The sequence below is a fragment of the Pan paniscus genome, chromosome 16 (assembly GCF_029289425.2).
Source record: "Pan paniscus chromosome 16, NHGRI_mPanPan1-v2.0_pri, whole genome shotgun sequence".
NCBI classification, from domain to species: Eukaryota; Metazoa; Chordata; class Mammalia; order Primates; family Hominidae; genus Pan; species Pan paniscus.
This window is the reverse complement of record NC_073265.2, coordinates 82,021,450-82,093,538: the sequence shown is the minus strand read 5'-3', so window position 1 is coordinate 82,093,538 and position 72,089 is coordinate 82,021,450. Positions and strand designations below refer to the sequence as shown.

Here is a 72,089-nt window from a genome sequence, read left to right as displayed (position 1 = left end):
GACATTCACAGTGTGGTGCAACCATCACCGCTATCCACACCCAAAACTTTTTCATCATCTGTGACAAAATCTCTGTGCCCATTAAACAATACCCATCCCCCATTCCTCCTTGCCCCTTTTCCTCACCCTTGGTAACTTCTAGTCTACATTCTGTTTTTACGGATTTGCCTATTCTAGGTACCTCATATAAGTGGAATAATACAATATTTGCCCTTCTGTGTCTGGCTTATTTCACCAAGCATAATGTTCCCAAGGTTCATTCGTATTGTATTGCAGCATATACCAAAATTTCTTTCCTTTTTTATGACTGAATAAAAAGCAACCTGTGTTTTAACAACCACTCCAGGTGATTCTGATGCATGCTCAAGTCTGAGAATCACTGACCTAGGAGTAATGCTTCTCACACTTTACTTGTATAAGGAGGCATGGTGGTGCATGCCTGTAATCCCAGCTACTTGGGAGGCTGAGGTGGGAGGATCGCTTGAGCCCAGGAAGTCAAGGCTATAGTGAGCTGTGATCACACCACTGCACTCCAGCCTCGCAAGACCTTGTTTCTAAACAAAAATTTACTGTACATAGGAATCTCTTGAGGATCTTGTTAAAATGCAGGCTCTGATTCATTAGCTGGCTTATTAGCTGATTCATTTGTGGAGCCCAAGATTCTGCATTCCTGACAACCTATGCATGGATAGAGTTGAGAGCCATCTCTTAAGGCATCACAGCTGTGCCCAGCTCACCCTGAAATGACACAAGTGAGGTTCAATCTCATCATAGGATGGAATGAAGTCTAGACTGGTGTCTGTTTCTGCCTTATGGACCAGAAGACAAGGACCTTGAGCCCTCATGTTCTCTGACTCAGCCTCCTGGGCTGGGAGACAGCCATGAGCCTTGCTGGGTTGGGGAAGGCTGGAATCTGGGAACTTTGTAGGAAGCTCAGGGTTAATTACTACACTGTAAATGACAGTCTGATGGATCTGCAGTCACTGCCTTGAGACTTCCTGCCAGCTTCTGAAATATGTGGCTGGCAAAGAGCCCAGCAGCGCTGAAAGGAAGAGAGGAGAGGTGAGGCTGGCTGAGTCCTGGGAAAGAGGTGTCAGGGTTGGAGTGGGTCCCAGGAGGCCCCGGGGACAGGCTGGGGCAAGCTTGTGGCATCACAACAGGGGTTCCTGAGTTGGGTGGCAGGGCCAGCTCTTCTGGCTTCTTTCCTGATTGATTGACTCTGATGTGGCACAGGGAGCAGGGAGTGAGGGAAGCCGGATGGGCTCCAGGAGCACTGGATTGAAATGATGCCAGATTTGTATTTTCAAAGCAACAGTAATTGCCTCTGCATGAATCCAACCCCAGAATATCCTCTACTCATGACTCTTCAACCTAGAGATATTCCCACAGAAGAAATCACTGCCGACCACCACCAGCTGTTCCAGTTGGACCTGTCCATCCCGGATGACACAAGCCATCAATTTTGTGTGGTCTTGGAGTTAGAAACAAAATAATTGGGCTTAATCCTTTAGAATTTTATCAGTTTTGTGAGTAGAGCTGCTGCTGCATAGGAGAGCAAAGGAGTGAGGTGCGCAATATGGAAATTATGGTTCATTCATGTGATGAAACCCATTGGAACCATTGGAAATGTAGTTTAAAAGAATTTTTAATGACATTGCAAATACCTTCATGATTACGAAGGAAAAGTCTCAAATAACATACAGTTGTCTTTCAATTTCCTCAGGGAATTGGTTCCAGGACCCCTGCAGATACCAAAATCCACAGGTGCTCAAGTCCCTGATATAAAATGGTGTAGTATTTGCCTATAGCTTATACAATCCTCCTGTATACTTTAAATCATCTCTAGATTACTTATAATACCTAACACAATGTAAATGTGGTGGAAATAGTTGTTAGGCTGTATTGTTTTGAAATTTTTGTTGTATTATTTTTTATTGTTTTCCCCAAATATTTTCTATTTGAGGTTAGTTGAATCCATGGAAGTGGAACCCATGGGTCTGGAGGGTTGACTGTGTATGCATATATATAGATATATGTATGGATGTGTACATATATATGTTCTTTGGATAAATTTTAGGCAATACACGTGATATGGTTTGGCTGTGTCCCCACCAAATCTCAACTTGAATTGTATCTCCCAGAATTCTCAAGTGTTGTGGGAGCGACCCAGTGGGAGGTAATTAAATCTTGGGGACCCATCTTTCCCATGGTATTCTCATGATAATGAGTAAGTCTCATGAGATCTGATGGGTTTATCAGGGGTTTCTGCTTTTGCTTATTCCTCATTTTTCTCTTGCTGCCACCATGTAAGAAGTGCCTTTCGCCTCCAATCATGATTCTGAGGCCTCCCCAGCCATATGGAACTGTAAGTCCAATTAAACCTCTTTTTGTTCCCAGTCTCAGGTATGTCTTTATCAGCAGTGTGAAAACGAACTAATACAACACATATGTAAAGATAGAAAATATGCTAAAAATAACAAAGGCTATCATTGACTGGTAAGAAAGCAATTGGTTTTTATTTTTCTATTGTGTTTGTATTTTCTGTATCTTTTATAATGATCATATTGTATTTACTAACCAAGAAAAAGTTTAAAAAACCACTATATTGTAGGGGAATGACCTACAATAGAAAGATACGCATTTTCACTTGTTTTTAATCGTAGAAAACATCTGTTTTCTACGATTTCACAGAAACAGAAAACATCTGTTTTCTGACTGTTTTAGCATGTGATATTATTTCCAATAGTCAATTGTCACCCAAACTCTCAGAAGGCTCTCCATCTCAGACAGAAAGCCACAGTCATGCACAGAGCCTTGAAGGCCCTTCTGACTTCTCCATGCCTCCCCTTTCCCTTGCCCTAGCCAGATCTTGATCTGCATAAAGCACACTGGGCACTCTCCTGCCTCAGGGCCTTGGCACTGTCTGTGCCCTTGGCTAGCAGTGCCACCCCAAGACGTCGGCTGGGCTGGAAACCTTCATTTCCTTCAAGCCTTTCCTCTGAATGACCATTTCAGTGTAGCCTTTTCTAGAGATGCTGCTTGAAATCCCCCAACCCCTATAACATTTTTTTTTTTTTGAGCCAGAGTCTCATTCTGTCACCCAGGCTGGAGTGCAGTGGCATGATCTTGGCTCACTGCAACCTCTGCCATATGGGTTCAAGCGATTTCTCCTGCCTCAACCTCCCGAGTAGCTGGAATTACAGGCATGTGCCACCATGCCCTGCTAATTTTTGTATTTTGAGTAGAGACAAAGTTTCACCATGTTGGCCAGGCTAGTCTCAAACTCCTGACCTCAGGTGATCCGCCCACCTCAGCCTCCCAAAGTGCTAGGATTACGGGTGTGAGCCACTGCGCCCAGCCCCCTATAACATTTTATATTTTCCTCCTGCTTTTGTTTTTCTCATTAGCATGTGTCACTATTTAATATTCAATATGTTTTATTTCTCTATTTCCTTATTGCCTTTCCTGTGCATTATCATGTGAACCCCACTGGATCAGATATTTTTGTCTCTGATTTCACCCCTAATGCTCCAGAACATTCTACAACAATGCCTGGCACTGACTCTTGAAAATTAGTTGCTGAATGAATGAATGACAAAACAGAGGATGCTATTTTTTTACCTACAAAATCATAAGGAATAGAAAGCTTGTAAATATATCCCAATTCTACTAACAAATCAAATTGAAACCACTCACAGCCAAGGCACTTACTGCCACTTAAGGATACTATCCCATAGTCGCTTCTGCTATTTCAGTGGTTTATAGATTTAATTTTCAGGAAAGCGGAATATACACAGCAGTGCCAGGAGTATCACATTATTTGGCAGGTATGCACAAAAGAAAAGGCAGCTTGGTTTTGGAATGACATTATGGCGTGATAGTTGGGAGTAGATAATGACTTCCTGGAAGCCAGTCTAAAGAAAGCTATAAATATCAGTGAAACATTGATTCGTTTAACATGTATTCATTAAGCATCTATTATGTGAAGGAACCTAGGTACACCTAGTGAACAAGACCTCACTCTTCCCTGCTGCAGTTGTCAGTCTAGCAGGGGATCCAGGTAAGTAAACCAAAATAATGAGAAGAGATTATGAAAGCAGAGGAGGGACAACTAACCCAGACTTGGGATGGGAGGGCCGAGAATGTTTCCTGGTGGAGGTAACATTTGAGAAGGAGGAAAATGAATATGTCAGGTACAAAAGGCTTGGGTGGTTGTGTGGGTAAAGAAAGGGCTGAACAAGACAGAAGTGCTCCAGGAAGGGCCTGGAGGGAGCAAGGTCCCTCTGAGGAGCTGAAAAGCCAATATAGTTTGAGTGAGAACTATAACCATCCATGTGTCCTGAATCCAATCACTTCTCATCACCTGCAGTCACCCTAATGCAGGCCACCATCGTCTCTAACGGGACTAGTGCAGCATCCTCCTAACAGCATCTATGCTTTATCTTATTATCACTGAGACAGACAAATGCAGCCCCTGACAGCTGGGAGCTGGTCTGGCACTGCCAGAGGGCTGTGGTGTCTTTACGACCTGGCCGGGTGCTCACAGCTGGGCCTTTGGCATTCTTTCATCCAACATAAAATGTCATAAAACCCCAACATCAAGCAAGGCCACTCTGTGACCCTGATGGATGAAGGCAAAAACAGGACCACTATGTAATCATGTCTGGACAGAGACAAAAATGTAAACATTGTCCAAATCACAAGATGACCAAACAGCCTTCCATTCTATCATGAGTTACTGTTTGACCAATCACAGTTTCAGCCTCATTCTGTTCCTCTCATCTTAAGATAAGATTTATTAAGAAATTGAATCATAGAGTTACTCCTGCTTTCTGACAGCATCTAATCCAGAGCAAGTCCCACTTCCTTGAATCTTCTAAGCACTATCATCTAACACAAGCCCAAATCCTGTAATTTCGAATACCCTCTTACTGGGATACCCTGCAGTTCCCCATGACTGCAGTGAATCGATAAACCCAACTTATTTAACCACAGGTGTGTTCCTGGTGGTCTTGGGCTGGAGAACACTGACAATTTATAAACCAGGTTAAGACACTCTTCTACCCAAAACCCTTCAATGGCTTCCCATGGCTCTCAGAGTCAAAATCAAACTCCTTTCCAATACTTAATTCATTTGGCTCTTCCAACCTCTCAAACCTCATTCATTTCCTCCACAGATTTTTATGAGGATGTACCATGTGCTGGAAATCTTTCTGGACACAGGCGCATCACAGACTGTTATGTGAAGAATGGATTGGAGAAAGAAGCTGGGGCAGGAAATAGAATCACCAGGTACGAGACTCTCTTTGTCCAGTGTTCCAATACTTAATTCATTTGGCTCTTCCAACCTCTCAAACCTCATTCATTTCCTCCACAGATTTTTATGAGGATGTACCATGTGCTGGAAATCTTTCTGGACACAGGTGCATCACAGACTATTATGTGAAGAATGGATTGGAGAGAGAAGCTGGGGCAGGAAATAGAATCACCAGGTACGAGACTCTCTTTGTCCAGTGACACAACTAGACTGGAATCAGGGAGAAATAAGAGTAAAAAATAATGTCATATTTATAGTTTGGGTAACAAGGGTCAAGACGGTGTCACTTGCTGGGAGAGGAATGCGTCAAGTATGCTAAGAAAGGTTTTAGAAAGGGCTGTACTAGAGAGCATCTCATTTGCTAAAAAGGGCTCTTCCTCAAATATCTTCAGAAGGGGGCCTCACCAGAGCCCAAAGGACTGCAGGATTTCTTTGCCTTTGGCCTGTGGGCTGGTGCCTCTTGCTGCAAGAAACTGTTTGAATAATGTACCTATTGCAGGTTTTAGTTTATATGTGTAAGGGAGACATATTTCAGTGGAGTCAGTAACTTGTTTCTTATGACCTTCTGGGCTTAAATAAAATGATGATTGGAGTAATTCAGGGTCCATGAAGTAGTGCAAAAACAGCTGCCATCTGCCGTCACTCTCATTGGTAACTCATTTCCTTTTTATAATGGGCTTCCACATATATGAATTAAATTAGAATGTGCTGCTCATGTTCAGAGGAACCCGTAAATGACTTGCTTTTGTGTTACAATTCTCAGAAGTAAATTATTCAGCATTCATTGCTTGTAGGGTTTAAAGAGAAACTAAATTTATTTTGGTTCCTCCACCCTTCATTTTAGGGCATGCTTTAAGGATCCCATCACAGAGACTTGTCAGAATTGACTAATTGCGTGTTTTGCATATTTATAACACTTTGTTATTTATTAATGGCCCATTTCAGAAATAAAATTAGCACTTTATTCACATCACCACCGTTTCTCAAAGGCGCTCCGACTTCTGTCTGCTGATTGAGATTGGAGTGTACATAATGACAGCACAGGTGATTGTCTTCCTAGTGCATCCCAGTGAGGGGCAAGAGCTGCCTGGACTCAATTTATCAGACTGGCTCTCTAGAGCTGCACTGTCCAAACAGTTTAGTAAAATTTAAGTTAATTAAAAAGTCAAATGAAAAATCTGATCCCTCATACTGGCCACATCTCAAGCACTCAGTTGCCAGATGTGGCCTGTGGCTACCATATTGGAGAGTGCAGAGCATTTCCGTCATTGCAGAAAATTCTGTGGGGCAGGGCTACTCTGGACTATGTGGATGCTGGGGTCCTTTTGTGGCTCTCTGGATTGATAGAACTGGGTCCTTGTAAATAGATTGGCCAGAAAGGGTGAGGGGTAAGGCGTGCCTGGCCCTATTGCAAACCCTGAATATATGCAGGATTCAATTACTTGCTACCATTTACCACCTGGTCCTATTACTATTGTGAACCCTGAAAATTTCAGGTGGGTCTCAGTTAATTTAGAAAGTTTATTTTGCCAAAGTTGAGAATGCACACCCATGATGCAGCCTCAGGAGGTCCTGATGACATGTGTCCAAGGTGGTCAGAGCACAGCTTGGTTTTATACATTTTAGGGAGATATGAGACATCAATCAACATATGTAAAGTGAACATTGGTTTGGTCTGGAAAGGTGGAACAACTGAAAGTAAAAGCAAGACAACTCGAAGTGGGGCAGGGGGGACTTCCAGGTCACAGGTAGGTGAGAGAAAATTTGGGCAAAGGAGAGTTTCTGATTAGCTTTTCCAAAGAAGGCAATCAGATATACATTTATCTCAGTGGGCAAAGGGATGACTTTGAATAGAATGGAGGCAGGTTTTCCCTAAGCAGTTCCCAGCTTGAATTTTCCCTTTAGCTTAGTGATTTTGGGGGCCCAAGATATTTTCCTTTCACACTATCCCCTCCTACCTGGATTTACTGCAAGGGCCTTCTAACTGGTCTTCCAGCTTCCATCCTTGGCTCTTACAATCTCTTGTCCACAAAGCCAGAGTGATCCTGCTCAGAACCTTCCAATGGCATTGAGTCTTGCTTGGAGTGAAAGCCAGAGTCCTTTCATGAGCTTCAGGCCCTGTGTGTCTGACTTTCCACTCCCGCTGACTTGTTGATACAGTTTGGCTCTATGTCCCTACCCAAATCTCATCTAGTAACTCCCATAATTCCCACGTACTGTGGGAGGGACCCAGTGGGAGATGATTGAATCATGGTGGCGGGTCTTTCCCATGCTGTTCTCATGATAATGAATAAGTCTCATGAGATCTGATGATTTTAAAAAGTGGGAGTCTCTCTGCACAAGCTCTCTCCTTGCCTGCTGTCATCCATGTAAGATGTGACTTGCTCCTCCTTGTCTTCTGCCATGATTTGTGAAGCCTCCCCAGCCATGTGGAACTGTAAGTCCGATAAACCTCTTTCTTTTGTAAATTGCCCCGTCTCAGGTATATCTTTATCAACAGTGTGAGAACAGATTAATACATTTGTCTCTTGCTGCACCCCATAGTTTTCTCTGCTCCAGCCACATTGGTCTCCAGGCATGTTCCCCTTTGCACTGGCTGTCTCCTTTGCCCAAAACATTCTGCTCCCAGCTGTCTGTATGTCTTGTTCCTTCACTTCCTTCAGGTCTTTGCTCAAAAGCCTTCCCTGGCTACCCTATCTAAAATCCCAGCCCTTCCTCAACAACATCCTACCTATTCCAAGCTTCCCTGACCCTTGGCAGTATCTGTGTACCACATGTTTTACTTATCAGTGTTGTTTATTTTCCAATTGCTTCACTAGAATGTAAACCTTACTGGGCAGGTTTTTGTCTGTTTTGCTTACTGTTTTATCTAGTGCTTAGAACAGTGCCTGATACATGGTGGGTGTATTAGTCTGTTCTCACACTGCTATGAAGAAACACCTGAGACTGGGTAATTTATGAAGGAAACAGGTTTAATTGACTCACAGTTCTGCATGGCTGGTGAAGTCTCAGGAAACTTATAATCATGGCGGAAGGGGAAGCAAACATGTCCTTCTTCACAAGGCAGCAGGAGAGAGAAGTGGAGAGTGAGGGGGGAGCCCTTATAAAACCATCAGATCTCATGAGAACTGACTCACTATCATGAGAACAGCATGGGGGTAACCACCCCCATGATTCAATTACCTTCCACGGGGTCCCTCCCATGACATGTGGGGATTATGGGAACTACAATTCAAGATGAGATTTGGGTGGGCACACAGCCAAACCATATCAGTGAGTGTGAATAAATATGGAATGAATGAATCGATTTTGCAATTTAACTTCCTCCATAGGAAAGAAGAGGAAATGAGGTGAATGGAGAGGCATAATACGGATTTGAGAATGTGAGAGCCTCTGCCTCCTTCTAGAGACTTTAGGCAAGTCACTTAATTTCTTTGAGCTTGTTTCCTCATCTGTAAAATGAAAATTATAACACCCGCCTTGAAGGATTGTCGTTAGGATTAATTAGGGTGTCCCTTGCACATAGTCTGCACACAATAATGTTAATTCAGGAGCTGTGAAATTTGGCCCAGGGATCTTCTCCACTTATGGCTGTCTGTGTGAAAACCATATCCATGTTTCTCTCACTGAGCATTTTTAAATGTCATGTTTTTATTTTAATAGTAAAAATATTATAGATACAAATTTTGGAACATCTGGATGATGACCTTGTAACTACGTTGGGCTATGAGTTTTGAGAGCTCATCTTTACAATGTTTTTTCGCATGTGAAAGCCAGCAATCAATGTTGATAGTCTATGAATAAAAGTTTTACAGAAATTCACTAGAGAAAAGTAGTGGAAGAAACAAGTCATGTTGTCTAACATTGGTGGCATAAGCCTGCTGAGCTCAGAAAGAACCTGCACTATAGTAGACAGACTCATGCACATTTCAAGAGGGAATTTGGTTTCAGCCAAATAATGCAGTCTGTATGGTCTATCATGTTGAGTTAATGTTATTTTGAATTTTATTGCACTTCTGTAAGAGTCCTATGCATACAGAGTTTATACCTGGTTTGATGTTTGTAATATTTAGGAGTGTAACAGAGTTCCACCAGAAAAACAGAAACCATTCTAAATATTTAGGAAAAAAAAGGCAATTCAACATTAGGAAGTGGTTACACAGGTGGTGAGATTGCTGATGGCAAGACACTCAGGAGACTGCCAATAGGAGGAAGCCACCTCACCCCTAGGCTGGAGGGACAAACACAAAGCCCGGAAGCTGGGGTCATAATGAAGGGCCTGTCTGGGAGAGCTAGAGCCTTGCAGGAGATGTAGCTGTCTCCAGAGGAACTGCCTGAGGCTGGCAGAGACGGGGAGAAATACTCCAGCTTCTCCCATCCCCCTGCTCTCCACTTCTTTAATAATGCCTCCATTGGCTTAATTCAGCAGAAGCCAGCCGATGTGAAGACTGGGAAATGCAGCCTGCAGGGATCAGACCCTCTCTGCTGCACACATGTGTGCATGCACACACATTCACACATACACAACACCCTGGTGATACAGAACAGAGCAGGGACAGGCTGAAGAATGCACCTGTGTGCAGACTCACCAAAGTCCAGTACATGGTGATTACATGGACAGGTGGTTGGTCCTCCAACATCCATATTTCTCCATCCAACTCTGTAGCAGCTGCTTGGTTGGGTGGGCATGGCACACCTCCAGCTGCAGGGGTAGGCTATGATTGGCTTAGTTGCCTAGACCAAGCAGGGGGACCCTGCTCCTCCTTGCGATAGTGATTGGTTATGTAAGTGTTGGCCTAAGATGATCACCTCCAGACATTGCTCAGCCCTCAGTGACTGGTTTAGGGGTAGGCAACAGTGTTCTGTCTCATGGATATGAGCAAAAACAAGCCCAGAGTCCCCTAGTGCTCCTAGCAGCCATTATGTGGCAGGGACAGGACAAGCTGGAAGGGGGAGCATGGTGCTGAGTCACAGAAAAGGGAGCTAAAAACTTATCTGCACCATCCTGATAGCTAATACACCCCAGGGATGCTCATTTGTTTGAACCCGAATATCCCCCCCTCTTTTTTTCAAGCCAGTGTTGAGTTTTTGATTGCAACTAACACAATAATAAAAATAGTTCAACACTAGGGGAGTCCAAAAGAAAAAAAATGCATTTCAAAGGGGGTACATATATTATTCAAGCTTGAGAAACACTAATAACTCCTCCACAGCTCCACATCTTGTTTCCCCACTAAGGATGACCTCAAATACTGCACAAAGCATGGGACGTATTTCCTGGAGTCCTTTGGAGGCCAAGCTGAGGAGCTTGTGAGGCTTCTGCAGCAGCTCCAAGAGGCACCCCTGCTTTCAAATCAGAAATAGACACGTTTGGTGAAGTGAGAGCCTTCTGGAAAGCTGTGGGTGGACACAGCAAAATGCATGCAGAGTCTGGGCTCTACTTTAGTAATATGGGCCAAAACTGGGGCCAAAACAAGTGAAAAATGAGTTTCCGCTACCATGTGGCCATTCTCTTTTTAGGTGAAGAAATCAATCGCTCAGAACAGGTTAAAGAAACTGACTTAATAGCGGGTGAAGCTGATGTTAAATCTACTGGCTAGAATGTCAGCCCTGAAATTCCTAAAAAGAAAAGTCCTGTTGAAACAACTCCCTCGTACCACGCAAAGCAATATGTCCTGTAATTCCTGGTGGAAACCACAAGGCTCAGCAAGAGGTTAGGGAAGGCGAGCGGGTCTAAGCATTTCTGAAGCTTCTTTCCTCTGTTGGTGTTTGGTGGTAAAGGATTCTAAACTCTGAAGATTCTGAATAGCGTTCTTTGGATTTCTGCAGACTGATCAGCCTGCGTCCTTTGTCTCCTCCTGAGTTAACTTGTGGCCAGAGGTCAACATGGTGCAGGAGAAGTTAGAATGCACCCTCCCCAGTCCCTCTGATCCTCTAAGGCTTGTCTGCCAGTGAGAATGGAGGATGTGTGTTAGAATCACTACTACAGACTGGACAGGCTGGACTACTGCTAAGAGTTGCTATTTCTGAATCCTTAAAGGGTTGGCATGACCCATCTGGGTTTCACTTCAGTCCCTTCAGAAGAGTAGGCACAAGTTTTCCACTCTTCCCTGATCGGGGTGCTGGGAGTTTTCTTGGGAGCAGAGACTGAAGTTTGGCAGGACAGGGGAGCAGAGAGGTGAGGCTGATGTTTCCCCGGTGCAGGCACTGTGGGGACAGTTTTTCATGGAGTACCTTCAGTCTTAGCCTCAGAGATTTGGGGTCTCCTGGACTTCATGGTAGTGAATTTGCCTTTGACCTGTCCAGAGCACTTTCCACTGGGAAGTTTTGCATTTGGAGCTATCTCTGAAACCTCCATCATCCCACAACATTTGATTTTTGTCGTTCAGGGAGCAATTTTAGGGCAACCTGGTTGATGCTTCCATTAGATGTGGTATCAGCTAGACTTAGTTTTCTTCTTTCTGGTGGTGGTGGGCACAGCAGGTAAACTGGGGATGTGACTGGGAAAAGGATACAGGACTTTTACAGGACTTCCAAGCAGCAAAGTTTTCAGTCTCTTCTTTGGCTCCGTGTCTGAGTTCCCAAAACATTGTCCTGGTGTTTCTGCTTAGATTCTCAAACAATTCCTTAGTCTCTCTTTGAGCATGGAGTCATCTCATTTCTGAGGCTTAGGAAAAATTTATTGACTATATGAAGGGCTTTTCAGAAGGTCTCAGATAACAGGGGGATATCTTAATCTGCTCACTTCACACAGACTGACCAATACTCTTCACATCTTTCCGAATGAGGTTTTGAACTGACCATGATAACCAGCAACTCAGTCATGATGTGGGGATGGTCAGTACTTGATTGTCACTGAAGGCACTGGAGGCAAGAGCCTTCAGGTTGTGCTGCTACCACATCAGGAGAGACAGACTTTCCGTTCTGTGGTATGGTTACTTCAGTAAAACTGTGCAGTGTGATAATATTTCTGAACTCCCAAGCTTTATGTTTTTTAACCTCCTTGTATCTCTTCTTAACTCTTTCCACCACTGAGGTGGCCAGACCTTTCTGGGTCTTTTGCCCCAGGGGTGTGGACAGGATTTAAAGCCAGATAAAGAGGAACTCCCTGGATTTTAGCCTCCCAAATCTGAAGCCCATAGTGAAAGCCTGCTAGTGAACAAAGTGTTTTGGAGGAACATAAGAAAGAGTAAGGCTTATCCTACCTAGTCTAGAGAATATGTGGTTGGGCTCAGGGAAGGAAGGAGAGATGAAGGGAAATCCAGATTGTCTAGGGATCCTGCTCCTGTGCCCTTCTTCCTGCTGGGGAAGCAGTATGTTAGCCCGTTCTCGCATTGCTATAAAGAAATACCTGAGACTGGGTGATGTATAAAGAAAAGAGGTTTAATTGGCTCATTGTTCCACGGGCTGTACAAGAAGCATGGAAGCACCTGCTTAGAAATTTCTTGGGCCAGACACCCTAAATCATTTTTCTCAAGTTCAAAGTTTCACAAATCTCTAGGGCAGGGGCAAAATGCCACCAGTCTCTTCGCTAAAACATAACAGGAGTCACCTTTGCTTTAGCTCCCAACAAGTTCCTTATTTCCATCTGAGACCACCACAGCCTGGACCTTATTGTCCATATCACTATCAGCATTTTTGTCAAAGCCATCCAACAAGTCTCTAGGAAGCTCCAAATTTTCCCACGTTTTCCTGTCTTCTTCTGAGCCTTCCAAAGTGTTCCAAACTTCTGCCTGTTACTCAGTTCCAAAGTCACTTACACATTTTTGGGTATCTTTTCTTCAATGCCACTCTTTACTGGTACCAACTTAATGTATTAGTTCATTTTCACTCTGCTGATAAAGACATACTGGGCAATTTACAAAAGAAAGAGAGGTTTAATGGACTTACAGTTCCATGTGGCTGGGGAGGTCTCACAATCATGACAGAAGGCAAGGAGGAGCAAGTCACTTCTTACATGGATGGCAGCAGGCAAAGAGAGAGAGAGCGTTTGTGTAGGGGAACTCCTCTTTTTAAAACCATCAGATCTCATGAGACTTATTCACTGTCACGAGAACAGCATGGGAAAGATCCACCCCCATGATTCAATTACCTCCCACTGGTCCCTCCCACAACACACGGAAATTCAAGATGAGATTTGGTTGGGGACACAGCCAAACCATATCACCCATTCATAAGAAACCATCCCTGTGATCTAATCACCTCCCATCACGTCCCACCTCCAACATTGGGGATTATAATTCAACATGAGATTTGGGTGAGGACACAGGTCCAAACTATAACAGCCAGAAAGGTTGGAGGGGGAATGGTTGCACAGAGCCCATGAAGATATGCAGATTTATGGAGATGTCCATGCTCCACTGGCACAGGGAGGACCAGAGGGATTCCAGTGCTCCCACACTTGGCTTGAAAGGAGTACAGAAAGTTGCAGGGCCAACAGCATTAGATACCAGCAAGAGGGGTGTATCCATGAGCACTTGGAAGGACAGATGTCTGAGAGACAGACAGAATGTAGCATGAATCAGGGATGTTTGTAGGAACAAATGACTTAGGTTGATAGCAAGGACTTCTCTTCTTTTCCCTCTGTTTTGCCACCCACCCATCAGGTACCTTGCCCAGGAGTCCCATAGAATGTTGAGTCTACACTGCCCAAAGCCAAAGCTAGGGATACCCTCAAATGGCATTAAACCTGGGCTACCTCAGCTGCTAGTATAGTTCCATGTGGTTGTGGAAACTTCATAAAAATGCCTCTTATGGGTGGTCAAGTGCCAAGATGACGCATTTCCCTGGGCTGATTCAGCCCTATGTTCAGTGTGTGGCTTACCATGAAGGGCACAGGCTGAATTTCAGCTCCTACAGGAGCTCTCAGCTGAACAGGGCTTAACCTGTGCAGCCAAATGTGGAGGCCCTGTTTAGACTGAGGTTCAAACCCTCCAGGTGACTTTAGATCACCTATAGCTGTGTAGAAACAAGATTTTCTCACCCAATAAGAGAGAGAAATTCAGTGATGTGTTAGCAGTACCTTGGGCTAGACATCAGAAGATTCACTTCTGGGAAATGCCATTTGTTCTCTGTGTGAATCAGCATTGAAACTTGGAACCTCAGTTTCCTCATATGTTAAATGGAGGAGAAGAGCTCCTGCTTTTCCTTGCACAGCTGTAGTTTGGGTCAAATTCAGAGACATCCAGGAGGCTGTTTTGGGAGTGATGACTAGGGCTGAGCCACTAAAGTTCAAGAAGTCATGGAAGGAGGTGAGATGATGGTGTGAGTCCTTTTTTTTTTTTTTTTAAAGGGGTCTCGCTCTGTTGCCCAGGCTGGAGTGCAGTGGCGCGATCTTGGCTCACTGCAACCTCCACCTCCCAGGTTCAAGTGATTCTCCTGCCGCAGCCTCATTTTTTTGTATTTTTAATAGAGATGGGGTTTTGCTATGTTGGTCAGGCTGGTCTCAAACTCCTGACCTCAAGCGGTCTGCCTGCCTTGGCCTCCTAAAGTCCTGGGATTATAGGTGTGAGCCACTGCGCCCAGCCAGTGTGAGCACTTTTGAGCAAGATGTAAAGGTCAGGGGCCAAGGAACCTGTTTTTGTGGTAGGCTGAGACTGCAGTTGGAGAGCAAGTGCAGGAGGAGGGGCCCTGGGCTGCACAGTGACCCAGGAGCTGGCCCAGGAGGGGCCTCCAGGGCGTCCTTCAGAGCACTGTGAGTGGGAGGTAAGATTTTGCTGGGGCAGATGAAGTCTGGGTCCACCACCATGTGGTATAAATGGGCCCAATTTGGGCCGTGTGGCTTGCCACACGCAACTCTAATGTTAGAGAGCTGAGTCAGGAGCCTGACTGTGGCAGTCCAGGTCCAATCAGGAGACAGAAACTACACGGCAGATCAAAGAGAGAAAGTCTAATATAAAGAATGATTATGACAAAGGAGTAACTTATAAGCAAACTTGTCACGGCTCCCTGTGACTAAGGGCACCTACCCGAGGAAGGAAAAACTTGCTAGGGGTTAGGACTTCAGAGGTGAAGGAGTGGGAAGCAATGGAGTCTTCTGGTTTGGTCTGGAGTTGCTGGATAAGAAACAGGCCTCCATCTGAAGTGCAGAGAAGGGAGCAGCAGTGGCTGGGTGTGCACACAGAGACCAGGCACTAGTGGGCTGGAACTTTTGGAGCATGTGACCCACGCATGGGCTTTGGTTTCCATGTTAAGGGGGCTGCAGAAAAGTGATTGTCCATCCAGCAAGGCTGCAGAGTCACAGAGGGACTTCAGGTGGGTGGAAGAGTGGGGAGAGGCAAGGACACAAGTTCACCAGATGCCCTCACACCACCTCTAGCTGGTACTGGAAACAGCAGGAGAGCCAGTTTCTCCTGCAGTGCTCCCTGCTGAGGAGGCTGACCTCATGTTTACTATAAAAAACACCATGTACCGGGCACTCACCCAGGCTAAGTTCCACTAGCTGCCTGCCTGGCTGTTTTATAAAACCCTAAATGAAACAATCTTTAAAAAATGATGAGCTATCTCTTTCAGGTTACAATTTATTTTATATAATTTTGTTATTTTAGAAAAACATCTCAAGGTAATGTAAATCAGTCCAACCATTGTGGAAGACAGTGTGGCAATTCCTCAAAGATCTAGAAGCAGAAGTACCATTTGACCCAGCAATCCCATTACTGGCTACATATCCAAAGGAATATAAATCATTCTATTACAAAGATAAATGCATGCATATCTTTGCAGTGGTATTCATAGTAGCAAAGATATAGAATCAAACCAAATGCCCATCAGCGATAGACTGGATAAAGAAAATGTGGCACATATATACCATGGAATACTATGCAGCCATAAAAAGGAACAAGATCATGTCCCTTTCAGGGACAAGGATGGAGCTGGAAGCTGTCATCCTCAGCAAACTAACACAGGAACAGAAAACCAAATACCACATGTTCTCACTTATAAGTGGAGCTGAACGATGAGAACACATGAATACATGGCGGGGGGAACAACACACACTGTGGCCTGTTGGGGGTGGGGTTGGCAGAAGTTAGAGCATCAGGAAGAATAGCTAATGCATGCTGGGCTTAATACCTAGATGATGGGTTGATCTGTGCAGCAAACCACCATAGCACATGTTTACCTATGTAACAAACTTGCATTTCCTACACATGTACCCAGGAATTTAAAATAAAAGTTGAAGAAAAAAATTAAATTAAAAATTCTTAAAAAAAATTCTCAAGGTTACATATGCACACACATATACGTAAATTGACCAGAAAAAAGCGTGACAGTATAGGTTAAGGGAGCAAACTAGACCACAGACTATTATGATCCAAACTTTGTTAAACATAAGTCATTGTCAGTATATACATATAGCCAAATACCTGGAAAGATGCATAAAGAAATGTTGACCTGTTTTTACTCTAGTAGTGTGGATAATTTGTTATTCTTTGAGCTCATCTGTGTTTTCCAATTTTCTACAATAAACTTGGTTTACTTGTGCATTAAAAATAGAAGAAAGAAGAAAGAGAGAAAGAGAAAGGAAGGAAGGAAGGGAGGAAGGAAGGGAGGAAGGAAAAGCAGGGGGAAGGAGAATGACCTTGAACTAACCCGGACAAAATGAAATGTGAAGATGTACACAAGTGCTCAGCATGGGTGAGCAACTAACACATCTTAGTTCCCCCGGGACCTTTGCTTTGCCAGGCGGAGTGAGAGCTGCCACATTCTCCTTCTTAGGCTCTGTCACCTGTGACCTCAGAGGCATGTTCTGGCCCTCAAGCTGCTTTTTGAGGATAGCTGTGGCCTTGGACAATCCTAAAGCTGCAAAACCATTCAGCAGCTGGGTGGACGGGAGGTCAGAACTCTGTTTGGCCTGGCTAAGTAGGTTATACTTTTATTAGACATAAACCTAGAAAAAAGCCTCAACCTGGGGAAAGATTTCTATTTAGAGCCAGGAAACTAGGCCACTTCTAAGATCAGTGACCTACATTTTCTGCTATAGAAATTTAAGATGAAATAGCGGTTGTTGCCGTGCATGTGGGCGCTGAAACTCCATCAAAGGGCAGGGAGACAAGAAGGGGAGGAAGAAAGTGAGGCAGGCAGGGAATTTTAAAGAGCCGCCGTATTTGAAATCTTTTAAAACCAAGCCAACGATATTTAATAATGGAAGAAAAATGAGTATCCCAACTGTGTATTTGTTTTCCTGGAAGAGCAATGTTTGCTAACTGGTAACTCCTTCAGCAGGTAAAAAATCCATTTTATTCTGAGGCCTGTTAAAAAATGACATCTCCCCCAGGCCCCTGCCAGCCGCCCACAAAGACAAATCTTGGTGTCTCACGCTGGCTGCCAGCCGTCTGCTTTTTGTTATAGACTTCTGAGAAACTGTTTGCTTGATCTCATTGATCTGGGCTCTTTAGACTGGACCCTGTGGAGCCTCTAAGGTTAATGGGCTCTTGGGGCCTGAATTCCCATGAATCTTGGTGGTTGGGGGGAGTGGTTGTCTAGAAAAAGAAAAACAAAATGACAATAATGTATAGTGCTTTCTTATAATCCATAGCAGCCACATTGTAGAGTTAGATGGGTCAGGACCAACATTTAGGTTGTAACAACCAGATAGAAGGCTCCCAGGCCTGTGATCATTTCATTCTTCTTCAATTCATACTGGATTCTCTGTGATGTTTGTAATGTGGACACAAAGAGACCATTGCACCCATATCTGTGGTAGAATTTCTGATATTCCCCAATATCTAGCTCTCCTCTAATTCTGGTTCATCGAGCCTTGGAATTTCCCATGTCAGTGGTTCCGGTCATTGTATGCAGCAGAAGTAACTTGACAGGCATAGCATTAAATGCTGATGCTGGATCCCTTAGCCCCCACTTTTCTGCATACCCAACAGCCTTATGGGAGAAGCCAAAATAATGGGAAGGTATAGCCCCTGTCCTTTGGGTCTCAGAGTGAGGATGACGTGGAGCCAACTCTCCTCATCCCCAACCCTGCTTGGGCAGGTAGCATTAGTGAGAAATAGTCCTTTGTTATTTTAAGTCACTGAAACACGGAGGTGGCTTTGAAGCCTGTCCTGACTCATGCAGTATCATATTAACTCGTTCTTGGAACCAGTTACTGGCTTTGCCAATCAACTAAAAAACCAAAACAAAGAAAAAAACAAAACAAAAGAAATAAATGAATGCCCAACGTGTGCTGTGCTTATTGCTGGAGACAGTAGGGATATAACGTTCACTGCCTCTGAGGTCACATGGCCTCCTCTTTTGTGTGTGTGTTTTTCCACAAGTAAACCAAGTTTATTGTAGAAAATTGGAAAACACAGATGAGCTCAAAGAATAACAAATTATCCACACTACTAGAGAAAAAACAGGTCAACATTTCTTTATGCATCTTTCCTTGCCTTTCTCTTAAAAGAACACTTGTCATTGAATTTAGGGTCCATCGGGACAACCCAGGATAATCTCATCTCAAGATCCTCAACTTAATTACATCTGCAAAGACCCTTTTTCCAAATAAGGTCATATTCACAGGTTCTCAGTGGACATATCTTTCAGGGGTCACTGTTGAATCCACTACATGAACACTTTCCCAGTGCCAGCTACTAGGGCAGGCAGTTTAACTTTTCACCTAACTTACTCTCCTGTTAAATCTCCAAAGTAGGTATTATCGTGTTCATTTTAAAGACCACGAAACTGAGTTTCAGGGGAGTGAAAAAAACATGTCCTAGGTTACACAAAGGTGGGAGCCAGGAGTTACACCTAGGTCTTATTCCTAAACTGGGGGATTTCATATATCAATACATCTCTCCAAATGGATGTCATCTTCTTCAAACCACTGTTGCTTAAAAGATTTCTGGAACTCCTCTGCTTCAGAACCACTTCACAAGCCATGCAAGAAAAGCCTGCCTGCTTGCATTACTACCATCACAATTTGAATGTATTTGGTTTTAGGCAGCTTTATTTTCACATGATGTAGCTCACAGATTAAATTCTGCTTACAGTGAACAAGCCACAGCATTTGACGAATCAAAGCCTACGGCTTCCTCAAAGCACTAATTACTCAAAAGCCTATTAACCTGTTTAAACCCAGCCAAAGGCTTTGATATCCAATGGAGAGGCCTAGGTAGAGATAAGACCATTTGAAATGCCCCAGTACAAGGTGGGTGGTCCCCTGGTGTGACCTTTCTACTATGTTCCATGATGTCTGGAATGCATCTAGATATGGCCTGTTAGCCCAACATACATGAGTGGAGTCTGTATGTGTGTCTGTGTGCACACAATATGTCTTTCTTTTCTCCATAAATCCAGTCTGAGTTATCATGCACTACTGACTCCATCCCCAACAGCCACCTCCTGTCTCCTTTGCTAGAAATGCCTCCTCCCCTTTCTTTGCTAGAGGCTACATGACATCTAGAGTTGTGAAGCCAGCTCTACTGGTGGGGAAACAATTGCTGACCTGGAGATTCAGAACAGAATGATGAAAAACAGCTGTGATTTAACCAGCCGTGCCTGAACATCCTACCTCTGGACTCAATGCAAGATCATCAATGCCTTTATCTGAATTTTGTGCTACCTACTCCAACAGCATCCTGTCTGATAACAGGAATTATAACAACAATAATGTAACATTCGGCCAGGCGCGGTAGCTCACACCTGTAATCCCAGCACTTTGGGAGGCCGAGGCGGGCAGATCACGAGGTCAGGAGATCGAGACCATCCTGGCTAACACGGCGAAACCCCATCTCTACTAAAAAATACAAAATAAATAAATAAATAAATAGCCGGGCATGGCGGCAGGCGCCTGTAGTCCCAGCTACTCAGGAGACTGAGGCAGGAGAATGGCATGAACTCGGGAGGCGGAGCTTGCAGTGAGCCGAAATCATGCCACTGAACTCTAGCCTGGGCGACAGAGGGAGACTCCATCTCAAAAAAAAAAAAAAAAAGTAACATTCGTTGAGTATGTAGTATACGCTAGAAACTCTTCATAGATGATCACATTTACTTTTCACAACAATACTATGACACAGGTATTATTGTTTCCATTTTACAGATGAGGAGACCAAGGGGAAGAGAGGGTACATAATGTACCCAAGGGCACATAGTGTAACAGAGGCAGGATTTGAACTCAGAGATATGTGCTTAACCCCTACACTAGGCTGGCTCTCATTGAATAACCATCTTGAAGCTATCCTCATGGGGTTAACAAGAATTCCGGACAGAAATATATTTATAATTAAGCTCGAATCAGGCTGCAATTTGACCCACTTGCTTGTAACTAGATACTGACCATTTGCTTCCCTGTTGTTCCTATAGACAGGATTTCTGAGATTAGAATCATAAGACTTTTGTTTTAGATAGATAGGATTTCTGATCTTACATTCATAAGGCTTTTGCTTAAGAATTGCTTAAGATGTGTTTTGAGATCCAGAATTCCAGTGAAATAGCTGACACCAACTAGTTTGAAGACCCCATAGAGGAGTGGAATCAGTATGAGAATAGAGCTTCTTCATCTCCCTGTCCCGTGACTTCATTCTGTACTCTTCAACCAATCACAGTTTGTGGACCTGTCTCCACACTTTCGGCCACTCCAAAACACTTAAAAATCCTAACCCCAAACTCCACGGGGAGATGGATTGGAGGTTTACTCACAGCTCCTCATTCGGAGGCCCTGCGGTTAAACCTCTTTCTCTGCTGCAACCTGGTGTCTGGCCATGGTATTGCCATGGTATTTACTTGCCATGCATATCAGGCAACAGACCTATTATGGTTACAGTCTGGGAATCCTTCTCCCCGACTTCCCCTTGTCATTTTGTATTACTCTGCTCTCCTCTACCCCTTCTTAGATCACTGCTTATATTAGTCCATGTTCACACTGTTATAAAGAACTACCTGAGCCTGGGTTATTTACAAAGAAAAGAGTTTTGACTCACAGTTCTGCGTGGCTGGGGAGGCCTCAGGAAACTTACAATCATCATGGTAAAAGGTGAAGGGGAAGCAAGACAGGTCTTACATGATGGCAGGAGAGAGAAAGAGGGGTGGAGGGGAAGTGCCACACTTTTAAACCATCAGATCTTGTGAGAACTTACTCACTATCAGGATAACAGCATGGGGGAAACTGCCCCCGTGATCCAATCACCTCCCACCAGGTCCCTCCCTTGACATATGGGGATTGCAATTTCAGATGAGATTTGGGTGGGGACACAGAGCTAAGCCATATCACTGCTCTAGCCTAGGGACATGCCAAGTGTCCAAGGAGACCTTCATTCAGTGTTCAGTCTGCCAAACCATTTTTCTGCTAATATTAACCACCTTCTTGGTAAATGAGTGAGGGAACAGGAAGCCTTATCTTACCACCTGTTTTGTCAGTTCTTCCTGAAATGGATAAGCTATTTCCACTGGGTAAGTAACCTCAGTTCTTAGGCCCTTGGGCACAGAATAGATGTTTTCTCCTTGGAAGGAGGACATCAAATTTATTATCTGAGAGGAAGGAATGCTTGGAATCTCTTCCTTCTTTTGAAGTACTGGATTAAGAAGGATCCTTACTCTGATCAGCTAGTCATGCCTGCAGAGGGCTTGGGTGAGATGGAGGGTCGGGTGTGTGCTATGTGTTTGCCATTCTTGCCATGGCAAATAAAGAGACATTAAACTCAACAGAGAAAGGGACTTTATTTCTAGATTGAGTGACAGTGGAGGGTTCTACCTTTAAGTTAACTTTGCTTTGAATATCACCCCACGGGTGAAAAAGAAAAAGTGTGATGTAAATGGCAAGGAAGAAGCACCTGTGTGAGGTGGTTTTCCAAATCTCTTGGCATCCTAATTACAGGGTTAAATTGCTGGAGAAGCCCTGTTCCCATAGGTTAAAAGTAAATTTTAAATTAGTCCAAATTAAATGGCCACAGATTCATGGTCAAATGGTTTTCATTTAATGAGATTTTACTATCTAGCATCTGTATCTATAAATGTTATTTTAAAAAATTTTATTTATTTATTTTCAGATGGAGTCTGGCTCTGTCGCCCAGGCTGGAGTGCAGTGGTGCAATCTCAGCTCACTGCAACTTCCGCCTCCCAGGCTCAAGCGATTCTCCTGCCTCAGCCTCCTGAGTAGCTGGGATTACAGGCATGCGCCACCATATCTGGCTAATCATTGAGTTTTTAGTAGAGATGGGGTTTCACCATGTTGGCCAGGCTGGTTTCGAACTCCTGACCTCAGGTGATCTGCCCACCTTGGTCTCCCAATGTGCTGGGATTACAGGCGTGAGACACTGCACCTGGCCTATATTTATAAATGTTATTTTTAAATGAATGCATTCTGTGAGTAGAGGCTTAGAAGAAAAATGGATCAATAGTTTAGCTCAGTCATTGGATTTCAACAGAAATCCTCTCCAACTCCTGCCTGTATTGCTGTTCCCAGTTCTCAGTGCCATCTTTGAAGCTGTGTTTGTTTTACTTGTTGTGGTCATGGGGAGTTACTGGCTCCTTTGTTCGCAGGAATCTGAGACTCACTGTGGTCATTCCTGTGGGAACGGCTTCATCAGAAGCTAGTCTGGAGAAACTCCAAGAATGTGGTGTACTTCAGTGTCCTGAAAGTGTGCCTCTTGATGGGGGTGGGTGGGCTGGCCACTGGAGGTTGGGTGGTTCTCCCAAGCTTCGCAACAGTGTGCTCTTAATGAATTACAACTGCTCCCATTTTGTTGCCATCAGGTTTTAGGGTACTTGTCAAAGAAGCCCCCCCAGTGCCCCCCAAGGCTTGTCCAAACAAAACAAAACAAAACAAAAACACTCCAACCTGTTTTTCTGTTTCCTTCTTTGGTTCCCTTTCTGCTCAAAGGATCTTGGCAAGATTATGAAATAACTGGTACTTTTCTTTCCAGCCTTTCTTTGCTGCATTCTATTTGCTCTCTGTGCAAACTCCCCAAAAAATCTATGGGGAGCTTTCCTTTTCTGAGCATTTCCTATGATTCAGGCCTGTCTGGGCAATTTATATTCATATTAGCACTCATTTAAATTCTCTCAGTAAGTTTCTATGCTATTTTAAAGAGCAGGGAAACTGAGGCTCAGGGAGGTTAAGTAACTTTGCAGTTTCCTCCTATGCAACTGAGGTCTGAAATCATCTCTGTGGCATGTCCTCCCCAGGCTGCCTCTTGCCTGCTCTGAGACCCCTGATTTCTCCTCCTGTCCCCTACAGCATCTACTTTCTGCAGGCTAGATCTTCCCAGCCATTATCCTTTGTTCTCATTGGTTTTCTATTCCATCATTTCCCCTGATGGCAGAGTGCTGCCTCTTTAGAATACAAATCCAATCACACTCTCCCCCGGCATAAATTATGTATAGTTCCCCATTGCTTTCCAAGAATCCAAGCCCAGCCTCTCTGGCCTGGTATGGCCTTTGCCCTTCACGCTCCTGCCCATTGCTCTCTCTCCCCTTCCCTCATCCCCACCAGTTACATTCATCCTTGTGCTTTGTACAGAATTACTGGCAGCACCTAACATTCCCTCACTTCTCTTTTACCATCATTCCTTTGCTCATAATATTCTCTCCTGCCTAAAATGAGCAAGTTTCTGCCCATCCTTCCACCAAAGAGTCACTGCTCCCGGGAGCCATTCTCATTGCAGGTGCCCAGCTGCCATAGGCCATGCTGTGCAGGACTCTCTTACAGCAGGAGAGCCAGGTCTCTGACCTGGGCTTGGTGTTGCAGATCCCCCTCCTCCAGCTGAGCCCCTGCCCACCTAGCACCTCCACCCTCTCTTCTAGACCACAACCTGGCTGTCAGGCTTCAGGAATTATCTGCCCAAATGGACCCAACCTGTTTTCAGGGCCTGAGAGGTCAGGCTGTGCACTCTGAGGTCAGAGGGATGGCCAAGGGGAGGTCACTTTAGGGAGAGAGGTTCTTTGTATGAATGGAGCTTGGACTTATAGGCTGGCTTGGACACAAACGTGCATTCGAGGCCTTTTTCTGATGTCCCATGAAGCCAGGGTGGGAATGGAAAGGAGTCAAGCTGGGATTGAAAACACCCCTTTTCTTGGCACTACAAACATTACATAAGTCCCATCCTTACCAATGGGCTTCTTTTCCTTTTTCTTGAGAAGGGACGCTACCACCTGAGGTGGAACCTTGTTACAAGCTGCACTGGAAGAATTCTGGGAGTCAGACTACAGATGAGCATCTAGAGCCAGAAGTTTTATTTTGGTTGAGAAAGAGTTAAGTCTGGATTAGAAGGCCAGTCTTGGGCGGGGTTGGTCAGAATGCATGGTCAAAAGACAGTGCCTTTGAATTATTGTCAGTGCCATGAGACTTTCAAGTGGCACTTCAGAAGGTTGAGTTGAGGGCCACATCTTGCCAGGGCCTTTCGCTGAGTGCTACACCATGGAAAATCACCCTCTCAACTGCCTGTGCTCACTTCCCATGGCTGAAGCTGATATATCCCCTGCCAATACACTTTAAGAGGGACAGTGACAAGCTGGAACTTTCCAGAGTAAAGCCAACAGGAGTCTAGGTGTGTGCCATAGAAGGAGTTGGAGATGTTTGCTTGGAAGAGGAGACTCAGCAGGCAGGGCAATTATCTTCAAATCAATGATATATATAATTCAGATGATGAAATACTAGGTAAATAACTGGTCAAAGAGCTCATGATGCTTGATGAATTGAAAGAAGCAATTTGTAGAATAGTATGCTTAGTGTGTTCTCATATTTTGTTTAAAAATGTTAACAAATGTGGGTGTGTGTGTGTGTCTATATTATCTATGTATCATCTATCATGTATCTATGTATCTATATATGTATATATATATCTCTCTCTCTATGCACCCATTGGATATAATGTTTCAGAAGTAGAACAGTTTATAAAACTCAGTTTTTCAGTTTATGAAAATGGATTTCTTAAACCTCTACATCTAAACTTAACAAAACTAGACTCTCCTTTTCTATGAGGAAAACCTGTAATCTTGCAATCACAGGGCACTTATTTCATTTCTGGCCTTAACTTTCATGCGCGTCCGTGTGAAGAGACCACCAAACAGGCTTTGTGTGAGCAACAAGGCTGTTTATTTCACCTGGGTGCAGGCAGGCTGAGTCCGAAAACTCAGTGAAGGGAGATATGGGTGGGGCCATTTTATAAGATTTGGGTAGGTAAAGGAAAATTACAGTCAAAGGGGGGTTGTTCTCTGGCGGGCAGGAGTGGGGGTCACGAGGTGCTCAGTAGGGGAGCTTTTGAGCCAAGATGAGCCAGGAGAAGGAATTTCACAAGATAATGTCATCAGTTAAGGCAGGAACAGGCCATTTTCACTTCTTTTGTGGTGGAATGTCATCAGTTAAGGCAGGAACTGGCCATCTGGATGTGTACATGCAGGTCACAGGGGACATGATGGCTTAGCTTGGGCTCAGAGGCCTGACATTCCTGTCTTCTTATATTAATAAGAAAAATAAAAGAAAATAGTGGTAAAGTGTTGGGATGGCAAAAATTTTGGGAGATGGTATGGAGAGATAATGGGCGATGTTTCTCAGGGCCGCTTCGACTGGGATTAGGGGTGGCGTGGGAACCTAGAGTGGGAGAGATTAAGCTGAAGGAAGATTTTGTGGTAAGGGGTGATGTTGTGGGACTGTTAGAAGAAATATTTGTCATTTAGAATCATTGGTGATGGCCTGGATACAGTTTTATATGAATTGAAAAACTAAACAGAATAAGAAAAGGAGAAAAACAGGTATTAAAGGTCTAAGAATTGGGAGGACCTAGGACATTTAAATAGAGAGTGCCTAAGGAGATTCAGCATAGTCCTGCCAGCAAAGATTATTTATTTACTTCAAGAGTTAAGAGTGGCAGTTTGGGGATAGCACCAGGAGAGATCAGCTGTGATGGCTTAGAGAAACAGTGTAAACTGGCAGTGTAAACAAGAGCAGGGCATGTATGAGTAGTTGAGAACGGTGAATAGGAGTATGACTAGACAGAAGCTAGTAGGGATGACAAGTTTTTCTGGGGCACAGTCCAAGTTGGTCTGGTGTCTGGAATGAGATTGGGGCTTAATAAAAAAAGGAGCGTCCATACAGGAGCTCAAATGGGCTGTACCCTGTAGCATTCTGAGGACAGGCCTGAATTCTGAGAAGTGAAAGTGGTAAAAGTATTGTCCATTCCTTTTTAAGTTGGTGGCTGAGCTTGGTGAGGTGTGTTTTTAAAAGATCTTTAGTCCGTTCTACTTTTCCTGAACACTGAGGACTATAAGGGATATAAAGGTTTCACTGAATACCAAGAGCCTGAAAAACTGCTTGGCTGATTTGACTAATAAAGGCTGGTCCGTTATCAGACTGTATAGAGGTGGGAAGGCGAAACAGAGGAATTATGTCTGACAGAAAGGAAGAAATGACTGTGGTGGCCTTCTCAGACCCTGTAGGAAAGGCCTTTACTTATCCAGTGAAAATGTCTACTTAGACTAAGAGGTATTTTTGTTTTCTGACTCGGGGCATGTTGAATAAAGCCAATTTGCCAGTTCTGGGTGGGGGCAAATCTCTGAGCTTGATGTGTAGGGAAGGGAGGGGGCCTGAATAATCCCTGAGAAGTAGTAGAATAGCAGATGGAACACTGAGAAGTTATTTCCTTGAGGATAGATTTCCACGATGGAAAGGAAATGAGAGGTTCTAAGAGGTGGGCTAGTGGCTTGTACTATAGCATAGCCTGCCTTTGCTGGTGTGTGGCCATTAGGCCTGGTGGAACTGCCATCAATAAACCAAGTGTGATCAGGGTGAGGAACAGGAAAGAAGGAAATATGGGGAAATGGGATGAATGTCAGGTGGATCAGAGAGATACCGTCATAGGGGTCAGGTGTGGTATCAGGAATAATGTGGGAGGCCGGATTGAAGTCCCGGCCAGGAATAATGGTAATTGTGGGAGACTTAACAAAGAGTGAGTACAGCTGAAGGAGCCGGGGAGCAGAAAGTATATGTGTCAGGTGTGAGGAAGAAAATAGATTTTGGAAATTATGAGAACTGTAGAGGGTGAGTTGAGCATAGTTTGTGATTTTAAAGGCCTCTAAAGTATTAGGGCGGCAGCAGCCGCTGCACGGAGATGTGATGGCTAGCCTAAAACAGTAAGGTCAAGTTGTTTGGACAAAAAGGCTACAGGACGCGATCCTGGTCCTTGTGTAAGAATTCTGACTGCACAGCCCTGCACTTCGGCTGTGGGTAATGAAAAGGGTCAGGATGAGTCAGGGAGAGCTAGGGTGGGGGCAGTCTCTAAAGCTGTCTTCAAGGAACAGAAAGATGATTGGGGAAAGGATTTATGATGTATGGGGTCAGCTAGCTTTCTTTTTGTGAGTTTATATAACGGTTTTGTTTGGATGGCAAAACCAGTTATCTAAAGTCAAAAGTATCTAACCATGCCTAGGAAGGAAAGGAGTTGTTTTGTAGATGGCGTTGGGGTTTGAGAGATCAGCTGGACATGATCAGCAGGGAGAGCACGTGTGTTTTTATGAGAATTACGCTGAGATAGGTAACAGATGAGAAAGAAATTTGGGCTTGACTGAAGTAATGGGGGCTGTCTGTGAAGCTTGGCGGCAGTACAGTCCAGGTAATTTGCTGAGCCTGATGGGTGTCAGGGTCAGTGCAAGTGAAAGCGAAGAGAGGCTGGGATGAAGGGTGCAAAGGAATATTAAAGAAAGCATGTTTGAGATCTAGAACAGAATAATGGATTCTGGAGGGAGGTATTGAGGATAGGAGAGTATATGGGTTTGACACCACCGGGTGGATAGGCAAAACAATTTGGTTGATAAGGCGCAGATCCTGAACTAACCTGTAAGGCTTGTTTGGTTCTAGGACAGGTAAAATGGGGGAATTATAAGGAGAGTTTATAGGCTTTAAAATGCCATGCTGTAACAGGTGAGTGATAACAGGCTTTAATTCTTTTAAAGCATGCTGTGGGATGGGATATTGGCATTGAGCGGGGTAAGGGTGATTAGGTTTTAATGAGATGGTGAGGGGTGCATGATCGGTCGCCAAAGAGGGAGTAGAGGTATCCTATACTTGTGGGTTAAGGTGGGGGGATACAAAAGGAGGACACAAAGGAGGCTTTGGATTGGGAAGAAGGGCGGCAATGAGATGTGGCTGTAGTCCAGGAATAGTCAGGGAAGCAGATAATTTAGTTAAAGTCTCTCAGCCTAACAAGGGAACTGGGCAGGTGGGGATAAATAAAAAGGAGTGCTTAAAAGACTATTGTCTAAGTTGGCACCAGAGTTGGGGAGTTTTAAGAGGTTTAGAAGCCTGGCCGTCAATACCCACAACAGTTATGGAGGCAAGGGCAACAGGCCCTTGAAAAGAAGGTAATGTGGAGTGAGTAGCCTCCACATTGATTAAGAAGGGGACGGACTTACCTTGCACTGTGAGAGTTACCCAGAGCGTCTGTGATGGTCCTGCAGGCTTCCGAGGAGATCTGGCAGTGTCAGTCTTCAGCTGCAAAGCCGAGAAGATCTGGGAAGGAGTCAGTCAGACAGCCTTGGGCCAGAGTTCCAGGGGCTCTGGGAGTGGTTGCCAGGTGAGTTGAACAGTCCGATTTTCAGTGGGGTCCTGCACAGGTGGGACACGGCTTAGGAGGAATCCCAGGTTGTGGGCATTCCTTGACCTGGTGGCCAGATTTCTGGCACTTGCAGCAAGCTCCTGGGGGAGTGGGCCTGAAGGAACACCTGGCCACTGCGGTTTAGGCGTTTGGAAGTTCTTGTGTGCTGGAGATGTGGCTGGGATTTGTCTCACAGTGGAGGCAAGGAATTGCAACTCAGAAATATGTTGCTACTTGGCTGCCTCTACTCTTATTGTACACCTTGAAGGCGAGGTTAATTAAGTCCTGTTGTGGGGTTTGAGGGCTGGAATTTAATTTTTGGAGTTTTATTTACTGTTGGGAGCAGATTGGGTAACAAAATGTATATTGAGAATAAGACGGCCTTTTGACTTTTTAGGGTCTAGGGCTGTAAAGCATCTCAGGGTTGCTGCCAAATGAGCCATGAACTGGGCTGGGTTTTTATATTTGATGAAAAAGAGCCTAAACGCTATCTGATTTGGGATAAGGAAAAAGGAGCATTAACCTTGACTATGCCTTTAGCTCCAGCCACCTTTTTAAGAGGAAATTGCTGGGCAGGTGGGGGAGGGCCAGTCACGGAACAAAACTGTAAGCTGGACTGGGTGTGAGGAGGGGAGGTGATAAAAGGATTATAGGGTGGAGGAGCAGAGGCTGAGGAAGAATTGGGACCTAGCTCGGCCTGGCGAGGAGGGGGGAGGTCAGATGGGTCTGTAGAAAAGGAAGATTAGAAAGACTCAGCAACACTTGGGGTTGGGACTGAGGGGACAGCTGGGAGGGAAGGAAGATTTGGGACGAGTTGCATTGAGAACAGAGACTGGGGGGGAGCGATGTGTAAAAGAATGCCTGGACATCAGGCACCTCAGACCATTTGCCCATTTTACGACAAGAATTATTTAGATCTTGTAGGATGGAAAAATTGAAAGTGCCATTTTCTGGCTATTTGGAACCACTGTCGGGTTTGTATTGGGGTCAAGTGGCATTGCAGAATAAAATAAGGCATTTAGGTTTTAGGTCAGGTGTGAGTTGAAGAGGTTTTAGGTTTTTAAGAACACAGGCTAAGGGAGAAGAAGGGGGAATGGAGGGTGGAAGGTTGCCCATAGCGAAGGAGGCAAGCCCAGAGAAAAGAGAGAGTAGAGACACAGAGGGAAGGGGTTTGGGGGTTCTTACTTTCCAGAAAAGCGGGAAAAGGATCGGGGCATGGAAATAAGGGATTGGGGCACAGAGATAAGAGGTCGGAGCATAGAAATAAGGGATGGGGTACAGAGATAAGAGGTCGGGGTACAGAAATAAGGGATTGGGGTACAGAGATAAGAGGTCGGGGTGTGGAAATAAGGGATGAGGTGCAGAGATAAGAGGTTGGGGCATGGAAACAAGGGATTGGGGCACAGAGATAAGAGGTTGGGGTACAGAAATAAGGGATCGGGGGTTCTTGCCCCCAGAAAAGCAGAGAAGGGGTAGAGACATGGAGAGAAGGGGTTGGGGGGTTCTTGCCCCCTAGAAAAGCGGTACTTGCCACTAAGAGTGAAGGAGAAGGGGTTGGGGGGTTCTTGCCCTCAGAAAAGTGGAGAAGGGTTAGAGACAGGGAGAGAAGGAGTTGGGGGGTTCTTGCCCCCCAGAAAAGTGGTACTTGCTGCTAAGGGTGAAGGACCAAGGCAGGCATCCCTGTGTGGTCAGACACCTCTGAAACGTGGGTGAATAATCAGAGAGGCAACCCTGCAATGATTAAACACCAAGGGAAGGCTGCCTTCCCAAGTCCGTGACCGGCGCCGGAGTTTTGGGTCCATGGATAAAACGTGTCTCCTTTGTCTCTACCAGAAAATGAAAGGAATTGAAATTAAGAGAAGGGAGAGATTGAAGGGTGGTGCCAAGATTGAAAGGAGAACGTGGTTGAGGGATAGTGAGAGAGGTTGGAGAAGAGAGTAAGAAGAGGCCGCTTACCTGATTTAAAATTGGTGAGATGTTCCTTGGGCTGGTGGGTCTGAGGACCTGAGGTCATAGGTGGATCTTTTTCATGGAGCAAAGAGCAAGAGGACAGGGGATTGATCTCCCAAGGGATGTCCCCCAATCTGAGTCACAGCACCAAATTTCATGTGTGTTGGTGTGAAGAGACTACCAAACAGGCTTTGTGTGAGCAACGAGGCTGTTTATTTCACCTGGGTGCAGGTGCGCTGAGTCTGAAAAGAGAGTCAGCAAAGGGAGATAGGGGTGGGGCTGTTTTATAAGATTTGGGTAGGTGAAGGAAAATTATAGTCAAAGGGGGGTTGTTCTCTGGCGGACAGGAGTGGGGGTCACAAGGTGCTCAGTAGGGGAGCTTTTGAGCCAGGATGAGCCAGGAGAAGGAATTTCACAAGATAATGTCATCAGTTAAGGCAGGAACAGGCCATTTTCACTTCTTTTGTGGTGGAATGTCATCAGTTAAGGCAGGAACAGGCCATTTTCACTTTTGTGGTGGAATGTCATCAGTTAAGTCAGGAACTGGCCATCTGGATGTGTACATGCAGGTCACAGGCGATATAATGGCTTAGCTTGGGCTCAGAGGTCTGACATTAACTTTTATCTTTTTGGAGGAAATGTCAGTTAATTATCTCTCACCTTGACACTCTCTCCATCAGGTTGCATCTGGGTGCAGGTGAGCTGCATGTCTATTTAAGGAGTTTCTCTGCTGGCTGAGTACTGCGTGTCCTGGTGCTGGTCTCAGGAGTGGAGGTGCCAACCTTCTTGATTTAAATGGACCTGGGAATGGTGTCTGTGCCTGTGCAGTGGTCTTTGCTAGGTGACACATGCAGATTTCCTTTGCCATTTTGGCTGCATGTTGAGTTCCTATTGTCGATGCCTCTCAGAGGTGCCTCGTTGGCTACTTTTGGCCTCCACCAGTGTTATGTGTGGCACTGCTAGCTTACTCTTGTGCCTTAGATAATCGTTGACCTGTTGGGGTGATCAAGAGAAACTGAGTCGTTTTTTATGGCCCTTGGACCTCAGGGAACTAATGGTTATTGATGTGATAGGGCAGAGTAGTCAACCCTCTCATACTTACTGGTGAGGGAGGCACTTAGGGAGACTTCTGCATTAAAAAATCTTAAATCAAGGTGAACACACAAGTTCCCTACATTTGGAGTCACCTCTAATCTCAAGGGAGAGTCTTCTGATCCATCACTATGGAAGGCGGGAGGGGTACATGGCTCTTACTCTTCCTTTTCCAATCAGTAACTCCACCACCACTATCACCACTGTATATACAGTATCACACTGTAGGAATTTATTGCAATACACCCAAGAACATGTAGGCTGTTTCCTTTTTTGTTTATTACAAGTAGTGCTCTTATACATGTCTCCTGAGGTACATATGCAGAGTTTCTCTAGGGCTATTATATAGTAAAGAATTTGTCTGGTCCAGCACAGAGCTTCAGAAACCCTTGGTAATTCCTGAGTGATAGGAGTGTCTTTGTTATGATAATGGAGTGACTCACAGTGGATTCCTACACAGCTTCAGGATGGAGCTGGTCATCAAAAAGATTAAGCATTAGAGGGTTGGGACTTTCAGCTGCCTGAGCTCTTGGGAGAGGTAGGGGGCTAGAGACCAAGTTCAGTCACCTTGCCAATGATTCAATCAAACTTGCCTGTGTATTGAAACCTTAATAAGAACTCAGGACAAAGGTCAGTGGAGTTTCCTGGTTGGTGTGCTGGAAGGGTGATGTGCCCCGACTCACAAGGAGAGGGCATAAGATCTCTGAGTTTGGGTCAGGGTCTGAGACCCACCCTATGCATATTTATTTTATTATAAATAAAACTATAATTGTAAGTATAATGCTTTTAGTGAGTTCTGTAAGTTATTATCACAAATTATTGAACCTGAGGGGGGCCACTGGGAACTCCCCAATTTATAATCACTTGATCAGAAGTGTATGTGGCATCTGAATGGAGGGTAGTCCAGTGGAGAACTTTGCCCTTGGCCTGTGGGGTTTTCACAGACTGGGTGGTTAGTGTCAGAAGTGTATTGCAGTACACCCAGTTGGGAGGAAACAGCACAGAAGTATATACCTAGGAGTGGAATTGCTGCCATGTTGTTTTCCAAAGTGATTGACTAATTCACACCCTGATCAGTGCAGTGTAAGTGTTCAGTTAGTTCCTCCTCACTCTTGACAAATGGTGGGCTTTCTAATTTATGCCAATCTGGTGACTTTCATGACTTTCTCACTGTAATTTTACTTTGAATTTCCCTTTTTCCTAAAGAGATCAAATATCTTTTCATATGTTGATTGCATTCAGGTTTCCTCTTTTATAAGGAGCTTATCGGTTTTCCTTATCTTTTTCTTAGATTGTCTTTTTCTTACTGATTACATATATATGATATTACTTTCTGTCTTTACTTTTCACTTTCATTTTGATGCCTTTTGAATAGTTTTAATATAGTAGTAGTATTCATCTTTTTCTACGTGGTTTATGCTTTCTAGGTCTTGTATAAGAAATAAATCCTTATCCTCAAAGTCTTAAATTTCTTTCTCTGTATTTTGTTCTTAAATTAAAATTTTGTTCTTCACACTTCTGTTTAATCTCTCTGGAATTAATTTTTCTGCATTATATAAGGTAAGGGGCCAATTTTGTTTGTTTCTATATAAATAACCAATTACTCTAGCACCACTTATTGATTAGTTCTTCTTTGCTACTGAAATGTTAGGTCTGTAATAAACCAATTTTTTATATGTAAGAAAGTTTATTGATGGCTATTCTATTTCACTGGTCCATTTGCTCATTTTGTGCTAATACCATACTGACTTCATTGGCACCTGCTGAGATAAATTATTCAAATTCATTCTAATGTCTTAGTTATTTTTGGCCCTTTGTTCTTCCAAATATACATACTGGAATCAGCTTAGCAAGGTTTATTAAAATAAAAACTTTGAAATTTATTTAGAATTTTATTTATTCTGAAGGTTAGTTTGGGGATAACTGACCATTATATGACATTAATCCTCTCAATCCATTAATACGGTATGGCTCTCTATTTATTCTTTAATAACTTTCAATATAGGTCTTGTACAATTTTTATTACATTTATTCTTAGACACTCTATATTGATATTTGTTGTTAAAATTATGTACTGTTATAAATTATATTACTCTGTCAGTAATGAACACTCAGAAAACCTCTTTAACACACAAGTAGAACTACAGTAAACATCTCTGTGTATACTCCTTACAGACCTTCATGAGAGTATACTTGGGATCTATCCCTGGGAATGGAATTGTAGGCTCATGAGGAATACATATTCCTAATTTGATGAAGTAATCCCAAAGGTACTTCTGAACAGTTCTCACCATCAGTATATGGGGTTTCTGTGTCTCTACTTCTCCAACACTTGACCCTAGCCGCATTCCTATTTTTTGCCAATCTAATAGGTGTAAAGGGATATCTCACTGTTATTTTAATTTGATTTTGATTCCTAATGAGTTTGAGCATCTCTTCATATACTTATTAGTTTTTTCTCTTGTAAAATGTTTTAAAATATTTTTGCTCACTTTTGGGTTTCTGTTTTTCTTCGTGATTGGCAGTAATTGTATAGTCTAGATATTATTTCCTTGTTGATTTTAGTCATTGCAAAGATCTTCTAATCTTCTATTGTCCTACATTAAACAGACAACTTTCCTTTTGATGTAATTAATTTAATGCTTTTTGCCTTATAATTTATATTTTTGAAAATGTTTAAAAAATCCTTCCTTGCCTCTAGTATGATCACAAAAATGTTCTGAATTTTGTGAAATTAATTTTATATTTATATTACCTTTCATATTTAGGCCTTTAATTCATTAGAAGTCCACCTTTGATTGCAGTTATAGGTTTAAATTCAGTTCTAATGACCTATTCTTTCTCAATTGATTCATGGTATCACCTTTGTCACATATTCAATTTCGATACACACACATGCACATGCATGTATACATAGGTTTGGCTCAAACCTGTAGGTTTTACTCTCCATCTTCTTTCATTGGTCTGTTTATATATTCTTTCTCCACTACAAAAATGTTTCTATTAATATGTTAATATGGCTTTGTGTACTGTCTTACTATCTGTTAGGAAAGGACCCTTTATTTTTTAAAGGTTTTTATGTTGACATGTGTTTTATTTCTTTTAAATAAATATCCAGGAGTAGGACTTCCGGATTGCAAGCAAATGTATGTTTAACTTTATACAACACTGCCAGAGCTTTCTCCAAAGTTGCCATACCATTTTGCATTCCCACTAGCAGTGCGTGAGAGTTCCAGTTGCTCCATATCCTTTTCAGCACTTGATATTGTCAATTGTTTAAAGTCTAGCCATTGTAATGGGTGTGTAGTGTTTGTGACATGTATTTTCAATTCAATTATTATATTTTCCATTTCTAGAAGTTCTATTTATGCTTTTTTAAATCTGCTTAATTATTTTTAGATACACTTGCTTCTTACTTATCTCTCCTTTACTTTTTTTCCCTTTAGATTTTATTCATTTATTTTTAATAGACTTTAGTTTTTAGAGCAGTTTTAGGTTCACAGCAAAATTGTACAGAGTTCCCATATTCCCCTTGCCCTCACACATGCACAGCCTCTCCATCATCAACATCCTACACCAGAGTAGTACAGTTGTTACAATCAACAAACTACATTGGCACATCATTATCAGCCAAAGCCCATAGTTTACAAGAGTTCACTTTCAGTGTTGTACATTGTATGGGTTTTGAAAAACATATAATAACATGTTTCTACTATTACAATACCGCATAGAATAGTTTCACTGCCCTAAAGATCCTCTGTGGTCTGCCTATTCATCCCTCCCTCCTCTAATCCCTGGAAACAACTAATCATGTTATTGTCTCTATATTTTTGCCTTCTCCAGAATATCATACACTTGGAATCATACCGTATGTAGCCTTTTTACTTTGGCTTCTTTCACTTAGTAATATACATTTAAGCCTCCTTTATTTTCAAAAGAACATATCAAACTTACTTTATATTCTGTGTCTGATAACTCAGTAGCTACCATGTTCGCAGGTTTCATTCTGCTGTCTATTTTTCGTTTGGCTTTGGTTCATGACTTACTGCTGATTGTGAACTCGTATTTCATGGAATTTTATCTGAAGAAATGTTTTGAGGGCTGTGTTGAAGATGACTTCCTTCAGATAGGGAAGCCATTGTTCGTTGTCAGGTGTCTGGGGAAACTACCAACCCAAGAGTATTTGAAACTGTCACCTGGAGGTTTTTAAAAATCAACCAGGTAGTTTGAATTCAGCCTGTGCCTGCATGAGTATAACTCGAGATTACAGACTCTCGAGGGAGATTTTTTTCTCCTCTACTCACCACAAAGGTTTGAGATGACAATTTTCTTTGAAATTCTTGGAGAAGTAGGATTATTTCTAGATCACTTTTTTTTTTTTTTGAGACGGAGTCTCGCTCTGTTACCCAGGCTGGAGTGCAGTGGCGCGATCTGGGCTCACTGCAAGCTCCGCCTCCTGGGTTCAAGTAATTCTCCTGCCTCAGCCTCCCGAGTAGCTGAGACTACAGGCGCCCACCACCATGCCCGGCTAATTTTTTTTTTTGTATTTTTAGTAGAGATGGGGTTTCACCGTGTTAGCTAGGATGGTCTCGATCTCCTGACCTCGTGATCCACCCGCCTCGGCCTCCCAAAGTATGGGGTTTACAGGCGTGAGCCACCGTGCCTGGCTCTAGATGACTTTTATGTGGCGGGTGTAGCATTTAGTGTCCCAGCTTTTTGTTGGGGGTCTCCTGTCACACTTCTCATTTCAAAGGGGCCCTCAACTTTGCTTTGCTATTAGGAAATATGGGAAGGAAATCGGATTGGGCAGGCAACTAACACTGTCTACTACAAAACACTATCTTAAATAAACATGTCATTAAGATAATGAATGTAAAAAGCAAGGGCAAACGAACAGGAACAAAATCCTTACAGGTTTACCTGAAGACATAGTGTGAGTTGACCCTAAGGCTTTACACATCTCTTTCTGCATTAAGATTCAGACATCGTTTTCTCATTCTAGAAATGTTCCTTGTGCTTTTGGCAGTATGCCTGTAGAGGTCAATTAGCAAAGCATTTAATTCACCTCCTTTAAAAAACAAAACTATATATACACATAATAAATACATATATAAATGTATATGTTAATTTCTGCCATATTTCTAATAGTACACTAATAATATAGAATATACACTATATAATATATTGCATATATTTACTACATATAATGTATCATATATAGAATATATATACTACATATAATATATATTATAGATTATTAATGTCAACATAATTATATTATTATAAATATTTTATGAATATATTATATGACAATATATTAATACATAATATATTAATATATTATATATTATATTTAACATATTCATATTAGTATTGTAATATATCAATATACAACATATAGCAATATATGCATAATATATAATATACTATAATGTATAAGTTTCTCATTATTATATTTAATATAATATAAAAACTATATTATAATTAGTGTTAATACTATATTATGATATATAGTATGTCTATTATACTATTAGTATACTGTTAGAAATATGGCAGAAATGAACACACTCCAACTCTGACGTGAACAAACATCCGGAGTGTCAGTTCTTGCCGGTACTGACAGAGATTGGGGGCTCTTTCATTATAACGATGCTCTGTAAGCATTCTTGGTTTCTTTCTTCTTGCTGCCTGATGAATTCATTAGGATAAATTACTGGAAGCAAAATCACAGGAGGAAATGCATGCTGATTTAAAATTTGGAGAGGTATTACCTAATTTTTATTCAGGTACTCTCTCACTAGCAGAGTGTGAGAGTTCTTTTTCCCTCATACCCTAGCCAACACTGGATATCGTACAAAAAAAATCTCTTGCACAGTCTCTAGTAATCTTGTAAGAGTTCTTATAAGTTAGTTCTAACTCTCATCTATAAATATCAATTCAAATTCAATGTTCAAACATCTACTGGGCCAGTTTTTCTTCTCTCAAATGTTTTCTCTACTCTCTTCAATTTTGAAAGATGGCGCTTGGGTATAGTGAAGAAGCTATGTGATTTCATGGCAAAGTGCCTGGTTAATGGAGGGGCGCTTTTGCCCCTGGATTCTTGCTGACTTTCCTGCCGAAGGTCTTTGTCCTGCCTGCTCCATGGGCATCCTACTGGCATATGCTACTTACTTCTGCCGAAGGTGGGGTTAATTCTTCCCCTACCTGCACTGGCTAGGCTCCATCTAGGTTATTGTTGCAGATCTTGAGCCTTTGGTCACATTTTCCTTCTGGTCCCTGGATTAGGCCTTCCTTTCTGCAATGTTGGCCTTCCCTGGGCTCACCTTGCCCCTTTCAACTGTCGTCTCACTTTGGACCTGCTGACAGTCATCCTGCACTCCCCAGTGGTAAGTGAGTGTGAGGGTTCTGGTGGCTTTCTCACTGGGTAAATATCTACAAAGTGTCCCAACCTATATACAATCAGGCTAGGTAGATAAACTGGCCAGCACAGATATCCATCACTCCAAAATTTCTTCTGTGAATATATATCTATGGAAGGGTTGGAGTTGGGGGAACCTTCTCTCTCCTCTTTTCATGTTTCCAAGGGGTGGGACCTCCATTAAAGTTACACTCCAGCTTTTCTCTAATGCCTCACTTAATCCTCTGAACTAGAGGGGTTTGGAGAAGAAGGTGGGCCTGTGAAGCTCTGCAGCTCCTCCTCCCTGGGATCTGCAGTCTGCTTTGGGGTTCCCTGCTGTGAGTTTTACAAGAACAGGCCGTGGCACTGTTGAGGGAGCCTGTGTTTGTTCGATGTTGCCTGTGGCTGGGTAGGCAAGGTAGTCGGTTGTGAGGTTCTGTATTGGGAAGTCCGTAGTATTCCTTCCTGTTTCTCTCCCTCATATATTATTTAATTCCCTATGGGTGATCATTAAGTTGTTTCCACGTTTTACTATTAAAACATGCTGCTTTGTAAACATTCTTGTACATATTTTTTTCCTGCTTCTCTGATAAACTCGTTAGGATGAATTACTAGAAGGAGAATTGCAGGGTCAAATGTAAGCTAATTTTAAATTTGGAGAGGTATTATCTAATTTTTCTTCAGTTATTCTCTGATCAGTGCAGTGTGGGAGTTCCTCTTCCTCCATACCCAGCCAACACTGCTTATAATTAATGTTTTAAAAAAAAATCTTTGCTCATCTGCTAGCTGAAATATTGTTTTAATTTCCATTCGTTTTATTACTAGTGAGGTTGAACATCTCTTTAAATTTGTTTTTCTTCTTTAATTTCCTTGTGCATGTTCTTTGCAAATTTTTCCATTAGGGTGGTTTTTCCTTCTCCTTTGATTTGTGCGAGCTATTTTTACGTTAGGGACCTCAATCCTTTGTTGGTGGCAGATTAGTGTAGTGGTGGAAAGCTTGGGTTTTCCAGATGTGATTTTGGACTGAGTTACTTAAACTCTGTCTTCGCTTTTTCATCTCTAAGTTAATGCATATTTCATCAATATGAAATTTCGCTGCTTTCCTCTCACCACCACCCCCACTCCCATCTCAACTATGCCCCTCCAGAGAGAGCTGGAAGAGGCAGTATTGGTAGCAGCCTAGAGAAATGGGAGGCTTATGTAACAGCAACTTACTCAGAGAGCAGGAATCATAAGAGAAGAACTTGACCACTTGACCATGTTTTGGAGGACAGATGTAAAGACAGAAGGTTGAGAGCAGCTGCTCCACTCTGTGGGATTGGGGGAAGATAGATGGATTAAACATTTTTTTTTTTTCCCTAAGGAATTTTTGTTTTCTGGATAATGTAATCTTCCATTTGCAGACTCTGACCCATCCCTTTGCCCCTTAGAAACTATTTATTAAATACAGTTGTTTTTTCTGAACTTTGATTCAGAACTGTATTTCTTTAGTATCTACCTCTGTGTGGCACCAGATTTAAAGAAGCAAGAAGGCCCACTGGACTGGGCTATTCAACTCGGCACATGAGACAGATGAGACTCATGAGATTCATGCTGCAAATATTTCCCCCAATCTGTTATCAGTCTTTTTGCTAAGTGTATGGCATTGTGCTATTTAGGAAAAAATTGTTTCAGCTTTAAATATTTAAAAACAATGTTTATTATGCTTGTGTCAGGATGCATTTGTCTGTAGGTAACAGAAGGCAACACAGAGGGGTTTAACCGATAACCAAATGTGTCGTCTCATTTAAAAGGAACTCTAGCGGTCAGGGGCCTCAGACAAAGGACTCAGATCTTTCCATCTTTCTGCTTCGTCTTTTGGAGCACTGGTGACATCTTAAGGCTGATTCTTCCTGTGGCTGCCTGCCAGTAACAGTCAGGGCTCCATTCCCCCTTGCTCATGTTTGGGGGAAGTAGAATGAGGGAGAGGAAGTCTAGCTTGTCCTGTGGCTCTCTTTTAAGAGAAGAAAGTTTTCTTCCAAAAAACTCCCATCAAACATCTCACCATGTCTCAGATGGTGTCGGCATCTTATCTCTGAAGCCGTCATTGGACAAAAGGAGGGGATTTCTGCATTTGGCTTAAACCAGGGGCTCTCAAAATGGAGTCTGCAGACCAGCAGCAACAGCCCCATTTTGAAATGAAAATTCTCAGGTCCCCACCCCAGACCTGCTGAATCAGAAACACTAAGAATGAGAAACTTCTGGTGGTTCTGATGCCTGCTCAAGTTTGAGACTCTCTGGCTCAGAACCCACTGCTGGAGCTGAGTGAGTTTATATCTCTTGAATCACACCGGCTGCTAAAGGGAGAGATGGACAGCTAAACACAGCTGAGGTTCTGCAGGGAGGAGAGGAGAAATGCACACTTTGTTGGGAGGTACCAACAATGTCCGCTATGTAGGATAAATGATCCCTAAGTTAAAGGCCAGATGACATTTTAATCCTAATTTATTTTTCTTTCAACTTTTATTTTAGAATTGAGGGTAGATGTGCAGGTTTGTTATAGTACATAGATATATTGTGTGATGCTGAGGTTTGGAGTACAAATGATTTTGTCACCCAGGTAGTGAGCATGGTACCCAATAGGTAGTTTTAAAATTCTCACCCTCTTCACACCCTCCAACCTCAAGTAAGCACTGGGGTCTGTTGTTCCCCTCTTTGTGTCTATGCATACTCAACATTTAGTTCCCACTTGTAAGTAAGAACATGTATTTGGTTTTCTGTTCCCGTGTTAATTCACTTAGCATGATGGCCTCCAGCACCATCTGTGTTGCTGCACAGGACAGGATCTCATTCTTTTTTATGGATGTGTAGTATTCCATGGTGTATATATACCACATTTTCTTTATCCAGTCCACTGTGGGTGGACATCTAGGTTGATTCCATGTCTTTGCTATTGTGAAAAGTGCTGCAATGAACATATTCATGCACGTTTCATTATGGTAAAAAGACATATTTATATATTTTTGAGTATATGCCCGGTAATGGGATTGCTGGGTCAAAGGGTTGTTCTGTTTTAAGTTCTCTGAGAATCTCCAAACTGCTTTTCACAGTGGTTGAGCTAATTTACACTCTCACCAGCAGTGTATAAGTATTTGAAGGTCCATTTTCTATTTTGATAGCTATTTGCAAATTGTCCCCCAGTGGAGTGGCACTGCTTTACACTCCTACCAAGAATGTATGAGAATTCCTGTTTTCCCACAACACATACCTCATCAACCCTGGGTGTTACTACACTTCTAGATCTTTGCTCAACTGATAAGCAAAACTGTTATTGCTTTAATGTGCATTTATTCATTTCTTATCATTTAAATTGGCTTTTACTCATTTGTGAGGAAAGTTGGGCAATTTTTCACATTTTATTATGCTTAAAATTCATTTTTATGTATTTTTGTAGAGACTGGCCACAGAGATATTTATATTTATGTTGTTTCCTTGAAGGCTTCTGGCTTCAGCATCACGCAAAGAAAAGCCTTCTCAACTTTGAGGTTTTAAAGTGATGCTCCAATAGAAAAAAGATTAAGTAAAGCATTTCTGGAGTGATAAAGAAGGTCAAGCCCGTTCCATTTGCAAGCATTTGGCTTGTTCAGAACTTTTCAGGAATGCGTGTCTTGGGTGTAGAGTGGCATAAGTGTATTTCTTTCCCATCTGGATGCCTGGTTAAAATGGTTGTTCACCCTTCCATTGAACAATTACGAACAGCTCCAATCTCAGCTTCTGGTGAAGGCTGGAGCTCCCGATCTGAAGGGCGAGGTCGGGGCTCTGGTGGGAGCCCCTGCAGGATGCCCCCCTCTTCCTGATGTTGTTTGCCACCCATTCCTAGGGCCTTGTCGATCCTCTGTAGGTAGCTTCCAAATATCAGCTCCTCTGGGTCTTGTTAAAATCCTTTATCAATGCCCATCTTTCTCAGCAGGGGTGACCTTTAACTCAGCTTTGCTGTCACTACCTGACTTGGATAACCTCCAAAGGAAGGTTGCCATGGCGATCCAGCATTCAGCTCAAGCAAATCTGGTTTCTGTATCTTATTAAATGTTCCCTAAAAAGGAAATCACACCGAGACACAGAAGACGAGGTCATTCGCATGGAGCCATAATGTTCTGTCACCCTCTCCCCCTCCCCAATTACCAGCCTGTCCTCTACCATGAGTTGAGTCATTGCCCCTCTTCTCCTTTTCCTAATCTCAGTTGTCATGGTGAGTGCTTAAATTTTAGGGGGTGGGAGGGGGTATGGTTATGGCAAATGTCAATCTGCCTTTCAAAAGACGTTTTTATAGCTCAAATCTAACACCACTGGCAAATGTCAGAAGTGGGTGCATAATGAGGTCGTGTTAGAGAGGCCGATTGGATGGATGGATATGCTTTTCTTCTTTTTATTGTGGCATTTTCTCTCTTTTCCTGGGGACGCTATTTTCACCATGACTCTCATTAAATTGAGAGATAATCTCCTTTAAACTACAAGCTCAGTGCTCCTTGCTCTGGGAGAGCAGCTGGAATGTACAATTGCTGCTGGTGGCTTTCAGAAGGTTATTTTGTATTCACTCCATGATTAAAAGAAGAGAGGAGAAGGCAGGCAATATGGGCACCCGCAGAGTTTGTGGGAGGGTGGACCCGGCTTTCAGTCCTTTGGTGACGGTCAGCCTGGTGAAAGGGATGATCGGGTATCAGAGAGGATAAAGCCACTCTTGGAAAGGTTAGGGGCTGTGGTCAGTCCTTGGGCACGTCAGTGGCCTTGGCCTCTAGAGGCAGAGCCCCACATCTGCTCCGGGTGGAGGGGAGGCCTGACCTTCTGGCCAGTGCACAGAGAAGTGGAGGGTGCAGGGGAGGCAGAGGAGGAGGGGGCTTTGCTGGGTGGGGGCCTTACCTCCTTCTGGAAGGTGGTCCCCACTGTATTTGTCTGCTGGGGCTGCCTTAATAACATTGCAGTCTGAGAGCCGCAACAATGGGAATTTATTGTTTCTCAGTTCTGGAGACTGCAAGTCTGGGATCACGGTATCAGCAGGGTTGGTTCCTTCTGGGGCCCCTCTCTCCCTGGCTTGTAGGAGGCCATCTTCTCCCTGTGTCCCACATGGGCTTTCCTGGGCATGCCCATGTCCTCATCTCCTTTCTTTTTTTTGAGATGGAGTCTCGCTCTGTTGCCCAGGCTGGAGTACAGTGGCACAATTTCAGCTCACTGCAACCTCCGCCTCCCAGGTTCAAGTGATTCTCCTGCTTCAGCCTCCCGAGTAGCTGGGACTACAGGTGCCCGCCACCACACCTGGCTAATTTTTGTATTTTTTAGCAGAGACAGGGTTTCACCATATTGGCCAGGCTGGTCTTGAACTCCTGACCTTGTGATCTGCCTGCCTCAGCCTCCCAAAGTGCTGGGATTACAGGCGTGACCCACTGCACCCGGCCTCCTAACCTCCTTTCTTACAATGTCACCAGTCAGATTGGATTAGGGGCCACTCTAATGGCTTCATTTTTACCTTAACCATCTCTTTAAAGGCTCAGTCTCCAAATACAGTTCTATTCTGATATATTGTGGGGTAGGAGTTAGGGTTAGGTTAGAGTTTTGGTGGGACACAATTCTGCCTGTAATTCTTAACTGCTTCTGCCCAGCCCTCTGTTCTGGGCCACTCTTGGCCCCATGCTGTATTTGAGGGGAATAGCCAGAAGTCTGTTCTGCAAGCATGCTTCAGCACTGTGCAAAACCAGTGTCTGGGACTTCACATTTACGAGATGTCGGCTGCTGTCTTGACAGAATGCCAATAACATTTGATGTTCAACTAATACAATAATCTGCTGTTAAAAATATAATAAAATATAATATTCTAATAAAATAATAAAAGTTGTCAGTTAGATCACTTGTTATAGTATCTCCTAGCCCTCTGTTCTTCTCTTCTGCTGACTCCCCAGACCCATAATACAGTGCTTGTAGAATGATTAGGTTATTGTTCCACTTGATTAGAAGCTCATCCAGGCAACATCCAGGCCTGTTTTTCTCACCCTGTATTTGGATCCCCTTTCACAGGGCCTGGTACATAGTGGGTGCTCAAAGGTACGTGGTGGATCAATGGAGTGATATGCATTCTTATTTTTTCCTCTAGGAGGGAATGAATGACCACTTGCATCAGACACTTTTTTGACAAGTCAGTGTCCAGCTTCCACACATATCTGGAAGATACCTACAAGCACCAAAGGGGCCTTCAGTTGAGTCTGCTCTGACCCCAGAGCTAAACACTGGTTCTTCCCTTTTTTCATTTCTAGTTTAAAAAGTTTCATTTCATGTTATTTTTTAATTGGAAAATAATAAGTGTACATATTCATGGGGTGTCATTACTGTACCCCACGTATTGAAATAATGATATTTCAGTACATATAATGTACAGTGGGTGATCAGATCAGGGTAATCAGCTTATCCATCATCTGAAACATTTACCATTTGTCTATGTTGGGAACATTCGCTATCCTCCTTCTAGCTATTTGAACCTATGTAGTATATTATTGTTAGCTCTCATCATCCTGCAGTGGTACAGAGCCCTCGGACCTACTCCTCCTACCTAGCTGTAATGTTGTTTCCTTCCCCCAGTTTTCTAAAGGACCAGCACAAACACTGACCTGTTTACGAAACCTCACCAAGGTTTGAAGAAATTACACAAAAGAAAATGAGACCTTAAAACTGGCACTGGGGTTTCCTTTCCATCAAAGCCCATCTCTGCTGTGGGCCCGCAGCGCTCCTCACCTGCCATCATCCTCATAGCAGTCTTTTGCCTGAGTCCAAGTTATGAGGTCTCGCCCTCCACAACTGAGTCAGTTTTGTGTTCTCATGCCCTCACCCCCACTCCCACACACCTCACCCCTATTCTACAGCCCCCGAGCCCCTGTGGGCTTGTCTGGGCCAGGTTGGAGCTAGCAAAAATCAGCTAGCCTCAAAATCCTTTTTGGAGAGACGTCCCTGACCCTGTGGGAGTGACTGCCTTTGCCTTGATTATAACCCGAGGTCCACGTCCCAATACAGCATGCACATCTAGTTGCCCATCAGGCTCAGCATGCCTGCCTCAGGACACCTGCATGGGGGCTTAGTCCTTGCCCTGTAAGAGAACCACCAGAGTGGCCTCTACCCACCGCAAGGGAGGGAGCCTGCCCCCAAGGAAAACCACAGCATCTCCCCCAGAGCCTCTGGAAAGAAATTCCCTGGTCTTTGGCTTCATGTATTGGAGCGTCAGAAACACCGGGTTCAGTGCCAGAGATGCCTGTATTGTAGCTCTCCTTATCCGTAGCCTGGGACCAAGGTGACACTCTGAGACATTAGTGGACAGTGACTTGGCAAAGGGTGGTAAGATTGGTCAGTGAGGAGTGGCTGGCACAGGAATGGCATCAGTCTCTGATGCTCATCTGGGTGACCCAGCACACGTGCTGAGAAGCCTACTGATAGGCTAAGTGGCGTAGGGAGAAAGAGAGGGTTCCAGAGTCAGCCCCAGGTGGTCACTACACTTCCCAACCCCTTCCCTTCACTCCACAAACCTGGGATAAAATCAGCGCTGCTGGGTCAGGCCAGAAAGACAGGGCTTCCCCGGGGACAGGGGCAGTGGAAGCCCATGCCTCTCCCTCCCCTAGGCTTGCCTGCCTGGAAAGAGGGCTGAGGAACTGGGCTGAGGTGAAGCTGGTACCTGTGGTGATGGAACAGGCTGAATTGTCCACGTCACTCTCTCTCACTGTGTGCTAGGCACTACACTGGGGATTCCACACAAATGTTTCCATCCAGGTCTTATGGGCACCTGTGAGTTTACAAATAGATCAACGGGAGCTTCTGTGAGGCCCAGATCACACTGCCAGGTTGAATCATGGCTAGAATTTGAACCCAGATCTCCTGACTCCAAACCTCACCTCTCAATGACTCCCACTTCTTTACCACTCTCTCTCCTAGTGGGCAGAGTCCTGGGGAGATGGTGCTCCTGTGTGGTTTTGAAAAGCTCATACCTGAGAGGTGATGACTGAAAAAATATTTTAGAAGTCTTTATATCATCAGTAGCAGCAAACTCAACTCTCTGAGTTGCTGGAAGGACCCTAGAATTCTTGGGGCTCCCCTCCTGAGTACATGGTAAAAAGAGCTTGCAGCTGTAAGGATGGCAAGCTCCTTAGGAGCTCAGCACAGAAATGGCCGGGAGTTCTGGGGAAGGCCAGCCCTGCCTGCATGGGGAGGGTATTCTTTCCAAAAGTACCTGCTCTTCCTCCAGGTCACCTGCTGCTTTCTAAGGAAGGATCCTGTGCTGTCCCCACCATGACCATGGGCTTCCCTGTCTCCAGCCCTCTCAAGCTCGGCTCACCTTCCAAAGAGGGTGGACAACAGATCACACCACCTTGGGCTGCTGCAAGGTGGTCACTGGGAGACTGGTGTCATGTTTTTAAAAGGCGTTAACTGTTTTTGTCCCTTGATAATTCCTGTCTTTGCCTCCCATACACCACCATGATTATCCTGCATCCCACAGCAGCAAAAAATCATATCCAACAAAACAAAACCAATGAGCGGGGAAGCCTGCCTGAGCCTCTGCCTGAGTCACCACTGGTGACTGTGTTTCAGGAAAGGGCAAGAATCCCAGGCAAGCATCAAGAGTGGAACCTGGAAGCTGGCTGAGACAACAGCCAGCCCCACCCCAAACCCCAGAAGAGCAGAGTAAGAACCTTCCATCAAGGCACAGAAGCAGGGGAGAGCAGCCTGCAGGGCATAAAGGAATGGAATGAAGGGGGTGTTGGTAAATGTCTAAGTTGACAGCTGACATCAAGGACCAGATGGTGCCCCTGCACTGGCACCACGTAAGTCTCAGAGTTTAGGTGCAGTCACTGGGAGGTGAGAGAATCCTGCATTGACCGAGGAAGACCTTTTTCTAGCCCTGTGGAGATGGCCCCAAATAGAAATAAACTTGAGTTATGGAAAGAGGAGGCAAGTCTTATTACCCACACACAGAGCTGGGGACTATGATTCATGTCAGCCACACATGTTAAAAGATTTAAAGGCCCTTTCTTCAGGCAGGAGAATGCTGGGCTTGTTTGCAGAATGGGTGTGGGAAAGAGGGGAGGGGCCAGTCCTGAATCTGGAAGTGTGTATATTGGGGTTGGGGGCGATGAAAACAGGCTTACAGGGGGCAAGGGCAGAGTGGGGGTGGGGAGGAATCATGTGGCAGGAGGACATTGTTTGGCCTCTTTTCCCAAGGAAGGGAGTGAGGAGGCAGGGATCAATGTCTGAGCATAGAGTAAGTTTTCCAGGACATGGGCTCTGTTGCCAATTTTCTTTTAGAAGCAAGAGCTGGCTCCCAGCCTGGGCAAGCAGGCCCCTCTCCCTGGGACCACACTCAGCCCAGCAGGGTATCCTCGACTTCACATAGCTCTTTACTTATGCACCCTGGAACTTGCCCACATTGGCACCTGCTGGGCTAGCCGCTGACAAATAGCTCCTCAGTGAAGAGCTCTGATGTGTGTGCTCTGAGATCAGGAAACCAGAAAGGAATTGTGCTAAGCCTCACACTGGGTGTCGAAATGAAGACAGAGAAGAAACCAAAGGAAAACAAACAAACAGAAAGAACCTTCAAAAATGCCCCTGATTTACCTTTTCAAGAAATCCATATGTTATTGTTTTACTTAGAATAGATAATAGAAAACTAAATAGCATCTTCTTTTAATTTCCTGATATGTTTCATCCCCATCTTGAAAGCGGCAGCAGGCACAAAACAAGCGGATGTGACAACTTCCATGACCTCCTTCCAATCAAGCAACAAACAAGGCACAGTCCCTGTGCACATGCCTTGTGGCCTGCTACAAAAGAAAGGCCACTTCTGTCTGAAGGGCTCCACTAATTCTTTCTCTTGGAAGTGATTCAGGCTTGGGTCCCCTTGACCTCCACCACATGTGATTATCTAGGTTGGTATAGTTTGCTTAATGTGTGCAATTATAAAAATGGCTCTTGTTACCAATAAGCCTGGTAGCTTTCCACAGTTCTGCTTCCAAGCAAGAAATACGCATCCATGACTCTGAGTCTGGCCGGACATTTACAGATGGAAGGTGAAAAATGGGTCTAAAACAGTGGATTTCCAACAATGGTGGTTGGATTCCTTAAATTTCTTAGACTTTTCAGGGTTTCTCCTTATGGGGAGAAGAAGAGCCATGAGTCTCCACCACCGCCACCTCCCCACCCCATGCTTTCTTCAAATGAAGGAATTCTGTTTGCTAACTTCATTTGGGGAAAAATAAAACAGGTTGCCAAAATAGTCTTGAAAACCATGTAACTAAGACAACCAAGAATGGATCGTAAGAAGCACAAAGCCTTCACTCCATATAGAAAAATGGGCAGTATGAGATTTTGGTACATTTTGGACTTAATCACTGCTGTCTTGATTGGAGTTATGTAATAAAATGTTAAGAAAACCAGTGTGAAGATCATCATTTGAAGCTTGGTCCTATCCAGGTGGGAATGATGACGTCAAGGTCCATGCAGGGCCTTGCCCTCTTCTTTGAATAAGGGTCATGCCTGGGGAGTAGTTGCTTTTCCTGGCAGCCCCACTTTGGGCTCACTAGTACTTCAAACAGCAGGCGAGGCCATCTTATCCAGAGATGCCACAGCTCAGATGGGTGTTCAGAGGGACAGCCATGCCAACTTTTCCTCTTTAATCTCCGCGTGGGCTGTGGGGCAGGAACACTGGCGTTTACATCCCGGGCTGCCACTTTCTGTCTTCATGACCTTGACAGCTTACTCTTTGAACTCCAGCTTCTTCATCTGTGAAGTAGGGAGGACAGTGCCAATCTCATGAAGGGACTGTAAGAATGAACTCGGACAACTGGTGCGTCACGTGTAGTGTGATGCATGGCACAGAGCAGGCGCTTACCGCTTTGCAACATTTCTATCACCATCATCATCACCAGGAACTCGGGAGTGGGTAGGGTGTAGTTCAGTGACTGAGCAGTAGCTGGGGCTGCACGTGTGCCCTTTGTGATATTCCAGTGCAACATGTGGCATGGAGGCACAGTACAGTCATTCCAGGATTAACTCCAAATTCTCTAGTTCTTTCTTCATTTGGGAAGGGCCAGGTCTCCTGCCCACTGGGCCTGCTGATGTCAAGTGTCCCTTGGAGATTAACTGGAAGGGCATGAACTGGTCTTCCACTCACAAGATAACGACATGAGGCAGTTTTAAAAAGAGCATCTCCTTGAATTCTCCCTCCTGTCCTAGACTTGGGGTGTCAAAGCAGGATCAGCTGTGTCTGGTGTTGTGAACCCCTTGAAGTCTGGCTTGTTAAAGAAGTCGAAATGCTTAGTGGATTTCCTGGGGGGAATGGCTCAAAATAACTTAACAGAGGGTGGCTTGAAAGATGGAAAAAAGGCATTTTGTTCCTTCAAGGAGACTGTCAAATACTCAGTCCAAACACCCCCGTAACTAATTCATTACTTTGCACCAAGCAGACATCTTTTAAATTAGGCAGAATACAAATGAGTCTTGTTTTGTGCCACTAATTTCAATGGTTTTACACAATATTTGAATCACTGGCTTTTCTTCTCCTTTGGAGGCAGACCAAATCAGGCTGAATCTACTTGCATTAAAAGCCATTCATGGGACCCAGCCAGCCTCATCCTGCAGATGGAACACCATATGTTTTGGCTCGCCCCCCCATATGGAATAGTAATATGCAATCCAGGAATAGAATGTGCTATTTCTTTACATCTGCATTCCCGGTCACCTCCAACCCACAAGCACTTTCCATTCTGGACAGAAGTAGGCAAATTAGTCAGAAAAAGATTCAGAAAGATGCCGAGCATCTGAACGGATGGTTTTTGTTAACTCTGGTTCCTTTTAGACTCAAGACCTTAAATGTAATCAGCTCCAAAAGTTTAGTGCTCTATGATATGGTATTTGTAAGTATTCCATTTTCACTTTTCCAGGAATATGTTTGGCCTTTTAACTTGAAAGCATAATATTTGACTTTTTTCTATGGCTCTGGAGGCTCTAGAAGTTGTGAGTTAAGTAGTCCATGCAAAGGCATTTGAACTTGATTTGATATTTTTGGGGAAGATCTCAGGACGGAAGAGCAGGAGCATTGTGGCTCAGGAGATACTCTGGTAAAAATGGCATCTGGTCACATATACAACTAGAATAAGGCTTCAGTTTTTGAAAGGACTTGATGGGAGGGATGGGCCAAAGGTAAGTAAGAGGCAAGGGCTCCTTCTCCCATTAATTCGGGGTGGGGTGGTTGAAAGAGCACTGAACTGGGACTCTGGTCTTTGTTGTTGACCAGCAGCGTGACCTTGAGCACACTGCTATGATATGATAGGAACATGATCTAATGATGTTCCTTACCAATAAAATAAAGAAACTAGGTAGAACTGGTAATGGCAAATAGATTTTATCCCTCATGCCATCTTGCATTGGTGGGTACTGCCGAGGCTAGGCTCAGAGGCAGGGTGGTGAGATGAATTAATGCTTGCCATGAATATGTAGTCTGAGAACGAATGTGCTCTCCACTTATCCAATTCAGAACAGAATAGAATGTGTCCAAGGTCCCTTCCGGCAACACCATTTTTCAAACTATGATTCAGTTACTTCAGCAATTGACCTTAAGAAGCCTGGGCACTATTTGGAAACCTCTTAATGACTGAAGAAGGGCATTTCAGCTTCCACATCACTCTATCACACTAGGAGAGCCTCTGTAAAAAAAACTCCTATAAACATCTGTCCATTGCTGTGAAGTTTTACTTCCTGGCTAGGGAAGAGTTCTAGCAACAGACTATTCAATGTCATGAAAACACAGAGGCTGCTAATCTGGAATTCTGATTTTAATGCGGTTGTAAACCAGAGGCAAGGGGCAGATAATGGAATTTCATCTAGTTTCAGATTTCCAAGATGTGCCTCACATTTCTTGCAGTTCTCTTAAGTTTTAATCAGCTATTATCATGGCTCTTAAGTTACCAAATATCTATTTTCTGGGACCTTAGAGATTGTGCTGTAGGAAATTTGGCTTCTGAGATTGCCTGACCTTTATAAACTGTCACTGTAACAGCATGTTAAAACGAGACTCTCTGCTTCTCTTTTATGCAAGATGACCAAGGCCAAAATCTAAAACACTGCAGGCATGTACCCTCACATTTCAAAGCTTGCTAAGCATCTATTCAGGACTTGCCAATGGGGATGACCTAAAATCAGTGTCCTGACCCTTAGACTGTCACCCATCTCAGTGTAAAACCATCAAAATTGGCTACTGGAAAGAGAGGATATTTGGGGAGAGAGTTGCCAGTATGTGGTATGATTTGCTATTAAAACATAGCCCTAATCTATGCACTGTAGGGGAGGGGAGGTAAAAGAAGTGAGAGAAGCCATTGGAAGGGCCACCTGGAAAGCTAGAGAGGCATCCATGGAATTGAGGGCACAGTCTGGCCTGGAGTCTGACACATCTCAGATCTACAGACAGTTTTTCAGGCTGAGGCACCAGGGCTGGGAGAACTGGGGCTGCTGGGAGGCCATGTTGTGAATTTCCTCTGAGTTGAATGGTCGTGAGGGGGAGACTTGGCCTGGAGATGCCTTAAAAGGGACTTTGCCCAAGAAGTTCAACTGGAAAGATAATGAGACCCTAGCAGAGAGCATCTCTGAAGGGTCTTCAGAGTTCCCAGAAGCCAACAACTGGAATTGTTAAGTGGCCAGTTAGAGGAGGCATCTGCCATGGCTAGAGGCATAGGAGGAGAAGGTGGAGCTAGGAGAGAGAAAAATGGAGTCTTCCTTTCCTTTTCCACTCTCTCACAATCAGGCATGAAAGCAGCAAAGATTTGAAGGATGGAAAACAATCTAAATTCATTCATCTATTAATAGTTTGTTCCTTTTTATTGCTGAGTAATATTTTATTCTATTACTATTTTGCAATTTGATTATTCATCCTTCTGTTGATAATGATGTGGATCGTTTCCAGTTTGGGGCCATTAGGAATAACGCTGCTAAGAATGTTCATGTACAAGTCATTGTGAGAACATATATTTTCATTTCTCTTGATTAAATACCTAGGAGGAGAATTGATGGCTGACAGAGTAACTGTATGTTAACTTATTAATACAAAGAACATGCTGTTTTTTTCTGTATTGTTTCATTTCAGTACATATGCTGAAAAAGTGAGCACTGCTTGGTTATTTTTGATTGTGTGCTGCTCATTTTCTGGAAAACTTATTTGTGAGAAGTCTTTTTTGGGCTAGGATGAAAGTGTCTTCCTCTGGAGAATGTTCACTTTGGCTTTTGCAAGAGGCCTTAGCAGCCCAGGATCACTTGCAACTACATTTAGGGCTGGAAGTTTATTTTGGACTATCTGCGTGATGAACATCTGGGCTGAAAATTTACATAAATGCCAGCTTTTGGTCATGATTGTTCCAAGAGGACTTCTAGATTTTTATCCCCTGCTTTGTTGAGTGCCAGAGCACCTGTCCTTGCAGACCCCTGGGTGTAAATGGAAGCTTTATGGAATGGATTTCTTCCTAGTCCTCTCTTATCCTGGTAGTGTAATGTTTGTTATCTCACAAAAGGAAAACTTAATTTCACTCAGTTTGGCAATGCCTTTCATCAAAACAGACCTCAGTGCTCAATTTACCTCCCTAGATTTCTGCTTTCATTTAGGTTTTGGATGGGACATTCATTATACTTCCATTAGTGTTTTTATGTTTGTAAGGTATTTTAAATATTTTATCTAGCATTTTTGGTTGTCTTCAGAAAACTTCTCCAGATAAAAGGTATATTCCCAGATAAAAGGTATATCAGTCTATTTTCATCCATTTTGCTGGACATTTTGTGAGTTATTTTTTAAAAATTAAAAATTTATTTCTGTTGTTAATAATTTTTTTTTAGTTATTTATTTGATACTTATTTTTCGCCTTTAAGTTTTCTCCACTTACTTTGGAACTACAATTATTTGGATGATAGACCTCCTATATTGATGTTAGTCTTTTTGCCCTGTTTTCTGGGAGAATCCTTCAATTTTTTTCAAGTGCTTCTATGGAATTTTATTTTTTGCTCTTATATTTTTAATTATAAGAGCTCTTTTTTGTTCTGTGAATGCAGTTTTCTTTTTTATAGCATTTTTGGTCATATCTTTTGAGTGAAATACTTTATTTTACTTCATTGAAATGATTAATCTCAATGCTTCATCTTCTCTTGATTAACTTTTGTTCTTCCAAGCTGCCATCTTCGACTTGTTCTAGCCTCTATTTTTTTTTATTATACTTTAAGTTTTAGGGTACATGTGCACAACGTGCAGGTTAGTTACATATGTATACATGTGCCATGTTGGTGTGCTGCACCCATCAACTCGTCATTTAACATTAGGTATATCTCTTAATGCTATCCCTCCCCACTCCACCCACCCCACAACAGTCCCCAGAGTGTGATGTTCCCCTTCCTGTGTCCATGTGTTCTCATTGTTCAATTCCCACCTATGAGTGAGAACATGCGGTGTTTGGTTTTTTTGTCCTTGGTGATAGTTTGCTGAGAATGATGGTTTCCAGCTTCATCCATGTCCCTACAAAGGACATGAACTCATCATTTTTTATGGCTGCATAGTATTCTGTGGTATATATGTGCCACATTTTCTTAATCCAGTCTATCATTGTTGGACATTTGGCTTGGTTCCAAGTCTTTGCTATTGTGAATAGTGCCACAATAAACATACGTGTGCATGTGTCTTTATAGCAACATGATTTATAATCCTTTGGGTACATACCCAGTAATGGGATTGCTGGGTCAAATGGTATTTCTAGTTCTAGATCCCTGAGGAATCACCACACTGACTTCCACAATGGTTGAACTAGTTTACAGTCCCACCAACAGTGTAAAAGTGTTCCTGTTTCTCCACATCCTCTCCAGCACCTGTTGTTTCCTGACTTTTTAATGACCGGCATTCTAACTGGTGTGAGATGGTATCTCATTGTGGTTTTGATTTGCATTTCTCTGATGGCCAGTGATGATGAGCATTTTTTCATGTGTTTTTTGGCTGCATAAATGTGTTCTTTTGAGAAGTGTCTGTTCATATCCTTCGCCCACTTTTTGATGGGGCTGTTTGTTTTTTTCTTGTAGATTTGTTTGAGTTCATTGTAGATTCTGGATATTAGCCCTTTGTCAGATGAGTAGATTGCAAAAATCTTCTCCCATTCTGTAGTTTGCCTGTTCACTCTGATGGTAGTTTCTTTTGCTGTGCAGAAGCTCTTTAGTTTAATTAGATCCCATTTGTCAATTTTGGCTTTTGTTGCCATTGCTTCTGGTGTTTTAGACATGAAGTCCCTTGCCCATGCCTATGTCCTGAATGGTATTGCCTAGGTTTTCTTCTAGGGTTTTTATGGTTTTAGGTCTAACATTTAAGTCTTTAATGCATCTTGAATTAATTTTTGTATAAGGTGTAAGGAAGGGATGCAGTTTCAGCTTTCAACATATGGCTAGCCAGTTTTCCCAGCACCATTTATTAAATAGGGAATCATTTCCCCATTTCTTGTTTTTGTCAGGTTTGTCAAAGATCAGATGGTTGTAGATATGCAGCATTATTTCTGAGGGCTCTGTTCTGTTCCATTGGTCTATATCTCTGTTTTGGTACCAGTACCATGCTGTTTTGGTTACTGTAGCCTTGTAGTATAGTTTGAAGTCAGGTAGTGTGATGCCTCCAGCTTTGTTCTTTTGGCTTAGGATTGACTTGGCAATACGGGCCCTTTTTTGGTTCCATCTGAACTTTAAAGTAGTTTTTTCCAATTCTGTGAAGAAAGTCATTGGTAGCTTGATGGGGATGGCATTGAATCTATAAATTACCTTGGGCAGTATGGCCATTTTCACGATATTGATTCTTCCTACCCATGAGCATGGAATGTTCTTCCATTTGTTTGTATCCTCTTTTATTTCACTGAGCAGTGGTTTGTAGTTCTCCTTGAAGAGGTCCTTCACGTCCCTCCTAAGCTGGAATCCTAGGTATTTTATTATCTTTGAAGCAATTGTGAATGGGAGTTCATTCATGATTTGGCTCTCTGTCTGTTATTGGTGTATAAGAATGCTTGCGATTTTTGCACATTGATTTTGTATCCTGAGACTTTGCTGGAGTTGCTTATCAGCTTAAGGAGATTTTGGGCTGAGACGATGGGGTTTTCTAGATATACAATCATGTCATCTGCAAACGGGGACAATTTGACTTCCTCTTTTCCTAATTGAATACCCTTTATTTCCTTCTCCTGCCTGACTGCCCTGGCCAGAACTTCCAACACTGTGTTGAATAGGAGTAGTGAGAGAGGGCATCCCTGTCTTGTGCCAGTTTTCAAAGGGAATGCTTCCAGTTTTTACCCATTCAGTATGATATTGACTGTGGGTTTGTCATAGATTGCTCTTATTATTTTGAGATACATCCCATCAATACCTAATTTATTGAGAGTTTTTAATTTTAGACCAATATCCCTGATGAACATCGATGCAAAAATCCTCAATAAAATACTGGCAAACCGAATCCAGCAGCACATCAAGAAGCTTATCCACCATGATCAAGTGGGCTTCATCCCTGGGATGCAAGGCTGGTTCAACATACGCAAATCAATAAACGTAATCCAGCATATAAACAGAACCAATGACAAAAACCATATGATTATCTCAATAGATGCAGAAAGGCCTTTGACAAAATTCAACAACCCTTCATGCTCTAGCCTCTATTTTTTATATTAGAGACTTTTCTCAGAACTCTGGTGATCCTTGAGTACTCATTTAACATTATGCACCAAAATGGTGATTAAAAATTCTGTGTGTGTGGTTTTGTGTTAGCTAGGAGAGACTAGACTTATGTTTTGAAATAAACAACAAACAGTTCTCAGTGGTTTAGAAAAAGAAAGTTTAGTTTCTCACACAGCATATCTAGTGATGTTTTCTATAGAACTCTACTCCACACTCAGGGGACCAGGTTCATGGAGATTCCATCATTTTATAGTTGCTTCATCCGGACCATGCAGTCTCTTTGGGTACCTCAGCAGGGACAGCCAGACAATTGTATACTGGTTCTTATATGTTTCAGTCCATGCCACTTCTGCCTATAGTCAATTGGTCATATCAAGTCACAGTTAGGCTCCACCTAACTCCACCTAACTGGAAGTGGGTTGGAAAATGTGGAGTTGCAAATGGAATGCTTATTAACCACTGCTGCCTTTGGCACAAGCTTTTTTTTTTTTTTTCTTTCTTTCTTTCTTTTTTTTCCATGAGCTTCAGTATACAGTGATCTGGCTGGCTTCTGGTATCAGTATCTTAATGGTTTTTCCTCTTGAACTGCTCAGAAGCCTTAAAAAAAATCTTTTCTAATTGCCTCCCAAGAAGGTGATTCCTGGAAACCAATGTTCTGGAAGCTGAGATGGGAAAGAAGGATAGAATCTGCGTTGGCGGTGGGGGCTCTATCAGCATTCAGTATGGACATAGTCATTCAGCCCCTGTTTTTAGTTGGTGCCCTTGTTCTATACCTGTCCCTGGTGTTCACAGTTTTTTGGCTCTAGCCTTTCCAGTGTTGGGTGTTTGAGAAGCCACCTTCCAGTTTCCCAGAGGGGAGAGGCAACCTGAAGGCCTAATTGCTCCTTTAAAGTCTTTTAATCAGTTTTTCTGTTTTCAGTCTCATCTTCATCCTCACATTCATGGGCACCTGGTGCCACCTTTCCTGAAGCCAGCTTAAACGTAGCCAAGTCAGTTCCCACTCATCCATCTGCTTTTTTTCTTCCAAATGTCTCTTCTTGTTTTCTCTCCAATTCTTTATGTGCCAGTGGATTTGTATTCCTTTTTATCATTTTAATGGGGGTTCTGGAGGAAGTAGAGTTAAATGGATGTTTTCCATCCCCATCTTTATACAGTCCTATTCCCACAATTCTTAGGAAATGGGCTTTTTTGTTGGATGACTATGACTGGAATCCTACATATATCTTATCATTTTAAATTGTTTTTACTTGGAACTTGGAACAGTTCTGTACCACTGCTATTCATGAAGCAAAAATAAAAAGCATTTTTTTATTCACCCTCTATTCCTCCTCATTAGGGAGGTTGATAAGCATATTTCTTAGCTTTGAAGCATTTTTGTAGATGACAGATCATGGTCAGTTGGAGGAAGCTTCATCGAAGAGGAGTGTTGAAAGTAGAAAGGTAGTTTTCTTTCTCACCATCCAGAACAAAAATTTATCCATCAAATATCCCCTCAACACCTAAAACTGTTGTACTGTTACTCTGGTACCATAAGCCTTAGAATGTGAAAGAATAGTCTACCATGGCCTTATCATGGACTTTTTCAACTCAGAAAAGGCATCATGTTGCTTAATGTTTAAGAGTTTCTTTAATTTAAAAAAATTAATTTTTTTAGATGTTTAATATCTGTATAGTTACTACGATTTAGCCAATCCAAGAACAGTGGTAGAACCTGCCTTGTTTCATATGTGTGTGTGTGTGTATGTGTATTTTTTTGAATCAAGACATAATTGTACATATTTATAGGGTACATGTGATATTTTGCTACATACATGTAATGCGTAATGATCAAATCAAGTAATTAGGATGTCTATCACCTCAAACATTTGTTATTTCTTTGTGTTGGGAACATTCCAAATCTTCTCTCCTAGCTGTTTTGAAATATATAATAAATTATTATTAACTGTAGTCACCCTACTGTGCTATTGAACACTAGAACTGGTTTCTTCTATCTAACTACATTTTCATACCCTTTAATCAACCTCTCTTCATTCCTCCCTCCTCTCCACCCTTCCCAGCCTCAGGTAACCATCATTTTACACTCTACCTCCACTTTTTTAGTTCCCACATGTGAGTAAGAACAAGCGATATTTATCTTTCTGTGCCTGGCTTATTTTACTTTAACACATGACCTTCAGTTCCATCCATGTTGCTGCAAATGACAAGATTTCATTCTTTTTTATAGCTGAATGACATTTCATTGTGTATACATACCACATTTTCTTTATCCATTCATATGTTGATAGACACTTAGGTTGATGCCATATCTTAGCTATTGTGAATAGTGCTGCAATAAACATGGGTGTGCAGCTATCTCTTTGACATACTAATTTCCTTTCTTTTTGATATGTACCCAGCAGTGGGATTTGCTGGATCATATGGTAGGTCTATTTTTGGTTTTTTGAGGAACCTCCATACCGTTTTCTATAATGGATGTACTAATTTACATTCCCACCAACAGTGTACTAGCATTCCCCTTTCTCTGCATCCTCACCAGCTTTTGTTATTTTTTTGTCTTTTTGATAATAGCTGTGTTAATTGGGGTGAGACAATGTCTCATTATGGTTTTGATTTGCATTTCCATTATTTAGTGATATTGAGCATTTTTCTTTCTTCTTTTTCTTTTTTGAGAGAGGGTCTCACTCTGTTGCCCAGGCTGGAGTGTAGTGGTGCAGTTACAGCTCACTTGTAACCTTGAACTCCTGGGCTCAAGTGATCTTCCTGCCTCAGCCTCCCAAGTGGCTAGGAATATAGGTGTTCACCACCATGCCTGGCTAAACATTTTTTCATATGCTTGTCAGCCACATGGATGTCTTATTTTGAAAAATCTGTATTCAGCTAACATTCCACTGTGTACATATACCACATGTTTTAATAGAATTATTATTATTTTTAACTATTGAGTTGTGTGCATTCCTCATATATTCTGGTATATATAAATTATATATTCTTGTTGGATGGATAGTTTGCAAATATTTTCTCCCATTCTGCAGGCTATCTCTTCACCCTGTTTATTGTTTCCTTTGCTGTGCAGAAGCTTTTTAAAAATTTATTTACTTTTTAATTTTATTTTTATTTTTTGAGACAGAGCTTTGCTCTGTTGCCCAGGCTGGAGTGCAGTGGCACGATCATGGCTCACTGCAGCAGCCTCGACTTCCCCGGCTCAAGCTCTTCTCTCACCTCAGCCTCCCAAGTAACTAGGACTACAGACAGGCACATGCCACCATACCCAGCTAATTTTTTCTATTTTTTGGTAGAGATGGGAGTCTCACTATGTTGCCTGGGCTGGTCTTGAAATCCTGGGCTCAGGTGATCCTCTTGCCTCAGCCTTCCAAAGTGCTGAAATTTCAGATGTGAGCCACCGCACCAGGTCAGAAACTTCTTAGCTTGATATAATCCCATTTGTTTTGGTTGCCTGTGCTTTCAAGGTCTTATCCACACAAAAATATTTTGTCCTGGCCAATGTCCTGAAGTGTTTCCCCAATCTTTTCTTCTAGTAGTTTCATACTTTCAGGTCTTATATTTAAGTTTTTAATCCATTTTGATTTGATTTTTGTATATGGTGAGAAATAGGGATCTAGTTTCATTCTTTTGCATATGGATATCCAGTTTTCTCAGCCCCATTTATTGAAGAGACTGTCTTTTCCCTAGTGTATAGTCTTGGCACCTTTGTAAAAAATGGATTGGCTGTAAATGTGTGGATTTATTTCTGAATTCTCTATTTTACTCCATTGGTCTATATGCTTGTTTTTATGTTAGTACCATGCTGTTTTGGTTACTGTAGTTTGTAGTAAACTTTAAAGTCAAGTAGTGTTTCCAGCTTAGTTCTTTTTGCTCAGGATGCTTTGGCTATTCAGGTCTTTTGTGGTTCCATAGGAATATTAGGATTGTTTTTTCTATTTCTGTGACGAATGTCATTGGTATCCTAGTAGAGACTGTACTGAATCTGTAGATCACTTTAGAAGTATGAACTTTTTAACAATATTAATTCTTGCAATCCATGAGCATGGAATATCTTTCAGTTCTTGTGAGTGCCCTCTTCCACCTTTTTTTTAATCATGTTTTATACTTTTCATTATAGAGATCTTTTACTTCTTTTGTTAAATTTATTCCTAAGTATTTTATTATACTATTTTTGTAGCTATTGTAAATGGGATTGCTTTCTTGATTTATTTTTCAGGTTGTTCACTGTTAGGGTATAGAAATGCTACTTATTTTTGTATGCTGATTTTGTAACTTGAAAAATCACTTTACTGAACTTGTTTATCCACTCTAACAGTTTTTTGGTGGAGTCTTTAAATTTTTCTAAATATGATGCTATGTCATCTATGAACAAGGATAATTTGACTTCTTCCTTTCCAATTTAGATGCTGTGATTTATTTAAAGCTTGATGAAAGCCAAGTTTGTCCTCCTTATAAAGAGTCATAAGAGACCCCATTCCAGAAACACATTGCAATGTAGCTAATATTTTGCATGGAGAATACGGCAGAATAAATGGAGAGGTCAGGGGAGTGTATTGGGACACAGGGACAGTATGTGGAGATTGTAGCCTGGGATAGGCTCTCACGGGCTTCATTGTGTCCCCAGTAGAAGTGTGTTATTGTTTTACTTTCCAAAGGGAGGACAAACACAATGCTTTGCGCTTGGGATTTGGCTCCTGAACCCTGGTATAATGTTGAGAAGATTATTGAGACTCAGTTAACGTACACTGATGTTAAGTCTACTCTGGATGTATGTTAAGCATCTTGGACCTACCCCCTATATACACATATGTGAGAACATTTGACATTATTTAATCATCTGGTATAGAGCCAAGGCCTTTTGAGTTAAGCCCTGGTGGCAATGCCTAGTGTCATGCATAGGAATCAAGGGCCAGAATTATAAATCCAGAACAGTTCTCCTTGCTATCTAAATGTTTCCTGCCTTTAGAACATCCATTTCTGAGTCTAGCCTATGACTGAGTGTTTCCCTGGGAAACCTCATAGCAATTCCAGAATAGAAATCACGTTGTTCTCAAAATTCTCTCTCAGAACTGGTAAGGGCAATGCCTGAGTCAAAAGCAGGCAGGGCACCTCTTTGTGCCCCAGCTTCTAGACCCTCACATTGTGCATGCTATTTTAAAATAGGCTGAGTTCAAAGTCAAGACCCGGTACAGCCAGAAGCATGGCTAGAGAGTCCCATGGAGGAGTGAACCCAGAGATGAGCTCTGTTGGCATCTATGCTGTTGGGTGTGAGGTTATAAGCACTGATAAAACACTACCATGTCGTTATGTGTCATTATGTTTGATTTCACCAGGCTTCATCTTTCACACTTGATCTTAGCCAAAAGGCCGAGAAGTGATCACCTGGCTTCATCTTTCATGAGTCTTAATGACTGTCATGCCAACTTACTAAACACTTTTGAAAAGTCATCACTTTGTAGAATGGCCTTCTCTGTTGTCCTCTTCCATGACCTCCAAATAGTGGTGGCAGACCCTGGGTGGATACTCCTGTTCGTACCCCCCTCCAAACCCGCACATTTCTTTTTAACAGAGAGGCAAATTGTGGAGCACCTTACTGTTTAGAGTGCTGCATTTCTTTCTGTCATTCATCTCTTCCTGTAGTTGGGAGTGAGCTCTGACTTAGGACTTCATCACACATCCTTAATTCCCATGGACAGGGTGAGTAAGAATTATTCCTTTGTTTGGAATGGAAAACCAAGTCTCCTGGAGATTGTAAGAACTTTGGTGGGATTCTGGCTGAAGACATCATGAGGTGCTTAGACTCTACTCTTTGTGTCAAAGAAAAGTCCTTCTCTCTCCAGGCCAGAATAGAAAAATACTGGGTCATGTTTACCTGGCTTGGTTATCTATGAAGCTACTACTGCTTTTCTTCGCATCCTCTCTTCTCTGTCTAGTTTTACTCCATGAGACAATGGCGAGAGACTTCTATTGTCCCCGAGAAAGACAAGGAGAAAGCTGATCTGCACCTCAGTGGCCTGTGCAGTTGATCATAATCCTGGGAAACCCCACAGTATTTCCTGAAAGACTGGACTGGCGACTAGCCGACTTTCAAAGGCGATCTGCAGAACTTCTGAAGAGGCACCTGGGAAGTTAGAGCAGAGGCTTGCCAGGACTCCTCCTCTGTGCTCTAGCTTGAAGATTAACAATGTCAAGTTGAGAGTAGGCAAAAAATGTCATGCTCACGGACAGCACCAGACAACTAGGGCTCAGTTGAAGTTGGTGGGGGAGACATGCAGTGCCAGCATCAGGACCATCTGGGAAAGAACATCTAGAGTGTGGGAGACATAGCTGCATGGAAATGCTGAGAAATAAGGACACCTAAACTGAGGCCTCTGGATTGGGAGAAACTTGTCCTTGGCACTGCACTGCAGATGCACTGCAGGAAGGACGTGATAGGTTGTAGAAATTTCCTAGATTATTGTATGAAGCAGGGCAGTGTTGTGGAAAGAACATGGGCTCAGAAATCTGACTCGTGATCCCTGGTTGGTTGTGTGTCCCTGGACAAATTACCTAAGAAGTCTGAGCTCTATTGCCTCATGTGAAAAATGTGGGTGATATATATAAAGCTGCTCACTGTTCACAATAGGAAAGACTTGGAACCAACCCAAACGCCCATCAGTGATAGACTGGATAAAGAAAATGTGGCACATATACACCATGGAATACTATGCAGCCATAAAAAAGGATGAGTCTGCATCCTTTTCAGGGACATGGATGAAGCTGGAAACCAACATTCTCAGCAAACTAACACAGGAACAGAAAACCAAGCACACGTGTTCTCACTCAAAAGTGGGAGTTGAACAATGAGAACACATGGACACAGAGAGGGGAACATCACACACCAGGGCCTGTAAGGGGGTGGGGGGCTAGGGGAGAGATAGCATTAGGAGAAATACCTAATGTAGATGATGGGTTGATGCGTGCAGCAAACCACCATGGCACGTGTCTGCCTATGCAACAAACCTGCACGTTCTGCACATGTATCCCAGAACTTAAAGTATAATTTTTTTAAAAAAGCAAATTATATATATATATATATATATGGTTGTTAACATAGTGCTTAGAGAATTGTGGACCTCCAATGTACTGGATTTAGGAAACTTACATTCATTGCCACTCCCTTCAAAGCTCTTTGCCATATTTGTGTGGTTGGAATTCTGGGAACTGTTGCATTTCCTGGCATCCCATATCAGCAAGACTCTGATTGGGACTCCACCAATAGGAGGCACCCATGCATGATTTGAAAAGTAGAAGAACAACAGATGTCATTCTTATTCCTGCAACAAGACAGAATCACCTGGGCGTCAGGAAACAGTAGACCTGCCGGAGGTTTTGCCAGTGGCTTACGGGACCTCCTGCTACAGTTTACCCTCTTTGGGGTGGTGAGAGACACAGGTTCTGGTGGCAGCTTCCTGAGGTTCCTGTATGTTCTAATTTCCTGAAATTAGTGGTAGTTTTTTCTGACTTTCATTCTCTTAATTCATCCAACAGTGTGGTAAGCCTCAAATTATCGGCATTAAATCCTTTATTTGAAATGCTTGGAGAAGTTTTTGTTTTCCTGACCGAATCTTACTAACATATCTGCAGAATAAAATGCAAAAAAATGCAAAAAGAAGGTGAGAATGAGTAGTCTTATATTTTCTTAGTAAGAAAGAGAAACATTTGAATATCTGAAAGATAGACTCTGGGGACTCTAATTGGAGCAACTGAAGTTGCTCTAAGAATTGGGAAGACTTGGCTCAGGTTTAGCCAGTAGAGCTCGAGGAAGAGAGGATGGGAAATCATAGGCATCGCAGTAAGAAGTGAGATTTCAAAATATCTGTAGATATTATCTATATTATCTTTATCTTATTTATAAATAAGATAATTAAAGAAATATTTATCTTTCCCTGCTGCTGGACAAGGGATTCTTAACAGTGGAATGATCTCAAGAAGAATAAATTTAACAAAGAAAAATGTAACCCAAATGGAAAAATCATCTTCCTAGTGCTGATGCACATGAGACTGTAGCCGGAGAAGAGATGATTGAAATAAAGAGATTTACTCCATAATAGATGTGCACCCATATGACCTGCGGGGAGAGGAAGAAATCTATAATCTCAGCAAAATGATAGCTTTTTAATGTTTTGCTGGACAAACATCCTGACCCCTTTTAAATGAATGTTATCCAAATCCCATTCAACTAGCCTTTTTGAAGTTTGCTAAATTATACAATTTGTCTTCCCCTTATCTGCAGAGAAGCATGAAGCCCCTCCTCCTGTCCAGACCACAAGGCACTTCTCAGAGAGGGTCTTAGGCTGTACCCTGGCGTAATAGAAAGCCCATAATTTTGATACATTCAGCAATGTGATTGTCAATCAGCTCCTGCTTGCAAATGTTCCCTTCACCTCCTTCTTCCACGCAGGTTTTAGGTAAAGGACAAAGCCTTATTTTAAACTCTGAGTCTTTATCTTATTTTCTACACAAAATCAATCAAGATAAGGGAGCAAATATGAAGAGAGACTTCATCAAGTAACAGGGATGTGTCTCTTCCATTATCAGTTGATGGCTACTCAGATTGGGGTTGAGAGAAGCAATTTCAGCGTTACATACTATCAAGATGGTTCCTCATATCTGAGCTTTTATTTTCCTTGGAGTCTTGAATGCACTTCCTTCGGCACTAACACCAGCTGGAATGGAGTGCCTAGGGGTTGGGGCCCAGGAAATTCCTGTCTTTACCCATCTGGACTGCCCCAGGAATGATTTCTTTGGAGGCTCCCCAGGAAGAGCCAGGGGTCAGCCACTCTGGGGTCTACTCGGTGTGTGGGGTCAGAGAGAAGAATCACAAGCAGACATGAGCTAGGGGAGGTTATGGCAGGGTGAGCCCAAGATGGACAGGCAAATGAAGCCGCTATATCTGAAGCCTGGGCACAGTGAAGCCCATGGCTGAGGAAATGAGAGGGAGCAGACTTCGCGCCCGGGAAGATGAGAGGGCCATCTTGGACATAGTCAGAGGAGCTTGCGGTTGCTGGGTTGGGCTCTGACTTTTGTGTGTCTTTTATTAGTGACCTTGGATTCCCATGCCAGGCTGCCAGTCATGGCTTAAGGGCATCCAGCTCCCTCTAATGCCTACTTTTTCTGTAGGCAAATTTAGTTTTACCCAAATCTACTGTTGGGTAGATTTGATGAGAAAAGCTATTATTTTGGAGGAAGCGTGTATATTAGGACAAGTAATGAACATGTATTTGTTTAGAAATGATTTAAGCGGCTTGTAAAGGAATAGTGTTATTTTTATATGTGTGTGGGCATAGTTCTGTTATGTTGGTAGAATTAAAAGTGTTAAGTAAATCAAGAGAGTGGGTCTCATTCTATAAGGACTAGGAGAAAGTGATGTGATGAAGAGGGGAGAGCCACTTGCAAGGCCACGTGTGAGGAGACCCAAAGCACAGGTGGACGTTGAAAGTCGAACAGAGGGTGCAGCTGAGAGCATGCCAGGCAGCCCCCACCCCATGCTGGTGGCTGTGGTTAGAGACAGTACTGGGCCCCACTTGCCCAGCTCAGTGATCCGTGGAGCAGCCACCACTTTCCTCCTCAGCTCCCCATTTCTTTCCAGTTTGACTCCCACAGGAGGGTGGTTGGAAACATCCATCCTTCCCCAGAAACACCAGGAGAAAACTGATCTGCATCTCAATTGCTTATGCAATTGACAGTAAGCCTAGGAAACTATAGCATTCCCTCAATGGCTGGCCTGGTGACTGGTATTACAATCAGAAGATCCATAAACAAACCATGAAAACTATGATTAGAAGCGGAGCATTGAGGTCTCATTATACCTTGGGGGAGGGTGCAGAGGAAAGAGAATGAAGGCATGAAGGGGTGGACTTGGGTTGGACAAAAACAAGGTGAGGCTGCAGGTCTCAACGTTGACTGTGTGGGCACCTGCCTCTCCCACCTCTGGCATCGCTGAGACCATTATCCACAAATCAAGGGCCTCGTGAATCGAGGTGGCCTCACCTGGGGCATCATCACGACCTAGTAGGGAGGCTGGGCAATGGTGGCAGGGCTTATTCCCCTGGTGGCTTTTGTAAATTGGCCAGGGTTGGCAGCAGTGTGATAGCTAGCGTCTTGAATGCTTCTTCTGTTCCTTGCTGCCACTGAAGAGGGTGGAGGTTTCCCAGAAGGGTAGACCAGAGAGTCAACGTCCCACTATCAAAATCCCACACATTCTTCAAGGTCCAGCTTATCTATCACCTTCTCTGTGAATCCTATGAACGCCCTCAGTTGGTTGGATTGGCATTTCCTCTTTATTTCATTCTGCCATTGGCTGTGCATAATTGTTCCCCCCTTAGACTTGAGCTTCCTGAGGCAGGGACTGTGTGTCCTACAACGTCCACAGCAGGCATAGTTCATTGCTGGCTCTCAGTGGTGTCTGTGAAGCTGGATGAATGAATGGAAGCACATACTCTTTGGCACACACATGGAGACCTCTTCTTGACCTATTCTTGTTGAGATCTATTGGGTGGCGCATCAGTGTAGGTTGTGTAGTATGCATGTGTACTAAACCTCACAGCCCTGGAGCTAGAAGGGTGCGAAGCTTTGGATGTGGGGGTATGAGGGTCAGAGTGTCCCAGCCTTCACTCCTCCCCTGCAGTCCATGTGTCTGTAGAGGAAAGGAGAGCTCCCTTCATGGGCACATGAACTACGTTCCTAAGGCTTATTTCAAAGTTCTGCTTCCATTCGGCAGTAAAGATGGTCCTAGAGAGAATGGATAAGTTAAGGAGGAAGGCATTGAAATGGGTGAGTTGGGGAACCAGCAGCAAGTATTCAAAGGCTACCCTCTCCTCTGTGAAGCTTCCCCTGAAGTGCCCTCTCTGGTGTAACCTCCTGCAAGTAGAGTTCCGGGCTCCTTTCCCTCTGTGCTCCCTCTCTCTACACAGCAGTATGCTCATTGTTCTACAACAGCTCTTACAGTGCTCTCATGTGTCTGCTCTCTCTCCCCCTCCTACCACTGCACGGCGAGTCCCCGTAGGAGCAAACACAGGGTGTTCATATGCCAGGACGTCTAGTGGACACTCCCTGATGTTTCTTAAATGAATGGGTGAAGAAATCCCCTCGAAAATCATAGGTTGAAATCCTAGCCCCCAGGTGATAGTATTAGGAGGTATTAGGAGGGGGGGAGATAATTATGTCATGAGGGTGGGGCGTTCTTGAATGAGATTGGTGACCTTATAAGAAGAGACATGAGACACCAGAGCTTGCCTCTGTCTCTCTGCTTTCTGCCATGGGAGAATATGGCAAGAAGATGGCCATCTGCAAGCCAAGAAACAAGCTCTCACCAAGAACTGAACCTGCTGGTACTTTGATGTTGGACTTTCCAGCCTCCAGAACTGTGAGAAATAAATGTTTGTTGTTTAAGCCACCAAGTCAATGTTATATTTGTTATAGTAGCCTAAACTGACTAAGATAGAGACGAATGAATGAACGAATGAATAGGCTTCAATTGCTATACAGATTAGGGAGGCAGAGATTCCTAGAAGCAAGTTTCAACCTGAGTTTGATCCTTGTTCTGCCACTTACTAGCTATGGGACAAGCCATGGGCCTTGTCCATAAAATAGAGATAAATAACACCAGCCTCACAGAGGGTGGTGGAGGAATGAGTGGCCTAATCAAAGTGCTCGATGCCATAGCTGGCACACAGCAGACACTCAACAAGTGGAAGGTATGATGGCTGGTTACTTGACTCATTTAGGGTGCTGCAGGAACACAAAGCCATTCCAACATTCAATGAGGTGCTGACATTAGATTGAGGGTGCTGTCTGTTCTATCCCTGTGCTCCTAACTGTGGCTCTCAGGTAGAGGGAGACAGAGAAATGTACCTATTTTGTTCAGGCCTAGAAACTGAGGCCTGGGGAGCCTACTTGTTGAGTAGCAAAGATGAAAGATTTCAGTAAACTGGACAGCATTCACCCATTCATTCAACAGGGATTCATTCATTATTGGGCACCTACTGCATGCCAGGCCATGCCTGCTTGCTTCAACAGTGAAGAAGGTAGGCTGAGTTAGGTACAAACTGAGTAGAACTTACCACCAACTACTCCTTGCCCCCTTGGCCTGAGAAAGCAGCCCCAGAGGAGAAGCAATGAGTTGCCAAGCATCTAATGCTCTGAGTGGGTGAAGAACTTAAGGCTGTATATCCAGTTTAATCAGAAGAGCAACCCAGCCCGGCATGCTTTTAATTTCCACTTTACTGATCATTGAGTGGCTGGATCCACTCTGCTCAGTCAGGAAGCTGAGGAGGCAGGGGTAGGGCCTGGGCCATCTGAGGTCCCCTATTTTCCCTGATGCTGCAAAGGAGGGCCTGATATCCCTTCCCTGCAGTAACCCAGCCTGATGCAAACATTTAATTTCAAGGCAAGCTGTTGGAGCAAGGGAGCTGATTAGGTGAGCTGGTAGCGTCTTGTAGCATTCAAGGACAATGCCCTGCACTTTTGCAGCCCATTTCGCACTCCTGCTCTTCATTCGTTTGCTCTGTCCTCTGCTTTGTTGATTTCACTTCTCGCTTCCAGGCTGGCCTCTGCCAGAGAGTGATTCCACATTTTCCCAGCAGCCTGGCTGCCTCCCATCTCATCCTCAGATCTCATCTTGTAGCATTCAAGGACAATGCCCTGCACTTTTGCAGCCCATTTCGCACTGCTGCTCTTCATTCGTTTGCTCTTTCCTCTGCTTTGTTGATTTCACTTCTTGCTTCCAGGCTGGCCTCTGCCAGAGAGTGATTCCACATTTTCCCAGCAGCCTGGCTGCCTCCCATCTCATCCTCAGACACTGAGCCAAGTGGCCCGGTATGTGCAAAGAAGGATGCTCAGCTTCCCTGGCAAATTCGAAAGGCAGCCGCAGCAGCCATGGGCCCAGAGCTATGCAGCCTGAACCTGTCACTGGTTCTGCACTAGGAGCATTTCCACTGGGTGGACCCGGGTGACAGCTGGGGTCGGAGAGGCGCTGGCGGCTGAGCCAGGTGTGGGGACAGCAACTGTGGGAACTGGCTGGATCACTCACCTACGAAGTCTAATGCTGTGGGTTTGGCTTGATCTCAGGCCTCAGTTTCTAGGCCTGAGCAAAATAGGTACATTTCTCTGTCTCCCTGTACCTGAAAGCTGCAGTTAGGATCATAGTGATAGAACAGACCACACCCCTAAATTAATGTCAGCACCTCATTTAATGTTGGCATGGCTTTGTCTTTCTGCAACACCCTGAGTCGAGTAGCTAGCTACCTTCCATTAGCTGAGTGTCTGCCGTGGGTCAGCCACTGCACTGAGCACTTTGACTAGACTGCTCCTTCCTCCATCACCCCCTCTGAAGCTGGTGTTATTTATCCCCATTTTATGACCTTCATCAGCTTCAGTGGCAGCAGATCAAGGTCAAGCTTAGGGGCTTCCTGCACCACTCTGCAACCTGAGGGCTTGAGTTTAAATTCCTGCTCAACCATTTCCTAGTTTTTTGGCCTTGGGGAAGTTTATCAACCTCTTGGTTCAGTTTCCTCCTCTGCAGAGTGAGAATAATAATAATGTCAACCTCAAATGGGTAGCTATGAGAATTAAATGATCTAGCCCATGTAAAGCGTCTAGTTCGTGCTCAGTGAACATTTCCTGCTCTTTTCTGGTCCTCAGACCCTCTTTCTGTTTCTGTCATCCTCTGGCCCTTCACTGTGTACCTCTCAGAGGCTATTCAAGGTGATGGTTTGCTCATTACCAGTCCTGGCTGACTCTCATAAGATGCCTCTTCTGGTGCCTCTCTATGCTTCCGCAATTGAATTTGCAATCTGTACACACATCAGCTACACAGAATATCTGCTTTGGGTCGAGGATGTGTCTGTGGAAAACAAGAGAGGAAAGCCAGTCACCCAAAGTAGCTGCCACAGAAACACCAGTGCAGTGAGGCTCTGGTGTCCTGCCCAGTGGTCCAAACGCCCAAATCGGCCACCTGGCCCCTAGTTTCTTGCCTGGAGAACCTGGGAGCAGGGGTGATATGCAAAGTATTTACCAACACAGAGGGCCTCTGACCAGTCAGAATGGACCTTGGCCACAGTGCTGGAGCACGGGGCACAGGGAGGGCTCAGAGCTGTGGCTCTTGACTACCTGGCAAGGAAGCATTTGAACAATTGACATTGCTATACAGGTGTGCTCTGGGTCTGTATCTGCTTTGCCAGTGGGAAGAGCCAGGGTGGAGCAGTAGCCTGTGAGGAGTCTGGGCTATAGGAAGGTGAGTTCCGTCTTCCTGTCACTCCTGAGTGCAGGCTCACCTTATGACAAGATGGTTGAAGGTTGGTAGAATTAAGTGGCCTTCAGGGCTTTTGAGCTGAGATGGTGTTAACAATGTTGGCTTCAGCATCAAACCATCCACTCGTGAGCTTTGGCATCTTAAATGAGTCTTTAATTTCTGATAAACTTGGTTGTTTGATCTGTAAAATGGGTGCAACACCCCAACAAGGGCTAGTATAGAAAGCATCTCACACAGGGTCCAGACACATGGCCTCGCCGAGAAAGGGGGAGCCGTTCCTTCTCCTCTTGGGGAAGTCTTGGTGTTCTTCCTATTAGGTGGGACCCCTTCCCCACTCTGGGGGTCAGCCGGGTGCAAGTCTTCCTTTGAAGCATCCACACTTGTTCTTTTGTTCATGCAGCAGGAGTTTATTAAGTGCCTACTCTGTGCCAAGCACAGTTCTAGTGGTCAGGAATGCCTCGGTGAACATGCCAGACAAGGCCCCTCTCCTCACAGAGCATGAAGGGGAGGCAGAGAACATGGTAGACAGGCCTTTCCTCCCACTGCAAGCATGCAGTAATCCAGAGACCTGGATGCCACTAACACAACGGCAGTGGCAAAAAAACCCACCAGACAAAACAGAGCCCAGCCTGGAATCAGGAAAGGAAACTCTCAGAAGCCAGAAGCAAAAGAAAGACCTCACACCAGGGGCCCGAGAGGGGCTGCCATGGAAGCAGTCACACAAATTCAGGAACTGAGTCTGGGTCAGTGGTTCCCAGCTGGGGCTACACCTCTGTGTGACCTGGTGAGCTTCAGGAGATGCCCGGGCCATGCCCCAGACCAAGGAATCAGATTCCCTGAAGGCCAGACCTAGGTTTCAGGAGGTTTTAGAGCTCCTCCAGTGGTTCCAATGTCCGGCTGAGCTCATAAAGGTCTTTGGGGTGGGGCTAGGGGGTGGAGTTCTAAAGCCTGCACAAGCCAGGAAAGAGCCTCCTGGGTAAGGCAAGGCTCATGAAATTCTCTGAGCGGGTCAAATGGGGACTGGAAAAATTCCACTCCCTAGCTCAGCTAATGGGTAAAAATGCTGGACATTTATCTGGAGCTGCAGGGGGTAAAGTGTCATCCTTGGGAAATTCAAAGCTGGCCTGTACCTGCTGAGCACACCAGGGATATGGTCACATTGCAAGCCTGTTGCCAGCACCCCAGGCAGAGTCATCAACAATTACTTTGGAGGAGGGCCACTTCCACCTTCCAGGGCATAGGTGGCCCCTGTGGAAAACAAGTACCCCTGGAACATCCTAGAAGTGGAGGTAGACCATAAACTAGTGAGCAGATATGTCATTGTTTCTCAGTTCTGACCGTGAGCCAGGAAGATGTCCATGATCAGCTTCCAGAGATGTTGATTAAACTTGTGTGGAGTGTGGCCTGAGCACTGGGATCTTTTAGGAGGGTCCTTGGGGTTGAGAACTACAAAATAAATGAGATAATTTAGTTTATGAAGACCACCTAGCAGGATAATGTGTCGTGTAATAGAAAGTAATTAGCTGAGGGAGACAAGGAGCAGGCTCCCCAGGAGGTGACATTCAATTTGAAGCATGAAAGATGAGACAGAGAGGGAAGGCAAGGAGCTGGGAAGCAGATTTCCAGGCAGAGGGCGCAACAAGTGCAAAGGCCCTGACACTAGAATAACAGGGAGCCAGAGGGAGGAGGGCTCAAGGTCTTGTAAGCCATGGTAAGATGCTTGGAATTTTCTTGCAAGGATGAAGGAAAGCCACTGAGGGTTTAAGCAGGGCAATGATGTGATCTGATGTTGGACAAGCA

The 72,089-nt window shown here is 43.5% G+C and overlaps 1 protein-coding gene across 1 annotated transcript; it reads right to left on the bottom strand.

The window, feature by feature from the left end:
* Positions 1-41,584: 41,584 nt before the first annotated feature.
* Positions 41,585-71,157, bottom strand: LOC100977242 (uncharacterized protein C15orf32). Its single transcript, XM_003816788.6, has 3 exons — positions 70,312-71,157; positions 69,762-69,881; positions 41,585-42,344 (listed from the first exon to the last, which is right to left on the bottom strand). Exons 1-3 carry the CDS (start codon positions 70,683-70,685, stop codon positions 42,302-42,304), a joined length of 537 nt encoding a protein of 178 aa, XP_003816836.3. The 5' UTR covers positions 70,686-71,157; the 3' UTR covers positions 41,585-42,301.
* Between the last annotated feature and the right edge of the window lie 932 nt (positions 71,158-72,089).

What these genes read in the sequence shown, in the direction of transcription:
- LOC100977242 (XM_003816788.6), bottom strand. Translation starts at nt 70,685, where the DNA reads ATGAACAAAAGAACAAGTGTGGATGCTTCAAAGGAAGACTTGCACCCG. An exon ending in TTCAACCATCTTGTCATAAG is followed by an intron (nt 69,882 to 70,311) that starts GTGAGCCTGCAC and finishes TGTTTTCCACAG; the next exon opens with ACACATCCTCGACCCAAAGC. An exon ending in ATGAGAGTCAGCCAGGACTG is followed by an intron (nt 42,345 to 69,761) that starts GTAATGAGCAAA and finishes TTTCCTTTTTAG; the next exon opens with GGAACATTTAATAAGATACA.